At 42.5% G+C, this 72089-nt stretch overlaps 2 protein-coding genes across 4 annotated transcripts; one reads left to right on the top strand and one right to left on the bottom strand.

The window, feature by feature from the left end:
- Positions 1 to 5088: 5088 nt before the first annotated feature.
- On the top strand, positions 5089 to 10660 carry cyp1b1 (cytochrome P450, family 1, subfamily B, polypeptide 1). Of its 2 annotated transcripts, none has more exons than XM_075474982.1 (3): positions 5089 to 5103; positions 7468 to 8472; positions 8869 to 10660. In XM_075474982.1, exons 2-3 carry the CDS (start codon positions 7478 to 7480, stop codon positions 9434 to 9436), a joined length of 1563 nt encoding a protein of 520 aa, XP_075331097.1. In that variant the 5' UTR covers positions 5089 to 5103; positions 7468 to 7477; the 3' UTR covers positions 9437 to 10660. The 2 variants fall into 2 exon arrangements, with proteins under 2 accessions (XP_075331097.1, XP_075331087.1); XM_075474972.1 differs by lacking the exon at positions 5089 to 5103 and adding an exon at positions 6969 to 7359.
- A 7264-nt stretch (positions 10661 to 17924) lies between these two features.
- On the bottom strand, positions 17925 to 55886 carry rmdn2 (regulator of microtubule dynamics 2). 2 transcript variants are annotated; one of them, XM_075474959.1, is made up of 11 exons: positions 55821 to 55886; positions 54577 to 55032; positions 39839 to 40016; positions 39648 to 39750; positions 38093 to 38153; positions 25371 to 25446; positions 24790 to 24867; positions 22691 to 22789; positions 20534 to 20587; positions 20337 to 20417; positions 17925 to 20116 (listed from the first exon to the last, which is right to left on the bottom strand). In XM_075474959.1, the coding sequence occupies exons 2-11, from the start codon at positions 55008 to 55010 to the stop codon at positions 20063 to 20065; spliced, it is 1218 nt and encodes a 405-aa protein (XP_075331074.1). In that variant the 5' UTR covers positions 55011 to 55032; positions 55821 to 55886; the 3' UTR covers positions 17925 to 20062. The 2 variants fall into 2 exon arrangements, with proteins under 2 accessions (XP_075331074.1, XP_075331065.1); XM_075474950.1 differs by lacking the exon at positions 55821 to 55886 and adding an exon at positions 55227 to 55807.
- Positions 55887 to 72089: the final 16203 nt, after the last annotated feature.

Below are 72089 nucleotides of genomic sequence, written 5' to 3'. Positions count from 1 at the left end.
AGATGGAAAGCTGCTTTTCTTTTTCTAGCGTCGGTCTAAAAAAGAGAAACACAGGATTTGTGGATTTCTGGGAAATGCTGGGTTGGGGGTCGGGGAGGCGGAGGGACAGTTTGACATTCGAAGTCACCGGAGTCATTCAGTCGTAATGAGGCGCTCGCGGTTGGACCAAAGAAAAAGGTTTTGCCCCAGCGCTCAACTCTTCTTGACTGGTCGCCAAGCAGTTTGGTTTGGTGGCGGCAGGTTGATTCATCTCCAATGGAAAGTAATTAACAAGACAGGGCTGCACAGACAATCCTGATGTGTGTGTTTCTGGGTGTCTCTTTGTGAATCGGTGTGTGTGTGTGTGTGTGTGTGTGTGTGTGTACTCCTTGTCCATCCTGTATTTTTTCCTGTCTTTGTTAAGCGTTAGAGATGGTTAAGCTGAGTTAGCAGAGACGTAAAGGATTGAATAACGTAAAGGTCCTCATGAAAAATTGTGTTTGTTGGAGGTATAAAACCTTACATATACTTTTTATCATTTTAACTTAAATATGTCTATTTTGTTAAGATTAACAAAGTTTTGCATGATAAAGTGGCATTTTTTTGATTTTATGCAAATCAATATTCTTCTGTCATTAGCTGCTAGAGATGCTAAAGGTAGCAAGGTACGCTAACTCTCCAAGGATCGGTTTAGCACTTTTCTAAAAGAAGCATAGCTGGTGTTATTTTGACCTTGTGAGTCATACCGAAATTTGATATTGAAGACATAGTGGTGGGAACAACGTAAAATAAATCATGAGAACCAAATGCTTTCTTTTCCAAATTGCTAGTAGTTACTGCTCTGGAACTAATTGCCTTTTCAATTTTGTTATCAAATTCTGATATGATAGCATCTTAGCTGTGCAAGATATAGTCGCTAAACTTGACCGATTTGTAGTTTAAAGGTGACTTCTAAGAGTTGTGTGCGTCACTGCTGGTATTATTCTATTCTACTGTTGTATGATACTTTAGTATGATGCTATCTGGGTGACTCTTACTCATATAATTCAGGCATTTATGAGGAACAGAAGAACAATTATTTTTATTGACATTTATAGCATTATAAGTAAGTCCACCTATCTTACATATTCAGTTCCTATCTATCTGGTGAAAGCGCCTATCTATCACAGGGTTCACTCTGGACAGGTCATCAGTCCAACACAGGGCCAACACAAAGGCAAACAACCATTCCAACGGTCAATATAGAATCATCATTTAACCTAACATGCATGCTTTTGGACTGTGGGAGGAAGATGAAGAGAACCTACACATGCACAGTGACAACACACCACAGAGAAAGGCCCCAGATGAGATTCAGATTGGGAGTCTTCTTGCTATGAGGTGACAGCACTACCCATTGCACCATTGTTCACCATTACAACTAATTCCAGGTAAAAATTTGTACTCAAACCTGCTTTGCTCTATTAAGCTGGGCTTGGAAGTAAGCCCATGCACTATTAGATGAAAGGTCCATCAAAACCTTCTTACTGTGAGGAGATAGCTAAAAGCTATACCACCATGAAGCCTGTCTCTTTTCTCTTCAGGGGAAATTTTTAACTCTGTTGCAGCATAATGTTCTATTATCTGCTGTTCTGCACTGCACGGTATGGCTTAATTCACCCCCACTTTACCGACTTTTCTTTACACTGTAGACAATACCTGGTACCTTTTTAAGTCCGACCTTGCTTGAGGTTGCAAGTAAGCTTGCAGCTCACTTACACTCAATCCTACTATCAATTTAGCAACGCCAGTTAACCTAGCATCGTATTTTTGGGCTGTGGGTGGAATCCAGAGTCTCTGTATAGAACACACGCAGGCATGTGGAGAACATGCAACCATGCTAAGATAATCTTTATCTGAGTGAACCAAAACTGTAAAGTAGCGTGCTGTAAAACCAAAATGCTGCCGTGGCTCAGTGGTTAGAGTGGGTCGGACACTCTTGCCACTCAAAGATTGGTGAACTGACAGCCGAAGGGGCCGCAGTCCACCTCCTTGCCGAGGTGACAGAGGTGTCCTTGAGCAAGGCACCGTACCCCCATGCTCCCTGGGTGCTGTGAATGGCTGCCCACCGCTCCAGTGTATGGCATCTGTCTCCATGAGTGTGTGACCCTGTGCATGTGTGTGTTCGACAGATGCGGAGGAGTAATCTTGTGTATTTCCTTGTATCTACATGACAATAAATCTGATCTCAACCTTAAAGAAGACCTTAAGCTTAAGCGACACAGTGTGGAATGCCTTCACATTGTGTTCAACCTTTACTATGAATCATGAAGAGATAATTGAGGGAACACCATCTTTATCAATGACTTTGTGTCAATTATGGAACTATGGAAGCAAAGAGAGAGAGAGAAAAAAGAAAAACAGTTTACTATAATGTTTTACTAGTGAAAAGATGTCACTGCTGTTGGTTAAATAAAGATAATCAACACTTCACTTTAAACTGAATTTGTAAAATGATTCAATATGAGAAGCATTAAAACTTACAAAAAAGATAGACATCCAATAGATAAAAGAAAGATCTGGGAATACTTTAAGGAACTGATGTTGTTTTTTCCAGGAGCCAGGTGCACAAGAATCTTTTAGGCAGTCTTTTAGTTTTTCCAGGAAGTTTTTTTCTCTAAATAATAATAAAAAAAGGTTCCCTGTTAGTATGAAGTCTCTTTTGGAGAGAGGGCCACCTGATCTTACTGTATAAGATGCAGTGATGCGCAGGGTGAGCATCACCTCTAACAAACCAGAGGGTGCAGTGATGGTCTCGAGACCGACTTGAGAATTCGGCTCTTTTTCCAATATAAACAGTGAACAGTGTCGGATCTATACTCAAACTCTGTGGAACACCTTCTGCTTTCCGAGTTTAAAAGAATGTCTGACTGGAAGGTGCAGCTCCTAAACCATATGTATCCATTCGTGTTAATTCTGGTTTTCTTTTATTCTTCGCTAGAGCAGGAAGTGATCTACAATTTCAAATCCTTTGGACAGATCAATGGCACACACCACACGCTGCTGTTATTGTTGTGATCCAAAGCTTTAAGCGATAGCAGATGCAGCGTTGTTCTAAAATCCTTGACTTGTGCTACTTTGGAATAATTTTGCACATGATTTTGAGAAACTGCTTTGACTCTGAAAGATTGAATGTTTGGATGGTCAGATATTTGGAGATAATTTGGTGCAGCTCTTCACATTGCCTTTGTTCGTCTCTTCTGAGGGAATGCAACATGAGCTAAGAGGGGCACTGAGGCCCTGTTTCACAGTTTTAACAAACACAATAACAAAAGCTTCTGTTTCCCCCCCTGCTCCACCTCTCCACCTATAGTTTCGTGAAATTTGGCCAGGCCGGTCTTTGCATAGTTTCTCTGCCAAACGGACAAAAGACAAACAAACGAAAGTGAAAACATGCTAATTTCATGCATTTTAATGAATAGTCTGTCATGACAGTTTAAAACTTTTCATAATTATATTCTCTTGCAGTATTTCTGCTTATAAACATGACCATGTTGCTATTTCAATGCAAGCATGGTTGGAAAGAAACAATCTCTGCAGAACCCTCGTGGGTAAGCAGCAGTTTTCTGTACCAAACTCTGACAGGCACATGGGGGAGACCAGTGTTTAGTGAAGCTGTCAGCTGGTTTCCCTTCACTTGTCCCCACCGTGATGAAGCACATGTGCGTGACTGCTCGGCACCTTCAGAATAGCCCTGGGCAGTCCCCCTCTGTTCCTCTGGTTTCCCCTGAAGTTCACAGCACTGATTTGGAGAACGAGATAAGCCACGCAAGTGCTGTAAAAGGCGTGCTTCTCTTCCGAGGTCTTGGGCATGCCTCCACTACTAACAGGCATAAATCAGCATAATGGTCTGTTTCATTTAGCACTCCTGTTTGCAGATGATGCAACTTCCTGATATACTTTGATTTTCCCTGCACGAAACTATGCCCTGAATGTGAGAAATGTTGGAACTTCACAATGCAACCGTGTGCCTTTAGTGTGAGAGCAAATCATCACCTGCACACACCCTCCTGAGCTCCTCCCTGACCTCCATGCTCACTCACACGCGATGAGCAATTGAGCTGTCAGTCAAGCGGGAGAGGAAACCAGCGGTGAAACTGCAAGGAGCCTCAGGAGGTCTGCAGGGCAGAGGCCGCCATGAGGGCCCCCCGAGCTCCAGATACTTTTGCTCTGCTAGCTGAAGGTCAGCTCACTGCACCTCTGAGGGGGATTTGGGGTAATGTTTAAGAGTCATGCAAAGTTTACAAGAGGGACTGGTGCCATGCAGGAAACAGCAGTGACAACTATAAATGTTAATATGTTCTAACAAAAGAAGATAAACTGCAAATGATTTGGCAGATGTGCACATACGTATGAATGTGGTCGAGACTAAAAAAAAAGAAGAGAAGAAAAAAATTGTTTCATGGAAAAATGCAGCAATTTTGTTTCAAATTAAATATTTTAGACATATCTCGCTAAAATAATTTTTTTTTAATATCTAATGGAAGAAAGAAGGTCTGCATCTTTTATTAGCAAAAGCACCATCTAACATTTAACATTTTAAAACGATAAGAAATCTGAAGGAGAAACATGAATAACAAATACATCCATTCTTTGCTTGTATGGCCACTCAAGAATGAGTTTAGCAGTATAATGAAATAAAATCAAAGCAAAGACCAACAGAAAGGGGGGGGGGGGGTCATTGTTATGACAATTATTATCATTATAATTATTATCTCCACTGTGACCACTAAAAAACAGAGACAAAGTATGTGTGTGTCAGCGTGTGTGTCTGTGTCAGATAAAATCACGAGTGCAGATAAAAATATATGTGGCTGCTAGATGAGTTTACAAAAATGTTCCAATTACATATCATATATCCAATTCCTAATGCTTAATCATAAGGTCACATGGGGGGATTCTTGTGCTTTTACCAAAATGCTAAATGGCGAAAGCTCGGGTTTGGTCTCATATCTGGACCAATAAAGGAGGCCGGCTTGTCTCCACCCTCGTGGGTCAACAACTGAAACAAAGTACAAGATCCCACATTTCCGCTTCATTGTAGGTTTTCATCTTGCAGGAATACAGCAGAAGGGCCTGGATTCGGTAAGTTTCACCTTTTAATTAAATTAATTGATTAATTCATTTTATTTTGTTCACCTCACCTGAATTTCTTTGTTGCAATTTGTTTCATAATTTAAAACCGAGAAAATATCAATTCTATTGTAATTTGCCATTCGGGATCAGACGTGTTTGACTTCAAATGTGTTTAGTTCAAATGTGTTCAATCTGCTCCAACAACACCACACCCACTGCTGCCTTTTGGGCCTCTCGCGGGTTAATTCAACGAAGAACAGGCCTTGTAAATCACTGGCCTTCAAGGGACACAGTTTTTGTTTAAAAGCAGATTATTACAGAATGTTCCAGGTCAAGTTGGATCAGAAGTCCTTTAATATTCTGATGACCTGCAGGTCTTCACAGGCCCCAACCACTGGACGGACGTTTTTTTATTCGCATTTTTAATTGGAATCAAATCCATTTGATTTTTTTCTTTTTAACTGAATTTAGTTTAATAGACATAAAGTCAGTGGAATAAAACGCGTCTGTGTTTTCTGATACAAAGTTCCGGGTCAGAACGGAGAGCGTCCGTCTGAGCCGCTGTCCGCGGTGCTGAAGCGGGTCTCCCGAAACCCATCAGGCCTGAGCGCGAGGGCCCGAGCAAAGGTCTTACAGCCCACTATCACCTGAAGACCAATGAACAAATATGTATCCATATTGATATCAAGAGGAGAATACTCAATCAGATCGTTATAAATCATCATCTTTCTCAAAAAACTCGGATCCGCTGGTTTTTGCTGTTCAGGGTCTCAACGCAGCAGGAGAGGAGTGGACCAGTGGCTTCTCTCATATGTGTACACGTCATTTCCACACCGACTTCAGCTGGGCTGCGTTTCCCTTCCGACACGAGCCTTTATAGGAGAATCAGTCGGTGTGAGAGCTCATCCTGCTGGATGTTCAGAGTGGTTGTTAATTAGGGGGGAATTAATGAGTCACAGCGCGGGGTTCGCCTCCTGCTGGTGGCTTGACGGGAAAACGCAACCTCAGCTGGGATTTTGTTTAATAAAAACATTAAAAAAATAAAAAATCCAACAGAAAGCCGAGCGACCGCGGCGTCGCGCGCAATTTACAAGCCCGTGAACTGTGGGGGAGACGTTAAATCCTTAAGATTCGATTTACTGCAAACTGTCGATCGACCAAAACCGCCTCAGAGAAGCATTATTTTTCTCTTTTCTTTCTTTCTTTTTTGTGTTTTTTTAAAATCACAAATGACCCGTTTGTTGGTCTGATTTTGTATCCGGTGGCGATCAGATGCCCTTAAACTACATGCACGTTTAAAACAGCCGCTTTCATTTATTTATTTTTTAAGAAAATAAAACTCCATTAATAAAACATTCAATTAACTATAAAACATCATAAAACTTTGATCCAAGCATTGCTTAAATCCTCTATTTACACCGTGTCTGTGTTGTTAACGAAGTGTGATTTCTCTATTATTATTATTAGTAATATTATTAGTATTATTAGGCCTATTATTATTCAAATGATCATGGGAAATATTTATTTACAACAAAGTGACAGCATGGATGGTAACACGGCTACCAATCAAAACAGCGACAATTATTAGGACAATAACAACAATAGTGATACATCATAGATCATAGATCATACACGTTCAATTTGAAATAATTTATGGCTGCGATATTTCACAGCATTAACAAAGGACATCCAGTGTCCCACTTCGTTAAGTTGACATACATTTGCACAACTGAGGCAGAGTTCAGAGGCTCCCGTTTCCAAGTCGGACAACTGCGCTGCCGCAAGAGTTAGTACCATGGGAGGGGAATGGAGAGGGCGCGTGCACCAGAGAGAGGGAGAGAGAGAGAGAAAGAGTGTGAGAGAGGTGATGGTGGGAAGGGGGAGGCTGACACCCTCTGCAACAAACCTGCCCACTGTTGCAAAGCAGACGCTGACGGGCCGTGATGCTGAGCTGTTTGGGGATAAATGACTTCACTCTGCGCTGCGGGACTTCAAAGCACGCGCAGGCGGACAGGCAGCAGGGAGCTCTCTCTGTTTCACACACACACAAACACACACACACACACTGCTTTCACTGCCGTCTTTGGATGCTCAACGGGCTGCTGAATCATTTTTATATCAAACTCTTTGGAGAGATGTAGACTATGTGACATTTATCAGGTGCGATTTGACTTTTATTTTTAAAAAAACAACATAAACAGTTTTGCTATTTTTGAGGATTAATCAGAAAGGCTTGTCTTTTTGATGAAGAAAGGGCACAATCAGGTATTTTATCACCCCCTTGAGCCAACAACTTTTTTTTAGTCACATTCAGGCCGAGTCAAACCTTAAATATGTGCGTTCAGTAATGATTTGATCATGTTGCCTCTGCAGGATCTCTAGCATGGATGTGACACCGGAGAAGATAAACGCAGCAACTCCGAGAGCTCTGTTGGCGGTATGTGTGACTCTGCTGTGTCTCCTCCACCTGTGGCTGTGGCTCCGGCAGCGGCCGAACCCCCGCCTGCCCGGTCCGTTAGCCTGGCCGGTCATCGGGAACGCTGCGCAGCTCGGCAACGCGCCGCACTTATACTTTACGCGCCTGGTGAAAAAATACGGCAACGTCTTCCAGATCCAGCTGGGCTCTCGGACCGTGGTGGTGCTGAACGGGGACTCCATCAAACAGGCGCTGGTCAAGCAGGGGCTCGAATTTGCCGGCAGACCGGACTTCACGTCTTTCCGGTATATTTCTAACGGGGACAGCCTTGCGTTTGGCACCGTCACGGACTGGTGGAAGACGCACCGCAAAGTGGCCCACTCCACAGTGCGGATGTTTTCCACCGGGAACCCAGAAACCAAAAAGACTTTTGAGCAACACGTCCTGTGCGAGTTCAAAGAGCTGCTGCAGATATTCGTGACCAAAACCCGGGAGCAGCAATATTTCCAGCCCATGACTTATCTTGTGGTGTCCACGGCCAACGTCATGAGCGCCGTGTGCTTTGGGAAGAGGTACTCGTACAAGGACGCGGAGTTTCAGCAGGTGGTGGGCAGGAACGACCAGTTCACCCAAACCGTGGGAGCAGGGAGCATCGTGGACGTGATGCCCTGGCTCCAGTACTTCCCCAACCCCATCAAAACCATCTTTGAAAACTTCAAGAGTCTCAACAGGGAGTTCAGTGAATTCGTCCTGGATAAAGTCAGTGAACACAGAAAAACTATCCAATCCAGCACCGTCAGAGACATGACGGATGCTTTCATAGTGGCGCTGGAGCAAATCCGAAAGAAAACAGGGGATTCATCTGGGAAAGACTACGTGGGCCCCACCATGGGGGATATATTTGGAGCAAGTCAAGACACCCTGTCAACTGCCCTGCAATGGATCATCCTCATCCTTGTCAAGTAAGTAATATTAGATCGTTTCATGAAGAAGAGAGAAACAGACAATTCTACTGATACTAAACTATTAATCAGAACTAAGTCCAACCTTCTGCCAGTGCTGCACATTTATGAGAAGTTCTTTGGCATTTGTGTAACAGTATAGCTGAGGCACAGGCATATACTGATGGAAGGGAACGAAATGCCAAGTCAGCAGTTTACTTGAAGATTTTTGGCATATTTTCAGTTATTTTCTAAAGTTTCCTTTCTCTTCATTTAATGTTTGGGTAGTTGCAGCATATTTGGCTCTGAAAAAGTTTCCCATACACCCGACTGCCTGAGTGTGTATTTCTCAGTGAGTTAAACTTAAAGATGTCTTTGAGGTAGTGGCCTAAAATCTGGTCTCGCCCGGGAACTTAGGTACCCTGAGATGCAGGCGCGTCTCCAGCACGAGGTGGATGGTGTTGTGGAGCGCAGCCGTCTCCCCTCCACTGAGGACCAGCCGCAGCTGCCCTACGTCATGGCCTTCATCTATGAGGTGATGCGCTTCACGAGCTTCGTCCCCCTCACCATCCCCCACTCCACCATCACGGACACCTCCATCATGGGCTACACCGTGCCAAAGAACACAGTGGTCTTCATCAACCAGTGGTCCATAAACCACGACCCGGCGATGTGGTCCCAGCCAGAGACCTTTGACCCCGAGCGTTTCCTGGACCCACAGGGTGCGCTGAACAAGGACCTGACCAGCAGCGTGCTCATCTTCTCCCTGGGCAAGCGGCGGTGCATCGGCGAGGAGCTGTCCAAGCTGAAGCTGTTCCTCTTCACAGCTCTGATCGCTCACCAATGCGACCTCACAGCAGACCCGGAGAAGACGCCCACGCTGGACTATCACTACGGCCTGACTCTGAAGCCTCACGCCTTCTCCATAGCAGTGTCTCTGCGTGATGACACTCAGGCATTCTCCGAGCCTTCATCAGACCCGTAAATTTTCTTTTTGAAAAAAAAAACATGAGAACACACATTAAATGAAGGCTGAAACACAACTGAGGGACTTTAGCTCGTGTTTGTGTTTGAACATATGTGCGTATTTATAACCTAAACTTTGAGGCTGAACTCTGTATGCAATATTCAAAATGTCGACTGCAAAAAAAGAAACTCAAGGACAAAGTCGTTGTCTTATTGTTGCGGTCAGATTTAAGAGACACAATACTTCCTCTAGAAAACATCTGCTTTTCATGAATCTCTTAAAATTCACTGCTTTTTAAATTAATTTAATTCAGTTTTTTTCCTTTTTATAATAAGTATATCAAAACTCTTTGTCATACAACATCAAATTTATTAAAAGCATTAATTTTTATTTTTTTACAGAATGTGACACAACAAGATGGGGTTACTAGGTTTTTAAGTGACTAAAGGTAATGTGCCATGGTCAGAATCCTGACCGATGAACAGGGGAATAAGCTCTTGTAGTGCATCAGCTCTTAAGCTTCATCTCTTTTAACATAAAATGTTAAATGATAACATGACATTTTAACTATAGTAATGTGCAAGTATACAGGTGTATTACTCAGGAAAAAAAGGATTAAAAAAAAAATCCAAATACTATTCTCACTAGACAGCTTTTGAAAGTTTTCTAATATATTCTGAAACCTTAGATGCTGTTTTAAAGGACTAGGTGTAGGATTAGAACGGGTACCCCAAACAGATCTGCTGCCTGTGATACTGTCTGCCAGCTGTACATGTGAATAGATGTTAGATCAGCGTTATTTAGCTGTTTATTTGCTATACATTTAGAATGAAAACCCTTTTGCGCTGCGCCAACTCTTCGGCCTCAAGATGTACCCAAAGCCAAATCATATCTGCTCCATATTGGGGGGGGGGGGGTCGTCAATTTGATTCTAATTGTAGAGTCATCTGATTGTTCTCAGCATGGGATACAAATGTTTATTGAAGGGTTCCATCGTCAAAGCACTCCAAACGAAATGACAAATTCAGAAAAGCTGCTCAAAACAGGAAGTCAGTGCTTATAATTCATTTCAGTTTATATGCTGCCATTTGTACCATTAGCTTTGTGTGGTTTACCAGCACCAAACGTTGGTGTAACGGCATTCCATGTAACTGCACTTGTCATGTTGTATTTCCTCACTTTGCCTGCCTGAGCGTTGTCTTGGCTCATGCTGTACAGATACATAATAAACTGATAATATTCTTTGGGTTTTCACTGTTGCAGTCTTCTATTTCACACGCAGGTAAAAGGTGGACGCTTTTAGACATGTAATTCACACAAATACAGCTGTTTCTGATGCTTATCAGTCAGCGCTGAGGAAGGAATCATTTCAACATCCTCACTATGAGTGCAAAGAACTCTTGCCATGTTGCCAAGTCAGGTGGGAACAAAGGGGAAGTGTTTCTGAGATTGTTTTCCCTGTGCAACATTTACCTCGCTCTGTCAGAACATCCTGTACTCGATCAGCATGCGGCTTATAGCCAACTTAGCCGGTGCGTGACAAATTCAGATGGTATATGACTCCTGATAGGGAGTTCTCCATTTCCCATTTCTTCCTCATCTTTATAAATACAACATCAAACCTGAAGATGAAAATAGTGCCCGTGAAAATCATGTGTGGCAATGCTCCAACCCCAGTTTTTTATGAATGAGGAGTAAATGCAGAGCTTTTCTCAGTTAAACCGAAACAACAGATTACCAAAATGAACTGAGCTGAAAAAAGGCAGTGAGGCTGACATGACCATGGTGAATATACGCCCACTTCAGTTGGATAATAAGCTGATTGTTAACTGCTAACAGAACAAAAGCTTTTAACCCTGGAGGCTGATAACATATGCCTCCTTGTATTTCAGGAAGCTGCAGAGGGAAGCAAACAACACATATAGAAATAACACACACACACACACCTACACAAAACAACCAAAAAACCCAAACAAAACAGAATGTCATTTTTTTTGGGCTGATGCATCACTAATGTGGAGATGACAGAGGAAATGTAAAGCACTTGCACTGGAAGCGGTTGCACTGTCTGAGTTTGTGGGCACAAATCACAAAAAAAGGCTGTGGTCTGGCATTATGCTGCTGCGGGACATGGAATATTGCATGAACTGGCTGTAACACATGTCCTATGTCATTACAGCCAAGATCTGTCAAAACTGCATTTACTAGCTTAGCATGACTCTCTATTTAAAGTCTCTATCTTGCACTGTCTGAAAATATAACACATGCAGCACATTCACACGAGGTCCTTCTTCTGTTGACTATATGTTGTGCGACTTGGGCATAGCTGAGCTTACATTGTGATGGAAGGGATAAGCAGAGATATGAATATATGTGAGCGAGACTGTGGTATTCAGAAAAATGCAGAGGCTGACTGATAGGAGCTCAGGAATGGTAGGACATCGGGGCGGGCAGGCCAGCAGCGGCCTGAACCTGCTGAGTGGGGTTGAGTCGAGAACCAGAACAGACCGAGTGAGGAGGATCAAAACATCGAATTAGATCTGAACAGATATATTGACAAGTTAGAGAACTTCCAGCAAAGCTTGCAATATCTTGTTCCAGAGCCATCTTTGTGGTATGGGGGACTTTAATGCCCATGTGGGCAATGATGGAGTGAACTGGAGAGGCTTGATTGGGAGGAATGGCCTACCTGATCTGAACCTGAGCTGTGTTTTTCTTTTTATTTCTGTGCTACTCATGGATTGTCCATTACGAACTCCTCACTTGAGCATAAGGTAGTTAATAAGTGCACCTGTTACCAGGCCACTTTCGACCAGATAGAGGGGCAGAGCTGTCAACTGATCACCAACTGGTGGTGAGTTGGATCCATTGGCAGGGAACACTTGCCGGACACACCTGGTAAACCCAAACGGGTAGTGGGGTGAACTGGGAATGTTTGGCTGAGGCCCCTATCTTCGAAATCTTCATCTCACACCTTCAGGAGAATTTTTCTCACATATCGGGAGGTTGGGGACATGAATCTGAATGGACCATGTTCAGGACATCCATTGAGGATTCAGTTTTCTGGAGCTGTGGCCTAAAAGTTGTTGGTGGTCGGCCAAGGTAATTAAAATGCTTTCTGGCAGTTAAGCGACGGGGTTGGACGAGATGTCCTGAGATGCTGAAGGCTCTGGATATTGAGGGGCTGTCACGGCTGACAGGTCACTTCAGTGTCACATAGAGGTCTGGAACAACGCCTGTGGAGTGGCAGACCTGTAGTGATGGTTCCCATTTTTGAGAAACGGGACCAGAGAGTGGTCCCCTAACTTCAGGGGGATGACACTACTCAGCCTCCCCGGGAGATTTTACTCCAGGGTGTAGGAGAGAAGGCTTCGACCAACTGGGGAACCTAGGTTTCAGGAGGAGCAGAGTGAATTTTGCCTAGGTCATGGAACAGTGGACCAAGTGTTTATCCTTGCAGAGTTACTGAGGGGTCATGGGAGTTTGACCATCCAGTCTACATGTGTTTGTGGGCGTGGAGAAGGCAGTGTTCCCCCAGGAATTCTTGTTAACAGTGCGCGTTGGACTCCGTTAGCGCTGCCCCTTGTCACCGATCCTGATTATGATCATTATGGATAGGATCTCGTAGCATAGTTGGGGAGAAGGGGGCTTCTAGTTTGATAACCCCAGAGATGCATCGCTGCTTATTGTGGATGATGTGGCTCTGTTGGCTAGGGCTGGGCTCTATGGCCTAAAATGTAAACCCCGGTAAAATTTGAGCCACTGACGGTATACGGTATATATCGCGGTATGGTACTTTTGTATATAAATTACAACAGAACAGTTTCTCAGTGGTTACCATAGCACCAAATAAACACTTTCAATCAGGATGTTTGCAGCAATATTAAATTAAATGTATTGTGCAAAACAGAAAACACAGGAAATATAAAAAATATATACGTTTTATTTATATTTAAAAAATAAGAAAAGGTCAATTTCCTCGAATAAACTCTGTGAGAGAGAAGCCGCTACCTCTTGGATAACGTAACTTTCATTGGCGCCTTCCACTTATTCAACATGCTCAAATATGCGTCATGTTTCAGACACCCCATTTGTGCATGTTAAGCTAACTGCTTATTAATACGATAAGTTTTTTATTACTTTGCATGTCTTCCAAAAGAGAAAATAATCAGGATTTTGAGGATCTTACCGTTACACACCAGCTGAGACGCAGGGTAGCAAAACATTATGGGCGTGAAAACGAAACTTAGAAAATCGGCTCGGCGCATGCGCAAAACCACAAAGTAGCAAATCTCGACAAGTAGGAGAAGTCGACAGAACACTGGCTTTGACTCGTTTCATATTCCGGAGCATGGTTAGCCCGCAGGTGGTAAAACAAATTACTCCTGTTACATTGTCTTGCGATTACTGTCGCCCGGCATATCCAAGCGGATGTTCAAAACTTTGCATTACTGCCGGACTCATGAGCTATTGCGGTATAAGGTATGCCAAAAAAATCTCTACCGTTGGTGAAAAATACCGCATAAGGTATGATACCGTGCATACTGCCCACCCCTACTGTTGGCTTCTTCAAGTCATGACCTTCAGCGCACACTGGAGCGGTTCATGGCTGAGTGGGAGGCTGGGATGACAGGCCATAGTTCTCAACCAGAAAAAGGTAGAATGCTTTCTCCGGGTACATATCCCTTCTGGCCTGGGAACGCCTTGGAATCCCCCAGGAAGAGCTAAGGAGAGGGCAACAGGGTTTCATTCCTAAACCTGTCGCCATGGACAAGTGGAAGACAATGGATAGATGGATGTGCAAACATTCTTGCAATTTCATTACTAAAAGTCATTTTGCTGTCTTCTACAACAACAGTGAACTTACCACTGTTTTTAAAGACATGCTATGCAACTTTTTCATGGTCATAAAATTGCTTGGCAATCATCAGATTGCTTGGCTGACCCGTTCAGATGAAAACGGTGACATTTCCATCTCCATCTGGTGGCCCTCGCGGCGCTTGCAACTTTGCCTGTGGTGCTGCGTGCTTTGTTTAGCTCTGGAAGTCTCGCGACACACGAGAGCCGAGAACTACTGCTTCACGGCAGGTCGTAAAGGGCTCTGAGCCGAGCCAGGTAGCCTGAGAGACCAGTGTTGCCAATTTAGCGACTTTGTCGCTATATTTAGCAACTTTTGGCCATCTCTGGCGACAAAAAAAATAATCTAGCGACTTAGCGACTTTCGGGCTCAATCTGGCTGAATCTAGCGACAATTTAACTTGTTTTGTGAGTGACAAATCAGTTGCCCCGGGACACCATACAAGCCGAGACAGAAGCACTGCAGGACAGCGGCAACCCGGCATACCGTCATTTCCATCAAAACGGCAGTTTCAAGCTAGCTACAACAAGGGTAGGTTCACTTCCTGTTTTCAAAACAAAAGCACCTTTTTTTTATCGTAATGGCTTTCCCTATGATAAAAGGCAACGGGTATTTTATTTTGTATAAAATAACCGGAAGTGCGTTTCTCACTGCGGGTAGCTTTAGCACCACTCTGAGCTTTAGTAGCGCCGAATTCGTCGGAACAAAATAGTAAATAGCCGGTATTTTGGCAGATTTTTAACACGTTGGGGATCTAAACGACTACTTTCTGGCCTGGAAAATTTCAAATGTTGCTAAAGTTTACAGAGTTTAGAGCTGAAATCAGCTTCAGGCCGGCTGATTTCAGCTCGGGTAGGAGCGAAAATATATAATATGGGCGTGGTTTCGTCACTTATGACATCATGACGCAATCTAGCGACTTCTAGCGACTTTTCAGAGAGCCAATAGCGACTTCTTGTGATTTCTTTTTGGCAACACTGTGAGAGACACACCCCCTCTCCATTAGCTGTCGACGGCTAAATTGAATGCGGTTAGCTTCTAGAGTTGTAATATAGTTTGTAATAGATATCGTGATGGCAGAACCACCGCTACTTGCCCGTCTGACCGCTGAGTCACCCAGAGCCAGCGATTCAGCGGTCAGACGGGCAAGTAGCGGATCCATGCCAACTCAGAGCTTTTTAAGTTTCGATTCTGTCTCGTGACTTGACGAGCGAGCGCCCAGTCGGCAGCTACAGGCTCGGTTAGCGTGGCTTCATGCATCTTGTACAGTCATTGAAAAATAATCATTTAGTGATATAGGGAGGGCAAGATCATTCCATGTTGTTTACTTGTAGGTCTAAACTCAGCATTGCCTCACCTAATGCTACCACATTTGTCGCTGTGTAAATGCACACACTAGCTGTTGTGTCTGGCTTTCAGATAAAATGGCACTGAATTATTACTTGACAAAAATAAATGAATGAACTTGTAGCCGTAGGCTGCTCTTTGATTTATCAAAATGAATTGATAAATGGGACAAAAAAAAAGGCGAGACGCATAGCCACTAAACGGCAGAAAGTTTTTTTTTTTTTTTTTTTAATAAGTGATTCAAGTGGTCCGTATAACTCGAATCCCCTCCTCGAAATGATCCAATCAGCCCGGATTGCCCAAAAGGTTCGAGTTAAGCATCTCTACTTCTCCAACTCTCTGCCAGTGTCTTGAAAAATAAACCGTAAAGTGCCTCTGGTGGGTTTACGACAGTCTGGCTACACTGTCGCCTATTTTCTACGGAGCTCCCCCTACAGCTTTGGGGTGTGTATTGCATGGTAAACAAACCCCATATTATTGAGCCCTGCTTTAATTTCAATATAGATTTATTGTCTGTGTAGTTTTTTGTGGCTCAAAGTCCAGCATCCTCAAAGGTCTCCAAAGTTGCATCACTGCTCAAAATCCTTGCAATCCAGGAAATGGCATAAAAATCTTTAATGTTGGGCAGCAGGTAGAAAAGCTAAACAACTTCTGAACTGTTGTGCAACAGCTGTCAGGCCAGCTTGTACAGACATCAACACCAAGTACAAGTGATTTCTGCAGCTGTCTCAACTGAGGCTTTTGATTAAAGTGCACACGAAGCTCATAAAGCCAGTCACGAATGGTGAGGTTTTCATTACTGTATAAACAAACACCTGTGCTGATGTGGGAAGCACCCATTTAGAGTGGCTCTACTGAGAAGAAGGGGAAAAAAAGATAGAAAAAAAGTATAAAACATGACTAGACCGGTGGCTGTTGAGTCTGATCCAGCCACAAATTCCCCACTGCCCTGGCACAAAATGTCTGGGAGAAACCGAGGGGATGAATTAGAACTCCACTATCAGTCATTCTCCTGAAGGAGCCTACGTGTTCGTCTTTGTTGATTTTGGATGAAGATCAATTTAGTTTCTTGTAAAAATCACAGCATGCTTTAATTATAAGCTGAAACTTACAAAACTTATAGCGAGAGATGATTCCTGATAAACAGCAATAAAACTTAACAAGAACACAAACAAGACAGACAAATGGCAACTTCCATCAGGATTTCATAGGTTTAATTACACACTCCAGTACCATTAATCATTCAGTACACACTGCATGACACTGCACAGTCTAATCTCTGAGATTCAATATAACCTTGAGGAATTTTGAAATCACTTTGGCATTTAAAAATAATTCTAATACATTCATAGAGGCAGTATAAAAATCCAACAAATAAAAACAATTCTTATAATTTCTATACAGCAGGTAGACTTGAAACATACAATTAAATCGTTCATTAATTATTGGTAAAAAAAAAGAAGAAAACATCTGATGTGAGAAGAAGACAATCAGGAATGTGTAAGAACAGTAGTGTGATGAAGGTTCAAACATAAAATCTGTCAGATACAACGATAAAGAACCAAAACCGTGTGCCCTCAGATTCCTTCTTATTTACATTCACAACAAACACACTTATTGCAATTAGGTTATTTATACCCATAAAATGATAAAGCCCGATCACCAGGTTTTTTCCCCCCTATTTTAGCTTTTTACATTAACTGAAATCCGAGTGTACACGTGTTCATGGAAACTTAAGCAGCATAATTAGTTGTTTTATGTACACTATATTTAGTGATGAGAACCTTAAATAAACATTAAAGCCCCTTTAAACTCAGTATTGATGCCACTTTGGGTGAATGTTTAAAAAAAAAGAAAAAGAAAGAAGTACTTTATGCTTTTATGCACAGATTTGAAAACAAATGGAGACCAATAAAAATCTTGAAGATTCTGACAGAAACTGTGGGATAAAAAGTGGATTTTGCTTCTAAACAGCTGTGCATGTGCGTCATACAGAACCCAAAGGCTGAAATATTTTCCCTCTCTTATAGATAGTCATTTTCTTCTCCCAAAAATGGTGAAAAACGAGGGACGGTTCACATCGATCACATTGGTCACAAATGTGAAAGTGAAATATTCACAGTGCTGAGGATCTGAGTGTAACTGAAAAAATCAAGTCATCTACAAGAATACATCAGAGCTGATGATCATCACAAAAGACTCGACCAAAGGACATCTGTGTGTGTTAACTGTGTGACTGCATCCTTTTAGAAAGTCTTTATGAGCGAGAGGTCACGAGAGAGATCACCCTGTGGTAGTACTCCACAACACTTCTTATGATGTAAAGGAAACATGGACTTTGACTTTGAATTTGGTGCCATCAATGCGTTTCAAAGGAATTGGGGCAGATTATCCCCCCCTCTGTGAACAGCACTTTATGCTAAAACTATATATAAATTGCTGAACCATTTGCCCACTCAGTCATCCACAGAGCGGTCAATTCTTCCACATCTTTACTTCTGAAAGACTGCAGTATGCTCTTTTGGTACCCAATTATGTTAATGACCTCCTCCTAATTAACTTCATTAACTTTGAGATGTTTTTTTTTTCAGAATTACACAATTTCCTCAGTCAAACTCAGCATTTCTACAGTCTAAACAACTGATTCTCTCTGAAGTTGTCGTACTTTTTTCATTGTGTGGGTGGTTTCACTGATTTACACGTCATTGCACTCACATTTTTACTCACATTTTAACAGCATCCCAACTTTTTTGAAAACGAGGCGGCACATGTATAAACACACACGCACAGAACATGCACAACTGAAGTTACAGCGATCAACAACGTAATTGAAATGCAAATTTATTCGCATTCCCCGACGACATTGCGTCCGTAACTGTGGCATTCAGTGGTGTTTGAGGCTGCTTAAGCGATGCCGTCTCTCGTCTCATTTACACTTTATCTGAGAAGCTGACTGGCTTTGAACGAATGAGCGCAACATGAACAAAGAAAACTGAGGAAGATATGTTGCTGACTTGCGGCAGCCAATTAAGAAGCACAGTGGTTGGCAGAGCGGAGTGTGAATGAACAAATGCTGACTCATGTTAAAAAGCATCCGGAGCGGATGAGAGGGACTGAGCCCGCGAATGACAGGACAGAAAGGAACTTGAAAGCAGCGCTCCATACCTGTCTGAACTACTGTAAAGCTCCATTTAATCCTGACAAACAGCTTCTGTCATAGATCACTATGGGAAGAATGTGAATGTCAGAATGAAAGTGGGGAGAAAGATTTATTCCAGCCTTTATTTCTTTCATCACACACACAGTGGGTTAGGGTGAGCTCATCTGTCCTGGCACTGACAAACACAGCATGAGAAATGAGTCTTTATGATGGATTTGAAAGGGACGTTACCAACAGGCACACACCAAAACGCCTCGGGACTTAATTGGACAGACCTGCAACCAATCAGACCAACGAAACGTGTTTTATATCCGCTTGAATGAGAAGGCACACGTCAGGCATGAGCTTTTCAGATCCATCTTGCTCAAAGCAGAAGTTGAACGAAACCTTGTTAGTTCTGGGTAGTGTTGCCTGTGAGCCGTTTAACACTCAAAAAGTTTAGATATCTGTCCATAAATTCTCTAAGGTCGCTTGAATTAAAGCCCGTTAATTCGTGCAGAGCCACGCTGGACGTTTCTCTAAGGAGACTTTACTCTGAGTCGGTGTACTGCTAATGATCTTTTCATATTGTGTGTATGACAAAAGTTCTGCTGGTGTGAAAATGCCTCGTGTCACACATGCATTTTCAGTTCGACCTGAGCTTCTTCTGTGGGATCGGGCTTGATGTTGTGTTCCTGGAAGTTATTTGTCACTTTGGAAGCACGCTCAGGTGCAGCCACCCGCGAACCAGTCTTCACTCGATTCGACATTTCCGATCTCCCTTCCACAAGATGCCACGTTTAGTGACAAGTGCCGCATTCCCAGTGTTCTGCTCGCTTAGTGCTGTAAGTATGGATGACCGTCACAGCTTCAGGGATTTGGAAATTGCTCAAATATGAGACATCTGACGGATGTAAAAGGTAATTGTCGCAACTGCTTCTTAAATAATAGTCTGTTGATGTAATTATATAACAATTATATATAATTATTCTACAACGGTAAAGATGAGCATCTCACTCATTTATAATCTGCTTTTCCTTATTAAAAATATTCTTTTAACTTCCAAAACACTGGAACACAATTCCGAATTAAAAGCACAAAGGACGGTTAAATGTGGTGGCCGACTGCTCCTATTGATCATTTCTATCGCGCCACAGCATACCTCCTTACACTCACAGAGTGAATTAACATGGCCGCCTATCAATATATGCTGTAGCCACACACTCCCTCTCTCTCAAACACAGGTAGAGCATCCGGAGCACACGGAAAATTAATTTCCAAGAGACTGTTCCCACTGTTCTCACACTCCGAGCGCGGGGCAGAGTAATTCCAACTCCTTCTGGGCGTCTTCATCCTAAAGAATAAAAACATGACTAAGAAAATGTATAACATAGCTGTGAACTCCACAACGCTGCCTGAGCTTGTCCCCAGGTACGATACTTTCGGTGAACAGTACGCAGCAGGCATAGCAACGTTCCTGCTTTGGGGTCTTTACTGCTTTCTAACTGTGACGAGAAATTTGACAAAGCAGAAGCAACAGAGGTGAATGCAGCGTTGCAGGAGAGGGTATCTACCTCCTTGGAGACGGTATTCATCGAGCGAGCTGCTTCACACATCTTCTTGGCCTTCTCCCTCTGCCCCACATCTTTGTAACACTACCAGAGAAAAGATAAAAAAAAAGTCTCACAACGTTGCTTCGCCCCAGTAGGCTCCTGCACAACAAGTCCACAGTTAACACGAGCATCACAAGCCTGCTGCTTTCACTACTGACCTTAGCTAGAAACACATAGTTGAGTTTGGAATAAGCCGGATGGATCTCTTCAACCTGGATTAAAGAAAAACAAAGTAAGGCAACACAGACAAACACAGGTTCCCTTAGTTAGTTTTCAGCGACAAAATGGCTCGAGATTCGGAGATAAAAGCCTGTCAATTTGTTTCTTTACACTTAAAAATCCGAAAAGGAGAAGTTACTTGATGTCACACAAAGAATGGAGTGAACTCAAGAAACAACCCACTCCTATACCCGTCTCCTGCTGGTGCCCAGAGTCAGGACTAAACAAGGTGAGGCTGCGTTTCAGTTTTATGCTCCTAACAGTCTTCCAGAAGATGTGAGACAGGCCTCAACTCTGACAATGTTTAAATCCAGGCTGAAAACAGTTTTATTTAGCTGTGCATATGACACCTGCAAGTATTTTATCTACACTCTTCACTTTTAAATTAATTAATTAATGATTATTTTTAATGTTTTTTTTTTTTGTATTATTATTATTATTATTTTTTTATTTTTATTAATATTTTTTTATTTTGTTTCTTTTTAATGATTTTATTGCCTTCTTGTGATTTTGTGTAGCTGGGAAGCACTTTGAATTGCCTTGTGTACGAATTGTGCTGTATAAATAAAATTGCCTCGCCTTGCCTATAGAAGAATTGTTCATAAATATTATAAAAGAAAAGACTGCTACTAAGGTTGTTTCACAAATTTATAAATGCTTAAATTTGTTGTTGTCAGAGAGCTCTCTTGATATAAAAGGGAAATGGGAGTTAGAAATTTATGTGATTATCGAAGATACATGCTGGGAAGATGTGTGTGAGGAGGGACATAAAATAACTAATAGCCCAATGTGGAAAGAATTTAATTGGAAGCTGAAAGTGAGATATTTTAGAACCCCCTCCATAACTTCCAAATTTGATAGTAACAAAAAAAATTTGTGCTGGAGGGATTGTCACCAGATAGGAGACCACACACACATATTTTGGGACTGCCCAAAAGTAGAAAAACTATTGGGAAGGGATTCAGAAAGAAATATTCTCTATATTAAACATTGATTTACCTCTGACCCCACAAGTTTATATCACAGGAGCACTCCCTAAGGGAAGATGGGAAAAAATGAAGCTGTATCTATTACATGTCATTAACAGCTAAGAAGATGATAACTGTCTTGTGGTTAAAACCGCTCCCTCCCACAATAAAAGGGAAAAGGGTTTACGTGATGGAGAAGATAACAGCACCTTCATCTCAAGATGGACATTTTCTCAAAAAGATGGGGCCCTGTAAGCAAATACTTAAACCTGCCAATGTGAAACATAAACAATCTATGCTCAGAACCGTCCAAGAGTGATCTAGAAGAATGCCAGAAACAGTCCATTGATTGAGTGTTTGTCAAACTGTTATTTCTTTGATTGTTCAGTTTATACATTTCATGAATAACATTGTTTTCTTTTTCATATGTATGTAACAGAAAGAAAAATCTGTTGTAAACTAAAAAGATATGTGTAAATACATATGAATACCAATAAAACTTGGTTAAAAAAAAAAATCCTAAAAGATTTTCCTGCAGCATTTGGAAAACCACGAACAGAAGGGACGACCCTGGACTTATCTCAGCTCGTGCTTTTCTGCAACACAGCTGCTATTCACGCACGGTGGCCGCTGGTTAGAGGGTGGCCACCTGCACTGCAACACGCCACAGGATGTGCTGTATTTGTTTAAGTTTTGCAGGAGTTTTTTTTCCCAGGTCAGAAGTGGCGTGTTGGAACACGGGCCACTTAAATCAAACTAAGGCGCGAGACACGAGGACCAGGCACGCACAGGAACATTGGCCAGGAGCAAAAGTATTTTTTCGATACTACATAAACATTTGAAATTCAGGAACACAGATTAATCCTCTCTGAGAACACATGGCTCACAACTTTAAAAACGGAGCACAGGAGCAACCTGGAGGCAGATAAACGGGACTGCGCGGCACGTGTTTTTGTAGACAACCTCGTCAGGGCTTCCTCTGAGTGCCGCTCTCATTTGTCTGGCTCTTTCCACCCACCTCTACGACGGAGGGCTTGTCACGCCGCTATAAACGCTTTGCATTAGTCGCAGTTGGTTTGCGAAGCCTTTCAGCGCAGACTGACGTAAAAAAAGAGCAGCGGAAGGTACCTTGAGAAAATTCTTAAGAGCATCTTCCACTGTGGCACTCGGAGGTTCCCCAAATAGAGTCGCAGCAACTTTCCTCTCGATCCACGACAACTGAGCAACCTGCAAAACAATGAAACATGTAATCAGAGAAGGGAAACAAAAAAAACTACAATGCTCTTATGGGATTTGGAACATATATATTGGTGTCTGAAATCAAAGTAGTCAAAGTACCAAGACTTTCATTTAACTCTTTTTTCCCAATGGAAATTGGAAAGTTCAATTTCCCACGTGTCACTGAATGCACCAACAAATATCAGTAAAGCCCACACGAGCGACAGATCTACATGTTAGCCATTTAGCACCTTGAGAAAACACACAGAAAGGGGGATCATGACCAACTGTGTTACTGCGTGTTAGCTCTCGGGACTTTTACTGTGTTCCCTCCTATGACACTATCATGCTTAGTAAGTTTTTTAAGTGTAACTTGTGTCAAAATGTGCAATTATGTGTTAGCTGGAAGCTGTGGAACAGATCTCAAATCAAGCAAACTCTGCACAAGAGACTGGCCGACTGGAATCACTCTACACACGTATGCTTTTTTAAAATTTCTTTAAACCTGAAAGGACACACACACATCACAGTCACATGACCTTTTCACACACATACTATAATATACTGTTTGTTTTTCAACAGTGTTGATAAACATTAGGGCGTAGTCAGTCATTTTGAATAAAAGGAGAAGGTTTAGCCTCTCAGATGTTTTTTTTTGTCTTCCTGTTTCTAGTTATGTAAGTTTCAGTGGACAGCTTTAAGGTTTCCATAAAACCTTCAGGTCTGGCCTCACGTCTGTCACACCCATGGACTCACGTTTTTAGTTTCATGTTTTAGGTTATGTTTGTGTCACTCCATGTTTAGTTTTTGCCATTTTAGTTTCCCTGCACTCTGTTTATCAGTTTCACTCACTTCACCTGTGTTTTTTCCCTCAGCTGCACTCACTCCCCAATCACTCTCACTCCCTATTTAGTTTCCTGCCTCCCCTTTCAGTTTTGCCGGATCTTTGTTTAAAGTCAAGTTGGTAAACCCATGCCATGCTACCATGTTCCACGTCGGTTTTTCAAGCTAAGTATTTATCCGTGCCGTGTTAAGTTCTTTGTTTTGTTTTTGTCCACAGCTACGTTTTTTCCGGCTCAGCCACGTTTTATGTTGGTACTTTGTTTTTGTTTAATAAATTTACCTTCTTTTGAAAAGTCCGCATCCGTGTCCTCCCTCCACACCCTCAACCTGACAACGTCTTGTTGGTTTAAGTATTTACATACAATTCATAAAGAGTAGAACTGAAACGAAGATCATTTGATTTGTAAAAACCGATTGCCACAACATTCATTTGCAGGATTGGTTACATTGCCTATAACTCTCAACTTTTGGCCTCCTCTCCAAGTGCGTTCATCGCCACGGTAACAGGCTCTCGCTTTGGAGAAAAGCATCTGTTAATGACTAAATATGAAATGTAAAGTGATGGAGACCGATCATTTCCACCGGGCACTTTTTGCAGGAGGTAATTGAATTGGTGAACGCGCCATAAACACCTTGACGTGTTTCAGCTCAGCTGCATCTCTTATCTCTGGTGTGTGTGTGTTCATTTACTGCCTGCATTCCTTCCAGTCAGGCAGGCAGTGTGACAACTGGCACCAAGTTACGCGATAAATAGTTGATAAACAAGGCTCAACGGCAAAATGTCCAAATAAACCCTCATATCGAAACGATAATTGTTCATCACTGTATATTATTTTATGATCATAGAAACGATCGTAATTAAAAAAAAAGCAGAACTGAGAGAAAATGAGCCGAACAGAAACAGGATGAAACTATCCCTATGTGGCGATCTGATTTAAAACTAACAATGGCTGGTGTCAACCTCCCAGAGTGCATTCTGAGCACATCGCAAAGGGGAAAAACAAACCTTAGGGGAGCCTAAACAGCAGGAATGAATGAGGGGAAACCGTGGGTGGGGTAGAAAAGGGAGGTGGGACGCCATGCAGACGTGTCAGCCACCATAATTCAGATTGTCATGGCGAGGAAAGACGGGAGAGAAAGATGTGCGGTGCGGTGGGGTCACCTACAGCGTAGCACCAGCGGCCCAGCAGGTAGTAGGACATGGGGTCCTGTGGCTTCAACTCAATGGCTTTATCCAGATGATCCTGGGAGAGGAGAGAGAGACAAACACGGAGAAGAATTTTTACTGTTGGTTCGTGATGCAGCCGCTGCTCCACTGCCTTCTGTTCCGACCTGATCTGCCCTGCTTTACCAACCCACAAGTATTTCACAAACACTTCACACACGCGATCTCACCGAGCTACCGCACGCTGCCGGCTGTCTCGCACCCTCCCTCCCTCTTTCATTTCCATTCTCCTTCTCTTTGATTTTTTTTCTCTTCATATCTTCCCTCTGCGGCTCCCTATCTCCCTCCCTCTTTCACCTGTCAAAAGTTCGGAAGGTACACACAGCATTTGAGGAAGCTGCTGACAGAAAAAAGAACGCTACGTGTTGTTGGTCCATGCACCATCTTATGTAAGTGGATAGCTGTAGGAGGGGCTTCCTGGCTTAAGTGATAGGAGAAGCGATCCCCCCCTTTTGTTCAAGTATATGGGACAAGCAGTGTACAGTACATATATACAATTACAATACATTTTGTGTAACTTACCTTAAAGATGTACCCGTTCTTTATCTTGTTGTGTATCGTGTCGTATTCTGCCATAATTCCACACATGATGGCATACCTGTGAGATAAAAGAAAAAAAAACTGACATCAGATGTTGTTGTTTAAGTAAGAGTTTCTCCTCAAGAGTGAATGAATTCTCACGATGTAACCCCTGGCACGCATGAGCTCAGCTTTAAATAAAGGAGGGCTTCACCAAAGGAGTCGGATTAAAAGTGGCAGTTTACTTCATCTGAAGCGATTGTTTGACGGATGAACGCTGTAGTTTTCCAATAACAGAAAAAGAACACCTGAAACATCCTATCCCCTTTGTGCAACAAGCAGCCGCCTCCGAAGCAGTGAGAACAGAAGTGAAGCAGGGGAGTTTGAACTGTGGTCTTGTCGTGCTTACAAACAGGGAGAACACTGTGGCTGACAGTCGAATAATGCATTTCAGTTGTACCCAAATATGAGTGAGTGTGGCTGTGAACAACCTTAGTGTGTGTGGTTGGACAGGACATTACATAAACAGGTTTGTTTGGAGTATTTCTTAGCCTTTAGACAGCATCAAGCATCTTACATAAGTGCACCTCAGCACCACTTACGATTCAAACGGACTCAGATGGTTGATACCATCTGCAAACAACAGAAAAAGCCTGAGAAACACATGAAGAACGATCACAGTAATATTCAGGTGCAGGGGCACTTGTCAACGGGACTACCTTTGAATGATTCTGATGATTAACTGTGGACATCTTTGTTATCATCATATTGTAAAAGAAATGCTGTTTTTTCTCTTCTTTTTTTCCCAAGTGGGGCTGTGTGTTGCACTTATGAGCGATCAGAGATCCAGACAAATTTTTTTTATTTTTTTTGTTAATCCAACTGTAAAAAAATGTACAAAACTGTACAGAATCAAAGCTGTAAAACTGGACCATGATCCCCAGGTAATGAGACATGACATCATGTACACTGAACACCCAAAGGGGTCAAGGCACTGCAAACACGCTCCTCTTCTGTCTTTTTATTCCCAATAAAGCTGCTCTCATTCACATATTTTTCAGATTCTTTTGCCAGACAGCTAAACTGTCGCTCTGCTATAACAGCATCGCCGTTCAAGTTACCTAAAGACAACATCTGTGCAGCGAATTCAGCTGCACTCAGATGTACGATCATCTTTATTTTTCCCACACGTGTCCACAGTGTTGCTGCGACAGACATACTTCGGTCAATAACTGGATTCCGCACCGGTGAATGTATTGCTGAAACAAGGATGGTGGTGTCATTAAATGACAAAGTTAAACTCTTAGTTAAACTGTAGCTCACCTGGGCTGTACATGGAACTACACTGAGTGTCATAGCTGCAGTCGACAACAGTCAGAGTGCTCTCTGTGTTCGAAACCGCATACTGCATACTACATACTACATACTGCATACTCATCGATCAGACAGTATGCAGAGAGTTTACCCACAATGCATTTCACTCCTGCCCAAGCCGAAATCAGCCGGCCTGAAGCTGATTTCGCTTAAGTTCTAAACTCTCTAAACTTTAGCAACATTTGAAACACTTTCAGGCGATAAAGTAGTCGTTTAGATCCCCAACGTGTTGAAAATCTGACAAAATACCGGCTATTTACAATTTTGTTCCGACGAATTCGGCGCTACTAAAGCTAGCCGTAGTGAGCAACACACTTCCGGTTATTTTCACAAAATAAAATACCCGTTGCCTTTTATCATAGGGAAAGCCATTATGATACAATTGGTGCTTTTGTTTTGAAAACAGGAAGTGAACCTACCCTCGTTGTAGCTAGCTTGAAACTGCCGTTTTGACAGGAAATGACGATCGGCGACGTCACGTTATGTTGCATCTTGGGTAGTTTGAGTATGAGTAGTAACCTCATGATGCATGCTCAACATTTCGGCGAATCTAGTATGCATCTGGGAACGTCTCGCTTACTCAAACTCGCTTACTAACTCAAAAAGTTAGTATGAGTAGTAGGAGTAGTAGGAGAAGTATGCGGTTTCAAACACAGCCTCACAGTCTTGACGGGTGGGCTAATGCTAATAGCTAACCCGAACAGGCCATGGAAGAGAACATTTTAGCCATTTAAAGGTGTAACACTGTATGAATATCCACAAAAAAGCGCTTGCTGGACCTTCTATGAATTTTTGAGCTTACAGTTGTTTGAGAGGGTAAAAAAAATTGCTCTTCTGATGGAATGTTAGCTTCAGCGCACTCAGGAATCCTTCTGCTTCTCCAAACTGAGAGCACTTTGACCGCCGTCTACTGCAGGTTAGACTTCTCATAAGTACTTCCCACAGCCCCACTTTGAAAAAGTTCTGTTAAGTTGATGAATGAACAAAAAAAAGAAGTGATATTGACATGCATCAGTATTTGGCCTCCCTGTTCTCTATATTACCAGCATCAGCGTCGCAAATATATCTGCCAAGTACAAATTTTTAACCTGGACTTCACCTAGACAGACATGTAGGGAGGTGTTCGGCAGCAGCTCTCAGTCACACCACCTTTTCTCTGGGTCATTAACGATGAGCCACATCATCCAGGGATCTCCAGTAAGACTCCTCATTACACAGCTTCAGCAGAGATAAGCTGCTTCACCTTTTTCCCTCAGTCGCTAATTAATACGCAAACTTGGATCAATGGACAGGTGGATGGGAAACAAAGGGCCGATTTCAGCTTTGGGATCTGTAAGTCTGCGTGACGCCGAGGGTTAGAGGTGGAGAGGAGTGAGCTGATCAAAGTCTTTTCACAGCGAGGCTGCTGCTAATCCTGCTGGTGCTCTGTCAAACACCACCGAGTGACATAAACACCTCTTTTACGCGAGGGATCAGCGGATACAAAGGTCATCTGACAGTGACGTCTGACGCAGTGATGCAGACTGTAGATGGAATCTAAAAATGAACATGTGCATTGAGGTGCCTGGTTGGGGTGAGAGGATTTTGGAACATGATGAATTAGCCACTCGTTCCTTCTGTGTCTGTCTTTGGACAGATCAGGCGCAGCACAGCACAGCACCGAACAGCAGCCCCAAAACGAAAGGAAAAAGAAAAACGGTGAGATAAAGTGAGATGTGGGCAAATTGTAAAGCACGGCCAGCTGGTAACCACAGAATGAAGACAATGTCGATGCAATAATCTCACAAGTAAGAAAAAAACTAGACAGTTAGACTCAGTTAAGAGTTTTCCAACTTCAAAATGTCAAAAAAAGCCCAACAAAAACACCTCAGATGGGCTGGAAGAAACATTGTGCAAACATTCGACTTCACGCTTCTTCATCCCACTCACTGAAAATGTAACCGAGATAAGGCGAGAATGACTGACATCAAAACACTGTGAAAAGCTATCAAAGGCAGATGATTTGAGTGCAACTATAACACACAAGTGTTTATTTTCTTAAGGTAGCTCAGGGTATGCCCACACAGCCACAGGCTGGCACTCCAAGGGTGGAGAGCTCCGCATCAGATGCTATCTGTCTGCAGTTGTGCTACCCGGCCTCCAATAAAAACAGACTGCTGGATGTAAAAGCTTTGAGTAAATCTATCACTACGTGCTAAATATGTGCTGAAGAGAGATGGAGCGAGGACACGGATGTTTTGTGCCAAGCCACTATATCTTCATTCTAATTTCAGCTCCTGTCATACATGTCGGTAACGGCTCCATACAGCATCTGCAGCCATTGAACTGAATAAGTATCTAATAAAGTTACATTCAGGAACATCTGGCGGCATGGCTAAGCGGCCCAAACGAAAAAATGTCATCAACTTTAACCCTACCTTATGCTTAAATTAACTAATTATAACTGGGATATTGAGTATTGTTGACCAGAACAAAGAAGTGCGAATCCATCACCCCAGTCTTGTGCACCCTTCACTGGCTCCATGTCGGCTTTTGGGTGAAATAAGGTTTTATTGATTGTTTTTAAGTGTTTAAACTCCATAGGCCCGTCTTACTTAAAGTGATACTCCGGAGTAGATTCAACCTGGGGTCATTTGAACCGTGATATCCAGCTAAGTAGCCCACCCGCAGTTTTTTCGATATTGACTGAACATCAGCTGAGTTACAGAGTTATCCCGAATAGCATCGTACAAGGGTTAATGGATCCTGGTCCGTATCTCCAAAATTACCACACTAAAATCACATGCCATGACACCAAACTTCTACAGGAGTACAAATATGGTCTGTACTCAACAAACGATGCATTTGGAAGTTTGAAAATAGTCCAGGAGTTTATTATTATCAACACAAGCCTGATAGCTTTTCTGCTGCTAAGGCTGCGTCGACGTCACTTCAGAGAGCTGGGAGCTTCAAAATAAGATGAGGGTTGGTCTACTACTGTAGACAACTAAGTATATGCTATATTCTACATGCTTTTTTTTATGAATTTTTATGTTGTAGAGTTGTGAAGTTATTTTATCAATGGAGAAATTGAGCAGCCTTGCTTTGTTGTCTACAGTAGTAGATCAACCCTCATCTTATTTTGAAGCTCCCAGCTCTCTGAAGTGACGTCGACGCAGCTTTAGCTGCAGAGAAGCTATCAGGCTTTTGTTGATAATAATTAACTCCTGGACTATTTTCAAACTCCCAAATGCATCGTTTGGTGAGTACAGACCATATTTGTACTACTGTAGAAGTTTGGTGTCATGGCATGTGATTTTAGTGTGGTAATTTTGGAGATACGGACCAGGATCCATTAACCCTTGTACGAAGCTATTCGGGATAACTCAGTAACTCAGCTGATATTCAGCCAATATCGAAAAAACTGCGGGTGGGCTACTTGGCTGGATATCACGGTTCAAATGACCCCAGGTTGAATCTACTCCGGAGTATCACTTTAAAGGCAGGGTTGGGGTTCTTTTTCTGGAACATTTTTTTACATATTGCTTGAAATTCTCTTCACACCCCCATTGCAACCAATTAATTAAAAGTTTTGACATTAATATGAAAAGTTTTAGTGGCCTCTAGAACGTACAATCTAGGAAAAACAGTATCCAATCATTGTGAACGGTCCGTTCACAATGATTGGACACTGATGTCGTCTATCAAACTGCAATCTGCTCCTCCCTCCCCCTCCTCCCCCTCCTCCCCCTCCTCCCCCCTGTGTGCGTACCCTGCTCCGTGAACGAATTACTCGCGCCCAGAAGCTTGGCAGGAAGCTAAACTAGAGCCAGCTTGGCTAGCACCTAGCATTATTAAACGTGTAGTTAGCATAAACTAAATACTAAATACTAAATACTAAATACGGCAGCGATCGATGCTTGCTGTCAGAACAGCGCTCGTGCACCTTCGTGCTCGTGCCCGTTCATGTACTCTAGAGGCGTGCCTTCGGGGGAAAGTGAAGAAAAGGGTTGGGACTTTTGACCTGTGTATTTTCAAAATGCAGCTTCGCTGGACTCAAAATCCAGGATCTCCTACCCTATCTTTAAGTGAGCTGCTGCAGCCCTACACTCCACTCAGAGCATTGAGGTCAGCTGACCAGCTCCTGTTGGCTGTTCCCAAAGCCAGGCTAAAGACGAGAGGTGATGGAGCTTTCTCTGTGGCAGCACCCAGACTGTGGAACAGCCTCCCATTGTCTGTCAGGTCCTCTCAGTCTTTAGGCCAGTTCAAATCCAGACTGAAAACATCTCTTTTCCCTGGCCTTCTACTAGCTGAAATGGAGTTTACCTTGGCTTGCTACTTTTATTGTTACTGTTATTGTTATTTTATTGCTAATTTTATCTCAAATTTTATTTTTATCTGTGATGAAGTCATTCTTATTGCCATTTTATTGATGACTCTCTTAATATGTGATGCAGTTGCTATTGTAAACACTTTGGTCAGCTGAGGTTGTTTTAATGTGCTATATGAATAAATTTTTAATTGAATTGAGTATTGTCCATGGTTCTGAATAATGAAAAGTAATTAGAAAAATCTTAACATAATTAGGATGAAGACTGAAGGCTCACAACATATATGGGACAGCAGGAAGGTATCTAATAAAGTGTGGCCACCTCTGCATCACCTGCAGAGCTGGTCATTCCCACCGGCGCATTTTTTTTTAATCGCAGGGGTCCCAGTTATACCTTCACTGAGGTGTCTGTCACAACTCCTGCAAACACACTTTTACATGTTGTTGCATTTTGTTGCACTTTGGGGGCAGTCTCAGAAATAACTGCACGGGCCGCTCTTGGTTGTGTCGGTGCTGTTGGTGGTACTTTCGCTTAAATCAAAGGTTTGTTTTTCCCCACCGTCACCAAGTGTTTGCTCAAAGGGAATTATTGGGTTTGTCTGTCATGAATGTGCCCTGAGATTAGTATAGCTGCGAATTTCCACTGTATAAGTGAAACTGGATTGGACAGATGGACTGAATTTGGATTGGGGAATCTAAAAGGTCCGAATGTGATCTAATCTAACCTCCAAATTTTCCTTGAGGTTTTACGCAAACTATTTCTAAGATTCAACATTCTTTGCTGTCATGTACCATGTAACACTGTGCACTGTACTGGCAATGAAATTTGTTGTGATTGGTGTCTCATAATAATAAAAACACAATAGAATTGAATAAAGATAAAACTAAATAAAATAAAGTCAATATGACTCTGGTTGTGTGCAAAAAAAAAGAGGAGGAATTTGCCTCTCTCTAGAACATGTTGTAATATGTTGATGTGATTAAATGCAATAAATCTAAGCAGCAGTGTGATCAGGAGACCAACTCCAGCAAAATACCAGAGACAAATAGCAATCACGAGATCAAGCATTGCCCAGGGGAGAGCTATAGAAGAAATTGCGCAACAGAGAAGCGAATGCAAGGCATATTTTTGTAGCATGTAGCAATTCTGGCCTTGTTTGGTGAGTAATATGTGAGCCAAAGAGCAGCAGGGTTCGAGAAGATCGAGGCTGGACCAATATATAGTGGTGTTATCTCAAAACCTGGACTGAGGGGAAGTAAGCAGCTGCGATTATGCCAAGGTTTGTCGTCACTGTGTCTGAAAGTTCTTTTCCAAACGTAAATGTCTAAATCTAAAAGTAGCCATGAAGGAGAAGGAGTATGTGCCGCTTTTGGTTTTATCTTTTGTCAGTGGGTGAAACTTCCCCTCTTACTGTGGAGGCAAAGGAAGTACAGTGAAGTATGATGAGGTAGGTATGAGACGGGATGTGAAGGTGCAGAGAGGTGTGTCTGGCCTCAGGGGCCTACCTGCTTTTGTTTATTCATTCCTTTTAACTTCGAGTTGAAATACTATCTCTCCTTGAGATGGCAAGAAAGGGGAAATATCGAGGGGGAGGGAAAGGTGGGCAGCAGCAGAAGATGACGGGGGACGATGAGGAGAGGACAGAGTCCTTCATTGCGAAAAGTTAGAAACTCTTATCTCAGCTCAATAAAATCCCCTTCTATACGGGGCAAAAACAAACAGTAATCAAACTGTGTGACAGTGTGTGTGTGTGTGTGGGGGGGGGGGGGGGGGGGGGGGGGGGGGGTGAAACCAGCTGACACACTTAGCACATGACAAAATGAGAATAAAAAATAGAAATAGAAAAATACTTTATTCATCCCCCAATGGGGGAAATTCAAAGCTGATATAGAGTTGTTTTTTTGTAAAAAGGGATGGGATTTGTGGCTCAGTGTTAACTGTTCCCACAGAGATGAGACAAGAGTACAACGAGGTCTGAATGTTATGCCCACATGCAGGCTTTCCATGGCTACTGAGAGCAGAGCACAGCGCTGTCACAATGAGGCAACTGTTTAAAATTAAAGTGCCTGTATACCCACCGCTCCTCCGACTGGCACTGCCACAGTCTCCCTACTTAATCCATAGCTTTTGTACCATCAGTGGGGCCCTATAGTCAGGGATTTACACGGGCTGAATTCGCACTGCGGAATCATTGAAAAAAAAAACAAAGCCTGTAATACAAGAATGTAATCGCATCTCCCAGGCGTCAGCCTGCTGAGATTATGCAAACAAGCTTCACGCTCGGTGCCATAAAATCCTCCCATGAAAACCAGACTATGCATACGCTCACACACATCTATACAAAAACAAAAACACATCTTCTACTACACCCCAGTGTGGTCCACACATCAGCTCATATTGTCATCCATTAATTCCTGATGTTGGACATCGAGTCAGGGAGTAGCGTCAGAGATAAGCTATACAGTACAGGAGAGCTTTGAAGCTTGAAACCTGATAAGGGATATATGGAGGTCTCTACTCTGACACACAAGGAAACCCTAAAAATGGACTGCAATTCCAGTGTCCATGTAGGTGGTGCTCTTCGAACTAGACATATTGCCTCTTACTTGTATGCTCCACCCAATCGAATTTCAGTTTCCATTCAATGTCTGTATGGATGTATTACTGTAGAGAGGACTGAGGGAATTTAATTACAGGCATTAATGCATTCATATTCAATACATACATATGACTCTGATAGAACAATGACAATGACAGTCAGAAACTTAAATGTGGATATTGCTGCAAAGACACTAAAACTTGTTTCAACTTGGCATCAGAATAGATCTGTTCTATTAACACAGTTTCACGGTGATCTTTCAAAATTCGGTATCTAAGCAAATGTGAGGAAATTCCCTCAAAGCGTTTCTGAGCTTTCGCATCCAAGAGCTTGGAATGGGCTGATAATAGGACAGGCGGAGTACCTCAGAGACCATTTCTGATGAGGCTTCTGTAAACGGTAGATGGCTAAGCCGAAGGTTCAGATGCATCTCTCAGGTCCTGTGTTGGGTCTGTGATGGGTTTCTTCTGGTTTCTTAAGGTCATTACTGTCAGATACTAATTGTCTGCTGCAGATCTGCTCATCTGTTTGTCCAGTTTCCTCAGTCATATTTTAAGGATTCACTGGAAACCGTGCTGAGATGTGCCAAGTTGTCAGCTGATGGCTCTTTGGGAAATCACTTTCTGACTGAAGGGGTTATTTTTGGCACTTTTTTTGTAGATGCAACTAAAAAAAATGGGAATAAATCACCCGTCTCTGCGACCGGCCAGTAACAAAGTCCCTAAAAATACTATTTAAAACACTTTCTTTGCTAAGATGTCTTTTATGTGCGAATACAACAGTGGCTCATTCCTTATTCATTCTTGAATGATTCACAGATCAATGTGAGGTGGCTTTTTAGTAAACAATGTCTAATTCATTCGAACCAGCGCTGATGATTGATTCACCCAGGTGACAACCAGCATCTTAGTACAGCTTATCAGGATCCCCATGCTCAGGGTCAGTAAATCGAGATCGGCTATAATAAAGGCTGAATACGTGCTTCATCTCAAAGGAGTCCCATCTCTTGGCGTGTGCATTCGCAAAGAAGAATTTTTAACAGGTGATTCATAATCCAACTGAATTGTGAGGCAAGCCAAGATTATGAGCTATCAGCCTAAGGCCGTGAGCATCATGGTGGTTTAATGAAAACAAACAGACAGAGCTCGATAATCTTTCAGCTTCTAGTAAAGGAATAACACTGTGTTGTTAAATTAGCTAATGGCATTCCTCAATCATCGGCTAATGCCCCCCTTTTTTTTTTTTTTTTTTTACCACCTTAAAAAACACACACACACACGGAAAACAAGTCATTTAAAAGTGATGACTTGCAATGTGTTAACAGTGTGTTACGGGGGCCAAACTGTAGCTTTAAATGGAGCCGAACTGCTGCTGAACAACACCTGGATGGGTTGTGTGTCTTTCCTGCCGGTGCCATGAAACCTCAGAGAAAAAGAGCACAGGCAGTGCGTGCTGGAGACACGTCTGTGTATCTGTAACAGTTACACAGACGTGTCTCACAGAAGCCCTGTTTAATTATTTTTTGGGGGCTTTTTATGCCTTTATTTGAGAGGAAGCAGAGGGCAGAGAGAGGGGGAACAACACGCAGCAAAGGGCAGTCCGATGCAGGACTCGAACTGGGGCCTGCTGCAGCGAGGGCTATAGCCTCTTGTACATGGGGCACCTGCTCAACCCACTACGCCACGGACCGCTCCCCGTTTAATCTGAAGGTTACAGTCTACGAGTGCAGGTCGCGTGCATTCCTCTGTGGACTGAGTATTTCTGTTACTTTCACTGTATTTTGCACCCAGATCTGCTTAATAAAGAAAAAAGGCATGGATTTCTCATTATGTAAAACACGGAACCTTTAAAGGATCCGGATACGGGCATTTTTTTACATATATGCTGTACAAATGCAATATAATGCACTTTTTGATGGGAGGACTTCAGTGTTATTAGTCAAGCCGGGTTCACAATAGTTAGTTGTGACCTAGTAGATAGCATGGATACTCGGAACACTTCTCACTGTAAATGCATGTGCCAAACAACTTTCTCTAAGAGCCCCTAGATGTCTGTGGTGCCAGCCATCTGGGGCTAAACCTCTTCATTCATTTCTAACAAAGGCACTCCTTTCCAAAGGCATACTGACAAGGGATGGGCAATGATTTTCTATTTTCCAAATAGCCATTGAAATACAAGACATCAAATTATGTCTTATATATCGCTATGGGGCTGATCTGATTTAACCGACAGCTGGTAGTAATGCATTACTACCAAAATGGCTGAATAATTCCCCTGTGATTCGAAATAGAAAGAAAAGATTACCATCGTGTTTTTCCACAAGAGTATGTTGGACTGAAGTTATATTGTTGCAGTATAAATTAAATAGCCATCACTCATCATGAACTGTCATTGTGTTGGATTACTACTGTCGGCAGGAATGGCTTCCTGTACCATTCTTTGTTGCAGTGGAGCTGAAGAAGCCTTTGACTGAAGGGACACCATTGTTTTATTACTATGTGGGGTAGAAGCACTGCTGCCGTTTGGCAGCTCGTACATTCTTCTGAGCACAGTCATCTTAAGAGGCTTCAGAGACACCTTTCTTTATCTCTTTGCTCGGTTTCTTAGAGACACACGGCTCTGATGCTGGCGCCCCCAACAGATGGCTGTAAAACAAACGGCACACTCCTCCACGGACATAAGACAAAATATGCAGCAACTTCAAAGAGGCTCCGTCAGCACATTGAGATACATTTATTCCGGATTGTTTCCCTCCTGCAGAAGGACACAGCCAGAGAAGTGTCACCTTTCACAGGTACACATTGTATTCACAAGCATACTCCCCCTAGAATACAACAATGCAGGTTTGTTCAGATTATCCTCGCCCAAACTATCAAGCTGTCACTCACAGACATCTCTGTGACACGTAAATGTCTAAATCTAAAAGTAGCCATGAAGGAGAAGGAGTATGTGCCGCTTTTGGTTTTATCTTTTGTCAGTGGGTGAAACTTCCCCTCTTACTGTGGAGGCAAAGGAAATACAGTGAAGTATGATGAGGTAGGTATGAGACGGGATGTGAAGGTGCAGAGAGGTGTGTCTGGCCTCAGTGTCCTACCTGCTTTTGTTTATTTCATTTGAAGGACGCACGGCAGTGGAAATGTAGAAAAAAATTCACTCAATCAATGAGTAGTTTCAGTGGCAGAGCAGGAAGTGACACGGAGCGCATCTAAACAACATTTTCCAAACTGTGACGAGCGGGACAGCGGTCGTAAAAATACAAGTGACAAGTTTTCTCACGGCATCTGTTCTCTAAGTAAACAGTTACCTCAGACATAAACTTCCTTGCAATGGTGCCTGGCACCGTCCCCAATCCTTTGCCTCCTCCCCTCTCAAAAAGTGGCTTTACCTACTTCGACCTGTCCATCCAACTTAGCATTTTGTACTCGGTTTAAGAATCTTACAAATTCCATTAGTGAATACAGGATTAGGCACTAAGCTTTTTTTTTTTCTTCTCAAAGCTGCTGCGCTTAATTAACTAAACAAACACAACCTTCTGTTTCACTTGATGTCTCGAGTGCTGAGCGAATGCTAATCATTCGCTAATGGATAATTAGCCTGTTTTTCCCTGAGGAAGCCTCACTTGCATGTAGACATGGAATATGAAACTACAGTAAAGAATGGGAAAACTATTCATTTTGTACAAACAAACACAGAGTATTCATCATTTCATGAGTTCCAAATCCACTGCTGCAGTTGAGCTAAACCAAGGAGAATTAAGGGTGATTTGTGTCATCTCATTGGTGGTGATTTGCATTCTTTAATTCTATATTCCAGCTGAGGATCCTGCGCATGATCAGCAGTCAGGTTTTGACATGAGCAGTGTTTCAGATGAGGTATGCACTGGGACCGGCACAAATACAGATTGGATTTCTTGCCACAAGGCCCACTCTGTACCGCTTATTTTGGCCTTGGTCCACTAGGGTGGTACACAAGAAGAAACGGTCCTTTTGATTTTCTTTCATTAATTTTGCCAGGGAAGGACATGTGTCTGCAAAGTCCTCTTAAATCACTGTGACAGTCAACGAGAGTTATTTACAACCTTTAAATGTCAACTTGCAACACACGGTTGCAAGGAAATGTTAAAAAGTGTCGAATCATTCCAAGAAACACAAAGGAACAGCTTCTCTATCACTTGACATCACTCAAAGGTTCAGCCCCTCCCAGCCTCGATCATCCGGGGGAAAGCACCTGCTTTAGTGTTTTTTATTCTGTCCCATCACGTTTACCCAAAAAGCCAGCGACCGTGCGTCTCGTGCCATCAAACCCGCGTTCAAGAGATTCGCCATCGATTGACATTTTTGCAGGTGCCAAAAAAAACAAAACGTGGCTTTTAAAGTTTGACACGCAAAAGGTAGGAAGAGAGGGCGAAGTGAAAGGCAGGAAAGGAAAGGCAAAAAACCCACCACTGATGACTTTCAGCACAAGCAGGATTCAAGCTCACAGCCTCCTCGCCAACGTATTTACCTAAGAGAAAAGATAAAGAAAACAAAAACATAGTGGATAAGGATCCTTTACTGAAATACAAACCCAACACACACACACACACACTGCACCCTGGCCATTCATGTTCACATGACAGAGACAGAATACGGGTTGGTCACATCAAGGGCTGCGTTAACTGATTTAAACACAACAGGACACACACATCAATAAAAATCATAATGTAGTTCATCAGTGGAATGTTTTTTCATTCCACTGACTCTATTAATATCTAAATGAATGCTACATATGATGCCCCGTTCTTTAAATATCCACATCTGTGACACTGTCAAAATGCTTCTGACAAAAGCGTCTTTGTAGGAAGCACCTGGGCAGCTTTGATTAGAGGCTCACTGATGAGGAAGGATTACGGCACAGAGAAACAGGTCGATCCAGTCTGAACATCACAAGAATCACACAACAGCCTCTGTTCATGGAAATAAAAACAAAAAAAGCATTGTGGTCAATGACAAACCTCTCAGTGGTTGACAAAGAAGGTCACAGGGAAAACTGTTTTGGTGTCACGAATTTGAAAACAAACACGATATTGATGGACCATTAATGGGGCCTCTGTACATGGGGCGGCTGCTTAACCCACTACGCCACCGACCGCCCCGACAAAGTTGGTTTTTTATCAATTCAATGATGCGACTTGTTGGATTGCTCCGAGAGCCAAAAACACGCACCAAATTAGCACCTAGCACTGCAGTTAACATCTAGGTATCGATTGACATTTTCAATTAACAAAAAACGGCACAGCTTGAGGCGGTTTGCGTTCTTTTACAAAAACACATGATGCGCATGATGAAAAAATACTTTTTCCCATGACGCGTCTGACCTTGCAGGAATTAATATGACGTTGCTCGGCAGCTTCTTCTGGTCCGAGTGGATAAACAATTAAGGTTGGGTGACTAACAGGAGTTATCTTATCTGAGATGCAGTTGCTCAGATATGACCAAAGACTAATGTTATCCCTGAAAATGAGCTGAAAAGAAGCTCTCTTCTCTGTGGATGTCCACCGCAGTGGTTTTATCTCTTTTAAAAAAAATAAAAAATGTTTTCATCTTTTAATGTGGAGTTCCCCAGTGTTCCATTCTGGGGTCTCCTTTATTTAATATTCACATGCTTCCACGAGCTCAGATCAAACAAAGCAACAAAACACGCCCCCGCAGTTATGCAGACAGCACAAATCCGCATCTCCTGAAGATTATTATGATCCCCTGCAAGAAACAAATAAACAAGTGGATCATCCACAGTTTCCTACAATTAAACCAAGACAAAACAGAGAGTCCTTGTCTTGTCTGAACTCTGTTCAACTTCAGTGTGTATAGTTAGAAACCGCAAACCAAACCAGAAATACAGGTGTTATGGACTCACCTGAACTCCAATTTGGAATGTGGCCAGCGTGCCAGTTTTGTTTTCACAACAACGGCGAGATGCTTGGCAAATGAAGAAACTAAAGGAGGTTATGTAAATTACCCGTTTCTGCGTGGGTTTTCTTCTCCTCCAGAGTGGCGCTGATGTCATGAACGTCACAGTAACATCGGGTTAGCCGCCACAGAAATGCCGAATGATGGCCAAACTGGGGAAAGCACACCAAAGTGTTACGACCCGCCACCGAGCATTCAGCTGCAGAGAAACAAGCACCCATGTCCTGAGCGCTTACACACCTCTTCTCTTTTCTCCAAAAGGATGCTGAGACTTTCCCTTTTGTCAGACTCGCACCCATGATGCAAACGGTCGATCCTCTCGAGTAGGACCGATAGCTCGTCTGCAGGTTGCTCGTCATTGCTCTGATCGGCATCGCTGAGCTCTTCTTCGTCCGAGTCTGTCAGCGCAGTGATGTACCTGTAAGCATACACAGATGGTAGAAGAAAATATTCAGGCCGAGTTTGCTGTCAGCACGTGTCAAACACTGCAGATGTGGATCAGAAGGCTGTGCGTGCTGTTAACAACCCGTATCAGAAAGATGTGCAACCACAATCGGCCTAAATGCAGGACGTTTTTGCTGAATAACGGAGGCCGGGCCGCGCTTTCTACGGTAAAACCTCGTTTTTGCAAAGTGGGATAAACACACCTCAGCTGAGCGGGTTTTCAGAGCCATCAGAATCAAAAGCAATCTTGTCATCACAAGCATTTTTACGAGCCGATCCCTGCCTGGTGCCAATTATGAGGGATCAATCTTCACAGCCTGCTCACACACAAATGCCAGCTGGTATGTTTACACAAGTGGGCCACTTAATTGTTTATACATTTCACTTCCTGACGTCAAGACACCTGAAGGGTTTTCAGGAACACAGGGGGACTTGTTAAGCAAGGTGAGGCACGCAGCTCTCGCATTAGCGGTTTTACAGCGCCATTTCAACCACTGCAAGCATGTTCTGACGCCCAGAGCTAACACTTCAGAGGCAGGGGCAGAAAAATAGCTGCAATGAAGTTATAGGTAAAAATCAAAGGCACAGACGTGATGTAAAAATATTAAAAGCCTCTATTAAGTGTTGGCAGCAGCTGCGTGTGCGTCATTGGCGGTGAGGAGAATATTTTGAGCCATAAGCCATGGTTTGGAGGGGATGTGTCAGAGCGGGCTACAGACAGGATGCAAACACTGTGGGCCCAAACAGGTGCCTTGTGCCGAGGGCTGCCTGCTAATTCCACCCCCGACACACACGTTCAACCCCGAGCGCCGTGATTACGGGAATTATTTGAGCTGCGGAGAAACTAAATGCTGCTCCGTGATCAAGGATTTCTCATCTGCTTCTTGGGACACTATGTTCTGTTGTCTTTTAACATCAAATCCACTCAAAATGAAATCTGCTATTAAAGCCGCTTTATTCCATTTTTTATACAAATAGTCATGGATGTGAGGGATGACTAACCAACAAAGGATTTCTCTTCAGGGCTCGGATTCTTTATCTTTCTTTCCATCGTCGAGTGAATTTCCGGCTCGACTCGTGTTCTATTTCGCCCACCACCTCACCATCGTGTCCCCCTCAACGCGAGCGGGTTCAGCGGCGTTTCATCACTGCCGAACGTGACAAGCCGCAGTCGCACAGAGACACTATAGAGCGGTCAACGCTTCGGATGAATCTGCAACCAGCCCTGAGAAAATAAGTTTCAAAGCATACCTCCAGATAAAAGCGAAAAAACAGCCACTCTTAATTCCTAAAGCGTGCTTTTGGATTCATAATTCACTCAAATTAGATGGTATATCCATAGAAATTTATCACGTTCCAATGTGAGTCTAAAAGGTGCACACGGATCGTCTCACTTCCCTCTTCAGAGAAGTCGGTTGCAGAGACGTTGTTGTTGCACACGCAGTTCTGCAGTCCGCTGCAGTGTTTCCGCATGAACTACATCCATCCGTCCATTTTCTTTACCCACTTCATCCAGCTCAGGATGTCTGCAGAGAGGCTGAAGCTCAGCCCAGTTGCCAGAAAGGCTTGGCAGGTCGTGAGGGCGACATTACGCTGTCATTTGAGAAAGACAGTACATCTTTTTTTAAGTTTAAGGTTTTAGATCCCGTGCCATCCTACAACCTCGGATGAACAACAACACATATTTTAAAGGGATACTATGTAATTTCTTCCCCCATCTAGTGGTGCAATTTTATTTTGCAAAGTTGAACGAATTTGCTCTCTAGCGCCTCAAATGTGTGTTGAACTACGGCAGGAGGTATGTGTCAAGATTCAAGAAGCTCACGTTGCCACGTCGCTTTTTTGGCGACAAGGATCCCTTCTCCTGTGGCGTGGCATAACTATGGTCTTCCATTGCGAACAAAAGTGCAGGCCGTTCAGTCTGGTTTATACCAGAGAATGTCTAATGGCATAGACTGGCTCTGTTTATACCTGCGTGCAAACGTGACGTCAAAATGGGGAAAACGGGATTCGAAGTGCTTTATGTCCCTCTCTGCACTTCGTCGTTTTTCATAGACCGGAAGGACATGGTAGCCTGCATAGAGCTTCTTCACTCAGGAGGATAATTGAGATTGTTGACAGATATAATTTTACACCAATGAGGACTAATTTATGAATGAATATGTTGATTTGAGCTAATAAATGACTTAATATATTACATAGTGTCCCTTTAAGGTGTCATTATTTATTTTACAAAAACTAAGCAAGATGCAAGAAGTGGCAAAATCACCTTGAGCAGAAATAACTTGAGGTACTTGAGGGTCTTAAGGCGGTAGCATGGTTGCCGCGTCTGTCACGGCGGTGTCGCACCGTGACGTCAAAATGACGTATCAGGCATGGCGCTTCCCTTGAAAAGACGGCGCAGCGCGTTGTCGTGCACCAGTCGATTTTTGTTACTTGGCGGCGCCGAGCACAACGAACCGGATGGACTGTTGTGAGACCAGGCTCAGTGAGGAGGTGCGTTTGTACAGGCAGCTGTACGAAACTGCAGTGAAACAGCACAGGGAGCACGTAAACTCCCAAAACTGGTTCACAGAGATGGGCAGAACTTTGGGGAAAGAGGGAGAGTTCTGTAAGAATGTGTGGAAGAAGCTACGGGACAGATACGTGAAGGCAAAGAAGAGGGCAGAGACTCTGTTGATGCCGGGGGTTTCAAACCTTCACCTCTTTTAACTGAATTAAAAAATTAAAATGATCCGAAAACTGCAGCAGTATCATTATTACAGTATTCCTGCTCTTGACAGCGGCATTGTTTTCTTCTCCACTTTCGTGGTTGTAGAGTAGTGGTAACCTGAACGTAGCAGCGCCACCTCTGTGACGGAGAAAATTTCAACTACTGGCGCGCAACGACTTGCACCACTATATAGGGTCCAATGGCGGGCACGAACTCCTGACGTCATCAACACCGCTCGCGCGAGCGGACGCGGCAACCATGCTAGAGCCTTTACTTTCTGATTCTGGTCCACCTATGTCATCTCAGCCAAGCTTTAGCTGTCAGACACACGGCCTCAAATTTAACTACAGTACTTTGGCATACAGAGGAGGTCATGGGCGACTCGACGACTGCAAGGTGTCCAGCTCCTGAGGCTGCAGAACAAGCCCTAATCATCAGCACGAGTGGGGATGCGTGTGAGGGACGAGTGGTACGGCAGCAATTTGATTCACAGCTGTAAAATGGGCCTTTATTTCTAGTTATAAATACCAATAAATGTTTTCAGATGAAAAAAATAAATAGCAACAATGTGTCGAGTCAAGTCCGGCCGTGTGAGATCATCTCATGGAAAAAAGCACCGACAGATGGACCAAAACACTGAAAGCTGAGTCCCACTCTCAATTCAAAAGAAATTTAAAAAAAAGCCTGTTTAAGACATTTTCCGGGTAAATAATAATAATAATAATAACTTGGACTTATATAGCGCCTTTCAAGGTACCCAAGGTCGCTTAACAAAAGAAAAGCAGGGTAGAGCCGGATGGGTGACATAGAGAAGAGATGTGTTTTTAGATTATTTTTTAACTGTAGTAGAGATGGGGCAGAACGGATGTGAAGTGGCAGATTGTTCCATAGGGTAGGGGCAGTTGAACAGAAGGCCCTATCTCCATATGTTTTAAGTCTGGTACGAGGACCACTGGGAGCTTAAGAGAAGACAGAATTAGCACTTTCCTTACTTTAATCTCTGTCTGTTTACACCATAGACTGCCAAAGCCTTCGCTCAAGCAACCCCTGAGTGAACCCTAAAACCTGAAAGCAAGGTTCAAGCAATCTATTGGCCAATATACCCCCCCTTGCAGCAAATGCAGAAAGTCTTATATTTCAACATGACAACAGTGTCACATTACTGGACTTGTGTCATTCATTCAGCCCCAGATTCATTCATCCTTTAACTCATTCAACAGCCCGCTTCCCCTCCCTCCCTTTAGTTATTTACTATGTGCTGTCGGGGACAGGCAGCGCAGCACTGAGTGATCAGCACATTCCTGTCACGCCATTCCACGGCTCATGAATCACTTGAGTTGACAGAAAAAAGAAGCAAATGACCTATTTGTATCACTAAGTGCGATCATGTAACGTATATATGTGCTGGTGCAGAAACCCTTCTTATCGTCGCAATTGTTCGTGAACAGCTCGGGAAAGAACATGCCTGAAAACTGCCGTTAGAGTTTCAACACTGACTGGGCACAAAATATAGCAGCAGGGCCCGCTGCGGCTCAGCCGTGACCAGAAAATTTAAATATGAGGACAAAGAAGCTGCGAACGCACACGCAGAATTCAATGGTTTGGAAGTTAAAACCTCTGAATATATCTTTAATTCCAAAATATGTTTAGCTTAGACTTCTCGAAAGAAATAACAAAAAAGAGATCTTACTCTACCATCAGTGTTTAATTTAGCTTTTTTTTCCAAAATTTTCTTTCATATAATAACTATTCTGGAGTATTTAAATAAATGCGGTTAAATCTCTGTAACATGAAACAGTGCCGCACATCCACACGGCTGAAAGAGCCTTTTTGCAGCACTTCATACTGTGTCAAGTTAAGGACTGGAAAGCTTACAGCTTTGTACTCACTAGGGGGGAGATCAGCCATTTAGCGAAGAGATCCCAAGGGGCAAAAAAAAAAAAAAAAAAGGATCTCTCAAAAGAGCTTAGCAATGGCCGTCTCCGCGGTTACCCCCTTCAAAACAAAAGTGAGTCACCAGTCCAACCTCTCTGGGCCCTGGAACATGCAGTCAGGCTTATCTAGTGTCTGGAGACAAGATCAATGAAAGCCTGCCTTTCAACAATGCCCAGCTGACTGAGGAGAGTCCACGTGTTTATCCTGTATCCGTCCTCAGGCTCAACAGGGGACAGCGTTTACGCCCACTTTCCATACTGCTGAACCACCGAGCTGACAGCATCAATGGCTTTCTCACTACGTCTGGAAAAATTGGCTGAAAAAAGAACCTTTCTTTCTTTTCCCACAGACTTAAGATGACAGTACAAGTTAGTGATGATGACAGTTAATTCATCACGTGTGTTGATGCCGGCATGCCAGTCTCATCTCTACTATACAACTATAAATAGAACTTCTGTGGCAAGTGTCTGTTCTTAAAATAGCAAGCATGGAAACTGGGGAGTACACGCAATTGTGTACAACTTACTTTCACTTGTGGTTTTTGCCAAAAAGGTAACAGGTTTGTTTAAACAGATGTGTTCACTTCCAGAGGATGAGATTCAAAAGCGCCTGAGTATACAGCATTTTTTTTTTTTTAACAGTATTTTGAGGACTTTTAACGTTTAGAGAAACGCACAAAAGATTTTTAGTTCAAACTTTTTGGGTTAGGAGACAACCTAAAAAAAACAAAAACCGACAGGAGACAAAAGATCTCTCAGCTCGTCCTGGCATTCATGTGAAGAAAACTTTGAAAAGTACGTCCCCCCCCCCTCGACATTGCTGTAGATCCTCTCTCCCTCGCCGTGGCAACAGGCGAAACCCTGAAAGCGGGGCTCACACCCCAATCCCCCCCAAAAAACACCCCAGTGTCAGACACAACAGAGGTTCTGTGTTCATGTCCTGATGGGTAGGGGCGGCTTTGGGAGTAAGTGAGGGTACCTTCACAATATTAAGCAGGGGGCTTTTAAAGGGGCATATTATAAAGCAAATCACTTTTTTTGTGCTTGAGAGTTAATCAGTATGTCTGAGGTAATTAACAACTCAAAAACTCAGAACTCAGAACGTGCAGCTATGTCTAAAAGTATCAGTCAAAACTCTTACACTCAAGCAAATTTTTGTCAGTAGATATATAGCTGCTTTAGAATGTTTTAGATTCTGAGGAGGACTCCTGATTGGAGGGTGGACATTCTATTGAAACAATTATTATCCAATGCGTCATCAGTAAGCAACTTCCATCAGTAAGCAAGCTGCCATTTCCAAAATAAATGCGTAAACATATCCGACACGTCATCCGTGTAAGCAACAGCGCTTGATGTTGGACAAACTTAAAGAAAGCACAGAAGAAAGGACCGACAGTGAAGGCCAGGGTTTATCCAACCTTTACACGGCAGAGGAAATAACAATGGGATTTGAGCAAATCCGACATGAACGTGCAATTCTTCAAATGTAATCGAATGTCAGAGAGGCGGTTCACTCGATCCTTCTAAAACCGGTTGGTATAAACGGAGCTGTAAACTCGTGCTGGACAAGGGAGCTGTGGTACTCTCCTTCTGTGATATTTTGACCAAAATGAGCCATCGGCATTCCTTTTAAACAACAGGAAATTGTGAAAAAATGGCACGTGTCTCCATTGACATTGTGACAGAAGTAATCTGTCACAAAGGCAAATGGACTACCATGGACACTCTTATGTTATAACCTCACCTGCTGCAACAACCCAGAGAGGAACTGGATTTTTCAGAAATTTAACTAGTAACATTTATATTCCCTTCAAAATCCTAGAAATAAAGAATAGGGAACACTTTCTTTTTTTCATCAAAGCCATCAAAAAGCAAAAAGGAATGGCAGGTGTGGGTGGTCAAGCTCCACAGACACAGTTCAGACGGCGGGCCAGGGAGACTGAGGACACATCAAACTGCCGAACGTGTCAGATCTCAATTCACAGCATACGCAGTACTGCTAAAACACAATTAATAAATGTGTTTGTTTGGCTAAGAGCCCTCCATTGAAGAATAAATCTGCGGATATAGCAGAAAATGTCTTGAGGACCGACAGGTGTGGAGCAAAACCTACATGACGTCACATGGAAGTACGACTAAAGCTTTTAATCACAAAGCAGACAATGAGCTCCTTTTTCCGTCTCTAAACATTTCTGTGTGTGGATCAGGTTTGCCTCTCACCAAACAAAACTCTGCTTAAATCTGCTTAAATCAACAACAATCCAATGTCACAAATGCTTTTCCTGGAAAAGGAAAAAAAAACAACAAAAAGAAGTGGTCATGTCCTTGAGCTACAGCGACGTGATCTAAATAAACTCAGTGGAAACTGTTCAAGGAATTACAAGTTCCTACAAGACACCTTTAAATGAGGCCTCTGACAGCTTGGCACACAGACAGTGTGATTGATGGGTCTCCTTACCCGCAGAAAGGTAGCTTTGAGGAAGTCTCTGTGACACATGAGGAATGAATGTGAGTTAACAGCTGAGACTTTCAACCCTGAACCGCTTTTTTATCAACGCTGCCCTGCTCAATCATGCCATTATGTCACGCTAACTGTTCTGTTGGTTGCTACACTGTACTAGACTGCCTTGCCAACACTGGTCACACTTGAAATATAGAAATAGAAATAGAAAAATACTTTATTCATCCCCCAATGGGGGAAGTTCAAATTAGTCAAGTAGCTAAAAAAAAATTCAATATTTACAATGACTGTTCAACAACAATAATAAATAATAAATAATAAATAATAAATAAATTTGATAAGAACATGTCCGCAGTCACTGTTAAAAAGCCTTATGACCTCCTGAACCTCTCAGCCCCGCAGCGCTGAAGGACCCGAGCCGTCTCAGGAAGAAGAGTCGGTTCTGGCCCCTCCTGTACACGGCTTCTATGTTAGCAGACCACTCCATTTTATTATCCAGCATGGGGCTGAACGATATATCGTTATCGTATCTATATCGAGATATGAACATTCAAGAAAGTAATTTCGAAAAAGCAACGATATAAACGATATATTTCCCCCGCGCTCGCCCTGCTTAATATACAGCTCCGGCAGTCACCATAAACATTACTTTTAAGATTGCGCTTGAACGCACCCCACCGCCAGCCAACCACAAAGCTTATTTCACGCTTGCTGTGGATCGACAGCTGAAGCCAACCAATGACAAACATAGGAGGGTGGGAGTGAGGGAGAAGTAGACTGAGACGCACACAGCCACACACATTCACGGGGAATTCACGGCGAAATAAAAACGAAAGAAACGAAAGAAAAGTGACATGAGTGCGGAAGATAATTCGGCCGGTGGCAGTGCAGAATCTAATTTTGTGCCAAAACATAAATCATCCTCCATTATTTGGAGGTATTTTGGATTTAGAAAGGATGATGTCGACCAGAGCGAGGTGTTGTGCAGGTCGTGCTTGGCGAAAATTAATCAATAAAACTGCACTCTTTTGTTTTATGATGTTTTTATTTTTCTGAAAAATGCTTGGTTTTCACCGAACCCGTAGTCATATCGTATCGTATCGATATTGAGATATCTGGCATTTTTGTCCATATCGTTCAGCCCTAATCCAGCACCACCCCAGGTATTTGCAGGTCTGAACAGTCTCTACCTCCTCTCCATCAATGCAGACTGTGTACAGGGTGAAAAAAAAAGGAGCCAAAACAGTACCCTGCGGAGCCCCAGTACTGCATTCCAATGTTCCAGAAACACATCTCCCCATCCTGACACACTGTGGTCTGGCAAACAAATAGTCTATAATCCACAATGTCAGGGAGGGGGCCACACCCATACCTAGAAGCTTGTCTTTCAGTATGGGAGGTCGTATGGTGTTGAAGACACTGGAGAAGTCAAAGAACATGACTCTCACATATGAACCAGGCACATCCAGATAAGCATATGCCCGATGCAACATGTACAGAATCGCGACTTCCACTCCTATGTGTTTCTGGTAGGCAAACTGGAGGGGGTCAAGAGCCTCAGCAACCTGCAATCTCATGCAACAAAGAAGGAGTCCCTCCAAGGTCTTCATGATATGAGATGTCAAAGCCACCGGTCTGTGGTCATTCAGCTCCACCGGTTGCCCTAATTTGATATGAGACAAGAAGTTTTTCACAGCACCGGGACTTTTTCCATCTGAAAGCTCATATTGAAAAGCCTCTGAAGAGGAACTGCTAGTTGACCAGCACAGTGACTTAAGTCTCCTGAGCTCAGCTCCAACCTCCTCTATAGTTAGACACAGATGTTGTAGCGGAGGGATGGCAACAGGAGTCATGTTGCTATCAATCATAGAGATGGGGGTGGGGGTGCAGCTGTAAAATACCTTTGTAAACACACAGGACAAAGTTCAATGATTAAAAATAATAATGTCAATCGTTTTGTTAACCTAGTAATTGTAATTTTGCAGCAACAAAAACATTCAAACGCAAATTTTGGAAATCATTAAATGTGCACGAGTAATCCCTTCCAGAGGTGGAGGGTATAAAATCATGCGTCTGTCTGTCCATGAAGCCCTCCCATCATGCTCTGCAGCAGGCCCAGTTCACACCTGCCCGACGCCCCCTGCTGGATATCTGTTACCGCTCTCCTCCGATCTCAGTTGCTGCATTTGCTTCGAACTGAAAGTACGCAACCTTCAACACATTGACGAGCTGTGTTTGCAAGCCTACCGAGCAACAAACATGCTGATCTTGCTAATCTTACGGCTTTGGATTTCAACAACCTCTGAACCTGACTTTAACCCAACGCTTAATATCTAGACCCCTGTGGTGATATTGTGTAGAGATTTTGCGTTTAAAACACTTCCAAACCAGCTGAGCAGACACAAAGAGCCCTTTAAGAGTATGCGAGGATTAGGGACGTTAACTGGCTTCTCTGAGAGGAACACTACACCCTCCCCCGGGCACTTAAATTTCTTCACTGTACCATTTCTACTAACCCCCACACCCCACACCCACACACACACCCACTGCTCTTACAAATAACAGACCGGCAGCAAAGGCTCTTTAATTATGGGAGGTGTGTCCGTGATATGATTTCTTTTAAGGGATAATAACCCCAACTGTAATTAAGAGTATTTGATGCGGCCGACGAGTGTCACTCAAAACCTGCGAACCATACCTCCTAGAGGGCAGTGTTACATTACTCCTCCATCTGCTCCTCCTGCCAGTGAGGTGGGTAATGGTAACACGAGTAAAGGCGGACTGACCTTAAATGCTTATTCATCATGAGTAAGGGCCCGTGCGACACGATGCCGTTAACCGTCTATGAACCTTTTCACTTCCTCTGCTAAGAAGCGTACATGACGAAGAAACTATTGGACACTTCATGCTTATGTGCAACTCCTGACATGAAACAGGTCAAGTGACAGTTACTGCTGGCAAGCCATTTAAACTGTGCTGAAATCAGTTGGGAATTCATGGTTTCCAAACAACAAAGAGGGGTTTATTTTTCCATGCATGTGAATTATCCCATGCGCTAGGCAAAGCTCATTTCTTACATCTTGCTTCAAAGGAGCCACCAGTCTTGTTATCTTTTAAAGCAATCTTTAGCAACGATTTCAAAGTTCATATAGATATTCGCTGTTTTTTTTACTAATTTTCTGTTTAGTTCTTATAGCTGACCCATGTCAGAGGAATGTGGGTTTTTTTTGTTTGTTTCTTAAAGCATAAAAAGAGAGATAACTCAAGATTAACCAGTGTTGTGTCGACACATAACAGACCACTTAGCAAAGATTGCAACTTTAAATTGTATATTTAGGTACTTTGTTATTAGCAGCCTGTCCCAATGGCAAATAATTTGATCCTTCTTTAGATTTTATGACATTTTTTGCACAAATGAGGTGATTCCCAAAGAGCTATCAAATTAAAACCTGACATGGTGTGCAGGGTGTCCTTAGAATATTTAGATAACTGGACTAAATGAGGACGAAAGAAGTCATAAAAAAAATATCTACAGCACATGCTGTAGGATAGTGTTTGACTGGGCCACTGGTCTGAATGGAGTAAACGATGGATGGCGCTAAACACAAGTCAATTCTTGTTAGAAAAGCTCTGAAAGTAGTGCTTTTGGGGGGGGCATGCACCATTTATTTATTTATTTTTTCATTTCATCAATTTGAATACTTTTTTTTTTAACATTAAGTTTCCCTTAAAATAAATCCATTCACGTTACAAGTTGTAACACAGTGGGAAAAAAAGAAGAAGAAGGAGGAGGAAAAATGCCAAGGGGGGTGAATACTTTTGCAAGCAACTGTATCTTAGAAGTTGTGAAAAAAAAACACTGCTCCCAGGCAGCTGGTTAATCCTCTCCATTAGCGGGGCTGGGAAGAAGTAATTTCATTCTCTCCTTAAGCCCAGTGCACACTTAAACTACACGGTTAGGATGGCACTGCAGTTGCACCCAGTCTCACGATGCCTTCTTGGCACTTTTCATACAAATGAGGCAGAGGTCAGTCTAGCGTAAGACGTTGAAAGACAGACAAAATGTCTATCTAGATCCTGGCAGAGATCTGTGTGTGGCTGAAACATCCACTAACAAAATCCAGCCTATTACTTGTTGTCTGGGTCTGTTTACAACCTTGAGTTTGGCTGTTAAGCACATATCCAGTCATGTCCAAGAAAAACATTAAAGCCTTGGACTAATCATCGCCATTTAACTCTTGATATTTTGTTTTTCTAAGACCAGCCTTTACATGGAAGCCCATTCAAAAGAAACCCATCTGTTGTTTATGTTTTCTCAGGCTCGTGTGAGTTCATGGCGGTTCAGGGTGCTTGACAGTACTTGGATGAGGCTGCATGCTCTCTGCAGCACCTCGGGCAAATGTGCACACTGTCAAACTGTAATTTAGTCTGTAAAAACCAGCCAGCAAGTTTAACAGGTAAAGCAGGAGGGACAAAACCATTTTAATTACAGGGTAAGATCACCTGGTAAGGTTGTAAATGTGGAAATAAATCTAACTGGAATCAATTCATCCTTCACCACCTGCTCAGACGTTAACCTGTTGTTTATTTTTCTTGTCTTTTGCAAATCTGAATTATTTTCATTAAAAGATTAGCGGAATTTGTTGAAATGAAGTGCCTGAAGCCCTCGTCATTAGACTAGATTAGCTGAATAATTATTATTATGAACTTATTGGCATTGCTCACGTAAATGCAGAAAAGGTTTTAAATCGGACTGTAGTAAAGACGAGTGCCAAAGGATGTCCTATTCGCAGCTATTCTAAAGGCCCTTTAAACCTAATAGGCTGAGCTGTCGCACTCGTAAACAGCTGCAAAGTGTTGCAGACAGTGGAATCTGCTGGACAAAGTGTGTAACAATGACTCTGAGTCCAAATTGCTACAAGCACTGCCTTCACAGTGACCAGAAAATTTGTATCTATTCAACAAATGTAATCCAAATAAGTCAGAGGTCGAGGTTCACAGTAAACCAAAAAAATGGTAAAAGGACTGTACTTCTATTGAGCTTTTCTAGCCTAGTAGACCACTCAAAGCGATTTTACACCACAAGCCACGTTCCCCCATTCACACACACATTCATTCAGCACCTCTTAGTCCACAAAGTTCTACATCACACACATTCACACACGCATCGGAGGCAACGTGGGGTTCACTGTCTTCCCAACGACGCTTCAACATTTGGTCCGGGAAGGCCGGGAATCAAATTACAGACCATCCAATTGGTAGACAACTGCCCTCCCTCCCGAGCTACGGCAGCTTATTTTCACCATTCACACATGGTGTGAAATAATCAATAGTTAGAAATAGTTCCAACTTTTTCACCTTATTGTCATTCAAAATAATGGAACAGACAAATGACGTGGAACTCGGGCTCCGAGCTCGGCAAGAAGCTGAAGGAGACGATGGACTCTGGCAAGCTGGTCAGTGATGAGATGGTCGTGGAGCTCATAGAGAAGAACTTGGACACGCCGTCCTGCAAGAACAGATTCCTGTTGGATGGATTCCCCTGAACAGTCAAACAAGCACGAGAAAGAGCTATCAATCTGTCAATCCTTTCCGTGTCCGGGTTAGGGTTATTGTGGTCATTAACTCGTGTTTCCCTGTTCCAACAGATATCCTTTGAATGGTGTTACAGTGCCGCCGCCGCTGCGGCCCTCCCCCCCTTTCTGTCTTCTCAAACCCCAGCTGGTCGAGGCGGATGGCCACCCTTCCTGAGTCTGGTTCTGCCAGAGGTTTCTTCCTGTTAAAAGGGAGTCGTTTCTCTCCACAGTCGCCTCAGGCACGCTCAGGCCGGGAGATTGGACCGAAAAACAAAAAGTTTTCAGTGCAATCTGTTGGTTTTCTTAGCTAGGAAATTGTTTTTGAATTGGCTCTATATGAACGAATTGGATTATTTTATGAATTATGATTATTATTAATTAATTGAATTCCAATTGGCTTGAATTGGACTTACTATCTAAGTGCCTTGAGATGACATTTGTTGTATTTGGCGCTATATAAATAAAAATGAATTGAATTGAACAAAAAAACTATTGATAATGTGCTAATAATACACGTATAACGTTGTAAATAATTTGGTGTCAGTCAATATTGTGATTATATAGAAGGTGCGAGGCCTTATGGACCATTTCTTGATGAGTTCGTCATGTTGCTTTTTCACCGCCTGTGAAGTGCAATCGCCGTGGGAACGGCTGTCCAGAGAGCGCAGGAGGTAGCGAACGATGCGGAATTTATGCCGTGGAAATGGCTGTGTTTTCTTTACATGACGGAGTAGCAGACAAGGCGCCGTATTGTGTTGATATGAGTATCTGTGTCCTTGTCCACGAAAGTGGAGAGCGAGCAGAAAGCGACTCGCAGAAAGCAGTAAGGATAAAAACTCTCTCCAACAGAAAATGTGGGTGGGGGCAAGGTAACCATGCAGTGAAAATCTGCTGTCATGACGATACCCTTTTTAAGTGTTTCCACATCACAGTGTGTGATCGGTGGAAAATAAGCATTTAGTTCAACAGTTCGTGAGTGTTTGCTGACTTCGACATCTCTCCTCTGATAGACATTGTACAAGAAGCTCCAGTTGGCCTTATCGTATCATGTGCTGCCTGAAACCACGGTAACCAAGGTCATGTATGAGGACTGTATTAAACCTTGTGGCCAACTTAATACATTGAGCTTCCAGTCTCACATCCGCCGTCTCCTTTGAAAAGTGGGCCTTAATGTCCACGACATGTACAACGTGTGATGAAGACTGACGCTCTTTTAGCGCGTTGTCATCTGAAAAATCAATGATTGCCATATGAGTCTATTAGGGATCTAATTAGGGATGCACCGATACCGATCCTGTATCGGGTATCCCTACATCTAATCTTTACAGGCCACTCTCCAGTCCCAGTTTCAAACTTGTTTTGCCATCTGATAAAAAAAAAAAAACAAATAGAGAAATGTGAAAGGCAACAAGATGGAAAGAGCTGACCAGTGGCAGAGTGCAAATTCAGTGTGTTGGCGTCACAGCCACCGCACTGACACACAACTGCCCTTTTCTGCCCTTAATTTACTGAGAGATTTTCTCAGCACAAATGACAGTTGTTCTTTCCAACATGCTGAAGCTAAACTTTGGAATTTCAAGCGTCAGTCGATGAACTTGGTCTCTTTTCAACAGAGCCCTTCCAAATAACAATTTCCACTGTAAAGCTTTCCAAAACCCCACATGTTCAGCTCCGGGCACCCTGAGGTCATGGGTCAATCCAAAACTTGTGGAGTGTCCTGTACATTTTTGAAAAATATCTTATCTTTGATTAAACAGAATATTGAGTCTCCTCACTTCTAAATATTCTTAATATTTTCTTCTTTAAGATAAATTAATTATTATGATTGTTATTACTATTTTAGTACTCACCCTCCCTCACTCTCAGCTTCCTCTGAGCTCCGGCCCTCAGCTCCGGCGATGGGGACGGTGCCTGCAGGCCTTTTCCTTCTTGTTGGTGTGGTCCTGTGTAGAGGGCTGCTTCGATGTCCCTTCAGTTCCTCCCTTACCTGGTCCTGCAGTGTTGGCAGAGCATTCTTTAACGCCTTCATCTCATCCTTTAGCTCTGACACACACTGGAGCAGGGCCTCAAGGCGCTCCAGCACCTCGGCCTGACCCCTGGGCACACCGGGACCATCCAACAACATGATGCCAGACCCCTGTTCATAGCTGCGGTTAAGGTAGAGTCCAGGGCACGAGCTTCTTCGCTTGGACTTAAAACCCTGGTAACACGCCACAGCCAAGCCAATACCAGCCACTCCAGCTAACGCTCCCAGAATCAGCACCTTGCTGTCTGCCTGGGCCATCCTGCAGGCCTGTTGATAATTCCTGAAAAACACAAGTTTTGTTATTGACTTTCTAAACATTTTAAAAGCAATTGCAGGGAAAAGTAACAGCAAGGAAACTGAACAGAGAGATATGACAGAAAGAAAAGGGGATTATCTTATGTTCAACCAACTGGTAAACCCGACTAGACATGAACTGATAATAAGTTACAGATAAATTATGACTTAATCACTTACAAAGACGATATAAAGATGGTGTGCTGAACATAACACCTCTTTGTCCTTTTTTCATAATTACTGAGTAATAGTAATATACTACATTGTGATATTGATACTGCAGACTTTATGGTAGGCATAACATCTCCAATCCGTTGCTGCTTGAGAAAACACGAAATCAAACACTGCCCAGAGAGAGCCTCTCCTTTTAAGTGCCTGTCATTATACGAAGTCTGCTGTGTACACGGTACTATGCTTATATGGCTGGCCAGCTAGCTTAGATAATTGGATAATCACTTAATCACCAAGAGGTGCGCGTAAGCCAACATCCAAACAGGAGCTCTTACAAGCCCGAACACATAGAAAAATGAAAAAGTCTGCCACCGTGTAAGTGATGCCTTATGTTACGCTCAAACTGCGGTATATCACTGTGTCATAAACAGGCTAACTGTGTTAATAAGCAGGCAATGACAAAGTCAAACGTTTTGCTAGCACAAAGTGTCGCCAAGGCAACTCGCTGAAAAGAGATTCAACTGTCTCCCTTAATACACAATACACAACAAACATTGACTTTCACTTGCAAGAACGGAGAGTTCACGTTATACGGAGCCTTACTGTACAGGTAAGCAGTCAGACAGGTCTTCTGTTGTCTTGACAGCCCTCTGGTACAACTTTCAAAACATTCCGTGCGGACTCAGGCGTTACGCGGAAACGTTCCGCTCACCACCGGCGTCAACATTACGATAAAGTTATTCACACTCAAACTCAAATGAAGTCTTAAAGCTAAAATATAGTTAAACGCGTAAGCTAGTTCGATCCAATTATGGTTTTAAACTCATGCCCTAATTTCTTCAACGCGGATTCTGCGTTGAATCTACATGTTTTTACTGGGTGCCCTCCCCCTCACGTCCCCCTTTCCCTTCGTCCAAACTGATGGAAGTCAGCCACAAGGAAAATACATTTCAGTCAGGTGGAGTCGCCTTAACTGCTCTTTGTCATTCATGAGAACATGTCTCTCAGCTTCTTTTGGTCAAGACACGTACATTCTTATCAAATGCTTTATAAAGGTCAACCACTAAGACACAATAATACAATATTGACCTCAGCTATATTCTTGTAGGCCCAGACTTAATAGCAACTAAATTACAATCTGTTTTAGCTATAAAAGTAATAGCTAATAATACACTTTACAGTCCATCAAATCCCTTGCATTTCTTTTGGCTCAGTCTGACACATATTTAGATATCTTTTAGATTTTTAAAGTTTACTTTTAAGTGTATGAGATAGGCTATAGCTCAAACTTTGAAGCCATTTTTATTTTTTACCTGTTAACACTAAATATAGTGAGCTGTATTCAAATGTTTTACTGACATTGGTAATTACTTTTTACCTTGATTTTTTTTTAGAAATCTGAATAATATTATCTTTTAGCTTTTAAACTACCCCCCTTTAATTGTTTTCCAGCAATACATGGTTCTCTTCCACTGCACTCTGTGTGAGTATCACAAAGTGATCAAAGTTCACCACAACAGCAGCTATAAACTGTGGGTGCAGAGCTAACGATAACTCAACTCAACTCAACTCAACTCAACTTTATTTATAAAGCCCTTTAAAACAGCCGTGGCTGAAACAAAGTGCTGTACATGAGTAACAACACGAAATATGAGGCATAAAACATAAGAACAATGTAAAAACAATAATAAACTGCAGCAACTGCAGCAAACTTCAGTGATAATATTCCCAGAAGCTGAAACAGCAACTCACCCGTCCGATATGCTTCTCTCGTGAGCGTGTCCCTGCAGTGAACTTGGTGAGAATGTGCAACAGGATCTAAATAGTTACAAAACACTTGCTTTATCACATCAACCTTGGACCTGTATTCAATGAGCACGGAGCTGTCCTGACTAAGGTTGATTCCAGTGGTGTTTGACATTAGGGAGAGCAACACACATCTTACCCCACAAACAAGGCACAATTGGTAGAGATTTGGGGTTTTTATGTTTTTTTTTGTTCTTTCTCTTTAAATATAAATAGATGAAAAATGTGCATACATGCATAAACATTCAATTATGATTCTAACACTGCACAAACGTTGTCTGCAGAGTTTTGCTAAAACAGAGTACGTCCAATATAGTTCTCTTAAAAACTCATACTGTGACTGGAAGTCTCCCATCTCCCCTGTCTTCTGCGCTTAATTAACTTAATTCCTGATAATTATACTTACTGCTGCCAAATGCGGAAATTACATCACTATCTAAAATATCACCCAGTGGGACTTTCTTTGAAAAACAAACTTAAATTCACTATCTTTGACTACTTTTGCTTCTTTTTTCATTCCATTCATCTTTTTATTTTGCTCATTTTTAATCGCGTTTAATTACTTTGTCGCTCATTATGTTGACTTTCGCATTTTGTCAAACACGCTTTCTTATTTTCACCTACTCCATCTGCACTTAAAGAGAAGTGGTTAGGAAACCTTCCACCAGAGGAGAAAAAGGAAAACAAACAACAACAATGGCCTTGATGAGCTGAGGAGTTCATTTTTCACCTAAATGGCCTCTTTCTGGGAAGGCTCTGTTTATTTGATTTGGCAGGTGCACGTGTATTCTCTAAATAGATGTTGAATTCAGCCTAGAAAGAGGTATGGAGGCTGGGAAACAGAGGTGACAGGGAGTTCCCTTGCATAATGATGTGGGGATCGCTACGTGCAGTTTCTCCCCTGCTCTCTGAACGCGGTATTGTTCCTCAGCCCACAGCCTGCATTCTGCTTGAAAAGAGAACAAAAAGCCCACCTGAAACCCAGAGGCATGGCGGCGTTAAGAAAAAAAGAAAATAAAAAAAAAAGGCCCGAGCCGCGGCTCTGGGCTGGCCCTGTAGACGCTGATGTCCCGATAAGGGAGGCGCAACCAGCCATGGCCTTGTTCCCATCGGGTCAAAGCCAGCAGATGAGTTGATATTGTCAACAATCTTGTTTTATCCGCCCACCACACTTGTGCCTGAGCTCTCATGCTATAGAGGGAGATATAAAAGCAGCCACAGATTTGCTTTTGTACACAGACACAAGCCCATTACAGCTGTCAAACAATGCATGGGAAAGAAATCCTGTTGAAATACGGCATCGCTATCAGAACTTCCCCGGTAAACCACAAACTGTGAAGCCTCATTGTTTCCTGTTAGTCTTCTCCCTGTCAGAGTGCTTTCTGCTCACGTGCATGGCAGGCCCACCTCAGTGGGTAAAAAAACTAACTTCTGTATCAGTTGCGTGGGGCATGTAGGGAAAGTTGAAGGATTCATTCAGCCATAAAGATTCCGTGTTTTGTAACAGAAGACACAGTATCTGTCAGCTACAGCGTTCACAAAGGAAAAGTCCAACTTATAGGTGCCGATTTCCACCGCTTATTTCTTTCTTAGCTGCGAGCGCTCTGTGTACTTATTCTCACCAAGACAATGTATCAGGTTGTGTCACCAAGTAAACCAAAACTGCAACAAAAAATCTACATTGAATTCTGATAATGACTCGAAGCCAAGAGCTTTTACTCAAAAGACTTTACTGTCAAGATTTGCCTTTGAGTAACTTCCAATTAAACTGAAATTCAGTCTGTAGCTCACGTTAAGGTGGCCTCTGATTCCCTGAGACAAACGAGTTGTATGGCAGGTTAACTTGTTCTCCGCTACTGGGTACAAAGGCTAGTTTTTCAGGCTTTGATTATGGATGCATAGCCGGGATTAAGCCTTTGGCCTTAAGCTTTTTTCACCCACTCTGGGGTACTTTTGTCTACAATGGTGGTTTTCACACATCAGTATCAGGTTAGCTTAAGGGAGTAATCTCAAAGAACATAGAATAACTACATAAGGCAAAGAAGAAGTACAGAGTGCAGTTCGTGGTATTAGAGGTGTTATTAGAGGAGGTTTGTTTGAAGAAATAGGTCTTCAAAAGATTATTGAAGGTAGAGCGGGACACCAAAGTTCTGAAGGGGCTTTTTTCCACCATTATGGAACCACAAATGAGAACAGTGTGGACTGAGACTGCCTTGTGTGCAGTATAAGACAAAATTCCTGAGAGGAAGAATGATCATACTATAAGGCTGTATGATTTAGTGTCACTTTGGAGGCTGGTATTAGGCTTGAATAACTGTATTTGATTTGTAGGCCCTTGGGTAGCCGGTGTAGGTCAAATAACTGATGGAGTGACAAGTTCCAAATTTATTTGATCGAAATGCTAGACCGGTCATTATGTTCTGGATCAGATTTAATCTTCTTTTTTAAATTGGACAGCATGCTGACCCGGCATAGCTGGTAAAACCACATGTGCGTCTCATTTCAGTCATTTATCTGATGGAATGCAGCAACAAATGCTCCTGTTGGATAAACACAAATAGTATGATGGAAGTGAACCCTGCTCCCAGCATAGATCTCTGTTCAGTATGTGTTGGCATGTCATTGAGCAGACATCTGCTATTCATAATCTGTGCTTAATGTCTCAAATTTTTAAAGTCCCACTCCAGAATTGATTAATCCGCAAAAAAAACTCATTTGTGCTCCCCAGAATAGTACTTTTAGAAGTTTTTGCCAAGAAAAGAAAATTCAAATGGCCTTAACGACGGCTTAAGGGTCTGATTAGATCTTTTTTTTCTCATTCAGTGAATGAGGATCCATGAATGTGTTGATGGGACCCACCCATATTTCTGTCCCCAGTGGTGGGCAGACACTGTTTACACTATGCTCTGTTTAGCATTTCAAGTATTGGGGTAATTCAGCTGTAAATTCGCGGAACAAGAAAGAGAAAGCTAAATTACACAAAGTTGCGTGCAAGTGGAAGTATCAGAATGATAATGCATTCACTTTCTATTGCTCCCTGCATTTTTAGAAATGTGCCCTCGCGGCCCTCCTGTTGCACCTCTGCCAGACTTCCCAGCATAAAAAAGTACAAGCCAAATATATGACCATGTGTGACAAAGTAAATATAGAAACGTCTCAAAACAGCCAAAAGCACAAGTAAATTTCTATTTTCTGGTGTTTAAACTAGCTAACAATGTGCCGGATCATGCTAACCCTGAGGTCTAAGGACATCTATGTAAGCTTAACTGGTGACTCTAAGCTGGCAGTACGTGTAAACGTGAGCGAATGCGGTTATCTACGTATGTTTTACCCCTTTGATAAACTGTCAACTTGTGCAGGGAGTATCCCACCTCTCCCCCACTGTCAACCGAGACATCCCCAGTGACCTTCTGCAGAATAAGGTGCCTACGCCAACTGTTGGAGTCCAACAGAACATATACACACAGGAGAAATTCTACTTCCTATTGCGTTATCTGGGTATCTTTGTCCAACTTTGAGAAATTCAGCTGTACCAAGGTGTTTACATCTTAAAAATCTGGTTTTAGTCACACAAGAGCTGTTATTAATTTTCTTTTCGAAAGTTATGTAAATTGTCCTTAATAGGTTGAGGTAGTCGTTATACTCCGTACCTTTACATGCATAGCTGAGTCGAGCTGTGGTTAGAGTTTGACCAGGGAATCTGACTGGACCGCAGTCCTTGTCCCAGTGTGCGTGCACAAATCGAGTTATTTATGGAAATACGTCCGGCACCTTGATGCTTGTTGGTAATATGGCCTTTTTTTTTTACCTTGTTAGTATTCAACTTCTTCTGCCACAGACATAAATAACTAAAAAAAACAATTCAGGTGGTGACAAATCAGTTGTAAATCGAACAGTTTTACAGGTCTGTACATTTTGTAGGGGCAGCACGCTTTACAGTTTTACAGAATCGTGTGTGTTATCCCTTGTGATTACTCTCTGCCGTAACCAGCTTCTTTTTCTTTAGCGTACCAGCCTGTTCTTTTTTTTCCAGGTCAAAGCCCGTCCGAAGAACTTTGGATCAAGCAAAGACTTCAACTCCAAACCACATTATTTAGCTATAAGTCCGGCTTTGAGAGGGATTTTCTCTTGGACTATCGTGTCCTACAACTCTAACTTCTTAAAAATGACAGTAAACCGTTATGTTGTGACTGTGAATAATAGAACACACTAAGTTTAAAAAAAATAAAAAATGACGGTTGTTTCCCTGAGCTTGATTTGTCCGAGCAGTTTTTGCATAAATAAATAAAAAGGAGACATATCATTCATACAATTTGAAGAATTAAAAGACCTGAATGTCAGGCCTTCCTAAAGGACTTGTATGTTGGTTTCAGAAGGATTTGTCATTAGTTTGTAGACTACCATCCAAAGGGAACATCAACTAAAAGAGATGGAGATGTAATTAGCATGACCTGCTGGATGAGTAAACTTCAACAAGCTGCTGCTTGATGATTGGTTTGTTACTCACTGAGAAACGATGAGTGCTGGGAATGTCTGAGGCAGGCAGATTACATCAGAGACCTCTCTGTGTCTTTTGACTATGTGTCTTAATGTTTTCTTCCTTCCTCTCTGTCCTCCACTGCAGTCACGCCATCAGACACTGTGCATTCCCCGTGAAGCAGATACAGTCCCCGACATGGCTTCTCCTCAGATTCTCTTTTTTAGAAAACTTTGCGCATTACAAATTTGACCAAAGCATCAAAAAACATGCAACAGTTGTATGTATGAACATATTGGTCTTTATCAAAACATTCAAAAGTGACACCACCTCATTCCTGGCCTTAAACTTTGATCTTCCCTCCCTGTGCTTTACTGATTGCTAAGTAAATAGACAAGCCTCTAACTCTTATCTGTTCTGAGAGATGAATGAACTTTACCAACAAAACGTTGCTTAAAGAATCAACTTTGAGTAGTTTTAGTTATGTCAAGGTCAGCCTGTGTCCTCAAGTGACCTCATATGACCTTAATGATCTCACTTTTGAAAACATTTAGCATCAATGAGGTACTCAGTAAGCTGCTGACCAAAAAAAATGGGCAAATAAATGTTTTAGTTACAAGCAGCGCTTGGCCAGCAGGTGGCGCCTCTAGAATGAATGTTGAGATCAACCTGAAGATACAAGCTGCAGAGGAGGAGCACAGGGAGGTCTGGATGCGTGTCCCCATACAAGTAGAGATGTTTCTCATCCTCCTCCGAATCGGTATTTTGATGGACCAAAGAAGTTTCATCACTGGTCTTAAGCAGCTCCTGGTGGTTCAGGGTGGACTAAGCCAAAGATCAAGATAATCCGCTCCTAAACGCAGGCGGCACGATATGCTGAGAACCCCAGACACATTTCCAAGCCTGCATCTGTGTATCTGAAAATGAGGACATGAGCCTGACTCATGTCTACCTGGATACTTCTGTTACGTCTGCTCTCCTCAGCCAGACCAAAACACGACAATTAGATATGATCACACCCCAAACAAGACCTCAATTAGTGTGCATTTAAAACATCAAACCCTCTGTAATGTGTTTTGTAAAATTTGCTTATTTCTTGCCATATGCTCCGTGGTGCTTACTTGCTCACACTGAAAATGCTGATGTAATGCTATTTGGATATTTTTGGCCATATTCATCATCTTTGTTCAGTTTGTCAGAATGCCTCAATTACTATTACTAAAGCAATCATGGCCTCTCCCTGGAGCAGCAGATGCAAATATTCCACCATATTTACTACTTCGGTAGGAATTAAAAGAATAAGTAGTAGCCAGGTGCTGCTCTGCCAGGTGCATCATCATCAAATGTGAGCACCTTTATAAAAGTAGAGGTTTTGGCAGTTTGTTAGTCTGGAGCATTCAGATGTGTGCTAATATAATGCCAAGGAGGAACGACATCAGCAATTATTTCAAAGAAGCGATCATTGCATCAAACTGGGGAGGGTTGTGAGGTTATTTCCTAATGTTTTGGAGTCATCATTCTACAGAGAGAAAGATTATTCACAAGTAGAAAATATTCATGACAGCTGACCACCTTCCCAAGATCAGACTGATGATTTAGCATTAAACATCATGCACTTATTGTGCTTTTCTCAGACTCCAGTGGCTCAACCGTCTAACTAAAACTGATGCAGCAGCACCTGCCATTGTGTGGCTGTTGGTTTTTCTTCTGTCCATTCACACAAGAAAATTTTGAAATTCGTGTCTGAGGACATAAAAACTGCAGACTGACTACTTCATGTTTTGCCCTGAGACTGGGATGGAGAACTCTTTTTGTTTTGCTTCATATATACCTTATGATGCTTAATAATTCATCACCTGCGAGCCATTGATGTGTAAATTCATCTTCTTAAATCATATCAGATAGTTGCTGAGAATTGTCAGTCTTGAGATTGTCCAACAAACCCCAGCCTTGGAGCTCGTTTGGCAGAGTAAAGTTTTTGTCAGTGTTGTTTCCAAAGCTGTTGCACCATTTATCCAAGATACATCAAGTTAAAAAAAAACAACCAACAACTTAAAATTCAGTGTCTGTGGCATTCCCAGGAGACACTGTTGTAGAAAATCCACCAGCTTCAAAGGGTAACTGAATTTATTGGTCATTCTTTCATTTTCCTTTGATCAATATTTCATGATTTCAAATAAAAGACAGAAGGAAAGACGGAAAGAAAAGAAAGACGATTGTGAAGCAAAATAGAATAAAAAAAGATTCAGTGGAAAGGGGGGGGGGAAACACCTGCAAGGGTTAGATAGACATCCGTCCCTCTTTATAGCCGAAGGATATCCCAGAATTCACAGATTTGTCGATTGCATCTTTTTCATGGTGATGCAGAAAACAGATGCAATTCTGAAAGTCGATCACAGTCAAATCAGCTAAAGAAGACGGACGTGATGTCACTGTTATGAGGCAAACAGCGGAGTGGTTGTGTCACCAAATTCCAGAGGGTTTAGACGGAAGTTATACCAGGATGTGTTATTGTTTTTCACATTATGAAATCTCCGGAATCCAGCACAGGCTTGTGTTCGTCTGAGGTCAGCTAAGGCTTTACTGAGGAAATGAAGAAATGTTCCTTCTAAAACATTGGGTGTTAACAGTTGCTGTGTAGGACAACATATTACATGCAATTAAAAGTTGTCATTTTACAGAAAAAAAAACCATTAAAAACTCATTGAATAAATCCATCCTTTCTTCCACAGATTAGCTCACTCACTGGTCCCCATGACTGTACAAGACACCGGTAAAATTGAAAAAAAAAACAGCAGCAAGGACCCCGACAATTTGGATTATAATAATGTGATACAAAAGGAGCAAAGAGTAACAAAGGATACAAAAGGCAAGAGGGTGAAGGTACGCTATAGCCAAGACCGTCAAGGAGAACCAATGAAGGAGGAACACTGGAAAGGGAAATCTGTGACAGGCTGCAGTCAGAGCAAGGACTCACATAAAAAGTCTCCAAGCGCCAAAGAAGCTGAACACAGAATTGGTATTTAATCTATTTTTTTTTTAAGAAGTAAAAATTTGAATCTAAAATCTCATAAGGAAGTTTTGATCAAGGCAGCAGCAGCACATTCAGTAAGTTCAAGCATTCTGACGGAAATGAAACAAATACCAAAGTGTTTCCTCAAAATACAGAAACAATTCATCAAATCACTAAGTGTTTTCTTCAAAGGTGCGTGAAGTTGCTTTCAACTCATTCAATGAGATCAGCTTTTTTAAATCCAGTTTCAATTTGCTTTCAAATGCCCATTTTTCCAAGTTCAGTACAGATTCCAGGAACAGAAAGCGGGAATAAATCACAGCTTTCCCAGCTTTATGTATAAGCTGGACACCTTTTATTCTGCCACCATGTTGCTCATGATTGAATTGTAATCCGCTCAGTTTCTCTGTTGTTCTGCCTGTTACTTCGACTACAAGTTCTTCTAAACTGACCGTTGTCTATTTTTTGCTATGCGGACATATAATATAGACATATTTGCAGCTAAATGTATTGACTTAATATTTCAGGTACTCATACACTCAATTTTTAACTCAACTCAGCCAAAGTTTAGGCCCACGGCATGACAACTTAAGAGACTACTCCCTCCATCCATCCCTCCATCCATCCATCCATCCAGTGGCTTCTTTATCATGTAGCTGACATCTCACCATAGATGGGGAACCTCAGGGCTAACAAGGAGAGAAAAATACACATGCACACACTCGTACACATGTGGCCAGTTCAGAATTACTAATAAACTGAATTTGGATTTTGTGTCGTCGCCTCACAGTTACAGGGTTACAGGTTCAACTCCCGGCTAGGGCCTTTCTGTGGGGAGTTTCCATGTTCTCCCCGTGTATGCGTGGATTCTCTCCGGGCACTCCGGTTTCCTCCTACCGTCCAAAAACATGCATGTTAGGTTAATTGGTGTCTCTAAAAATAATTGTCCATAGGAGTGAATGTGAGCATGTGTCTCGTTTGTCTCTATGTGGCCCTGTGATGGACTGGCGGCCTGTCCAGGGTGTACCCCGCCTCTCGCCCATTGACCGCTGGGATAGGCTCCAGCCCCCCAGCGACCCGACCGACGGATTCAGCGGGTATAGAAGATGGATGGATGGATGGATGGATGGATGGATGCATGAATGGATGGATGGATTTTGGAGAACTGACACAGAAGAAAGGCACCAGCCAACATTTGGAACCCAAAACTGACTTGCTGTGGCCGCTGCACCATGGTGACACCTTCAACAACACATAATAGAGAATTCTTTATATTTCTCTCACTCTGGTGTGGTAGATTATCTAATATGGCAGCCTAGATAGGGATGGAGGGAGTGACAGCTTTGAATTAATTCATGTTAATTACTTATTTCGGTGTAGGAGACTCTCTGGATAACTCCTTCAAAAGAAGACCTGAGCTCCCTGACTTTTCTGTGGGTGGAGGACTGACCACACATCAGGCAAGAATTCCAGTTATGTTGTCAAAGTGTGAAAGGTGGAGGACTTTCATTACGTAATGCAGCTTCAACTTGGGCAGTGCTTCCTCAAAGGATTGTTCTGGATCTGTTTTCCTTAGGCTCGGTCATTATTCCTTTAAGTTTTAATAACAGTGTGCTCACCAAGGAGATTACCGACATCTGGGAATGTGCAACAAAGAGAAAAGAAAAAACACGAGAAAGATGAAACGCGATCTTAAAGGTTTAAAACATTATCTGGTCATGAAGAATCGAAAAGAAGAACCAAAACTGTGAGATTAGCAGAGTGCTGGCGAGGCCACGGTCAGCATTCTGTAAATGCAGCCAGATGTCTCTGTTTTGGCGATGCAGCAGTCCTGTAAATCAGCTCTCAAACCATGTGATGGCAAGTGATAATAAAAACAAACAAAAACAGGACAAACAGCACACAAAGCATCTCCTCCCCTCCTCGCCCGAACCTCCAGTTTCTCATGCTTCTCTCACTCGGGCTTTATTTGTGTGGTTGCTGAGTGAAAGCCACCACAGTGGCAGAGAGGCCCAGAATAGCCGAGGGTGGAGAAGGCCAGCGGACTTGCATGTGGGCTGCTGAGCAGTGCTCTCTGTAGTGTCTCTAAACCATCTGCCGGTCTGTGGAATGGAGGCTGCTTCCTCATGCATGCCAGTGGTCAGAGCCGGGCCTACACACCCTCAACTATTTCTGTTCTCCTCTCGGACTCTTTTTTTAGTCGCTCTTTCTTCTCCTGGTTTTCACAAGCTGCTGCCTTTAACATCTGAAATATCTGGAAATGCACTGAAAGCACAGAGGAAGATAACAGGGAGACTATTAAGTGTGACATGGATTCATTTAGTCTATTTTCCACCCAACTGAACCCCTCCCAAAGAAACAGAAAATGAAATCTATATTTTCCACTGACTGGTCCCATTATCTCTTGTCTGTGATTTATTATGAGGAAAATAGCTTCTTGGCAAACATATTTGACTTATTTATTTTACATTCTGTCTGTTCTGAACTATGTTGTAATGTAACACTGTGGACACAGGCATGTTATTTATGTTTTTTCCCTTCTCATAAAGTGCTCAGGGTCAGTGAAATGTTTAAATGGACATTCAAGAAATAATATATGCAGTCAGTTAAATACAGGATACTATTTCTGGGTATAAAATTGTAAGCAGTACTGGGAAGAAGGATAAACACACCCCATGGTGCTGTTAATCACAGCATCAGTCATCAGCGTTAACGATAACACCAACATTCCTGGGATGTAACTGCCGTTAATCACCCAATTATGTGGAGCTGATTGAGTAAAAATCAGTGACTAATGAATGTTTGGCTACCTCACGGCAGGGGAAAAGAAAGGCCGAACATTCCTCTTTGTTTGGTATCCGAACGTGTTGGAGAACTGCACCGCTGGGAAATATAAGTTCTAAACAATGTGATGGCAAACTCTTGGGGAATTCTTCAGCCATACACAGAGTGCTATTGTTATAGGGAGGCGTTCAGTTAACATTTGTCATACTGCAGCTTTCTCTGCTGACTTAAATGTGCAGTGCTGAGCAACACAAAAGACCATATGAGTGAAATATTGCCTGTTTGTGCAGATGCATTCCAGGCACCTGGTGAAGCAAAAGCACGCACACACTCGCCGTACAAGAATGTGGCCGCTGAAAAGTGTATAAAGCTTAAACCCCCTGCTCTGTCTCAAACACCGTCAACCCCCTTTTTTTTTTTAATCCTAAACGCGTACTTACTTTACTTTAATGGCCTGGAAGCATGCCGACGAGGTCTACAGTATTTATATACTGTGCAAGAATGACAGACTGAGGCCCACTTTTGCAGGTTAAGTGACCTGAGATGCCTGTCCTGTCAAAACCAACACATTTCAAAGAAGAAATGTTATAAGATTCCTACTGTCCGTCCACCACACCGCACCAAGTCTTGTCTAAGCTCGGACACTTTTGTATGACTGACAGCCATTCCTGGCTCCACAAAGTAAGAGATAAGCAGGCCCAGATGGGACAGGTCGGATGTGTCTGTCCACATAATTTAGCCCACTGGCTGGGACAGTGGAGGGGACAAGAGGCTAGCTTGTGCACCCACCCCCATCCCATGTCAAACACATACCACATGGGAGAGGTGTAGATCACTTTGATGATCTTTTTTGATCTGCCCTGTGGGTGAATCAGGATTTCCAGATGTGGCTGACGTGTTTCTTATGTTCTTCAGCCTCTGTTGGACCCAAGTACCACAGGCGGAGGCTTAGTTAACCGTGCGGTGATTGAAATAAATGGCCATTCATTATTGAACAAACTTGGACTTCAGTGTCATCATGTTACAGTAGCTACTCTTTCTATGACCCTGCTGTAAGACAGGTTGGGATGCTGTATTATATTGCACTGCAGTAAAAACGTAGCAGGTTAAAAAATGGGAGCAAATCATGACAGAGAAGATGAGCGATGGTTAAGTAATAGCAAAAGTAAGCGGGCATGTCTGACCTGGCTAAATGAAAGGTTAGGGACATTATCATTCATCATTTTGTAGTAAACTACATAGACGCGCATGGATTAAGATGTCAGTGTTAGAGCTGATCTGGTAACGTAAGACAAGACTGCTGTAGCTTGATCAGCTCTCTGTAAATTCTGTATATGATACAATGTCATTCAAATATATCTTCAGCACACATTAAAACTGTGCACCGTAAAATCCTGTATATGAAAGGGAGCTTTATCAAGTCTTATCATTTGAGCCAAAAACCATCGATCGTTTCGGTTTAATCTTAGCACTCTGTCTGTAATATTCCAAAGACATTTACTCCCCCAATACCTTTTAACTTAACTGATGTTTAAAACATTCAAGCCAAAAAACTGTGTGCTACCATTAACATGTACCGTGATTTAGCGCTATGTTAGCCTCCCATATGACCACAGGTGGGAAGAGTGCCCAAAAAGCTTCTTCAAGTAGCTGTTCAGCCTCTCCCCACATATGAAACTGGGCTGAAGGGACGTTGCTTGGTGTCAAAATTTAAAGGCGGTGTTGATAAGTGCTTCAACAAGACTGATGACGTTTTCAGACATAAAAGCCTACATCAAAGTTCATGTTTTTCAATTGTATCTTGACGTCGATTAACTTGACATTGATTGGTTTGGTGACAGGTGAGTGGGAGTCTGATACAAAAGACGAAATAAAGCCTGGTCTCTTCTTCTCTTCATATGCTGTCCCAGCCCCACTTTTTGTTTTCCGATTTTCCTTTATCCTTAACCAAACCGGAGTTCAGTTCAATCTGGACCAAGGCCACTTCTTTATGTAGGACCAGGAATAGGTTGGGGGGAGCTTTCACACCAGTAATTCTAGTCTTACCAAAAAGCCAGAAGTTCTTGACTTAACACAATAAAACAGCCATGCTTGTACGTCTGCAGTTTTATCAAGATTATCTCAAGAGCTCACCTTGATATTTTAGCATGGTAGTATTTGCTAATCATTTCTAACACAGAAAGGAGATAAAGGTGACACTAATAAGCTTCGTGAATGTCTACTTTAAACAAACGTATTCCCTCCTATGCAGGCAGGGTCCAGTGACCAGTTCCAAAGACAAAATGGGAACCCGAGTACAATGTTCCCTGGCGCTATACTCACTTTTAGTTGGGGCTTATCAAAGTAGTTTTTAGATTGTCAGTCACTGCCATGCAGTGGAAAAGTAAAAGGCTTACACATAAGGAACCGCTCCTTTAGTCTAAAAAGCAATGGCTAGTTTCATGGAGTTAGGCTGTGACTATTTAGCTGTTCTCAACCCCCCGTTTCATAAAAAAGTACATCATTCTTGTTAACATCACGCTATTTATGAAATATTGTAAATGAAAGATGTCAAATTTGAACCAGGCACAACAGGAAATGGTTACTGTGTGATAGGAAAATGTGGTATTTTAAAACCTGGCCCCTTTTCCCTTCTTTAGGGGTCTAAATGATTACCAGAGGTTGGAATCGGGTTCGGTATTGAGTGAGGATGCAGTAACTGGCAATCGAGAAACAGCTGCGATGGAATCCAAGGGTCAATTGTCTGTGTCAAAATGAAAGAATTATTTTTTTCCAGTTATAGACTCAGACTACTATGTGTCTAATAGTATTAAAGCGCCTTGCATGTGTGTACTGTAACACAAGTCTTGTCATAGAGGAAGTCTCGCTCTGATATCTCCTGGGAAGTGAGCTGAAGGAAAACAGCAATGTAAACTAGATTGCGAGTATAGAAAGCCAGCCAGAGAAGAGTAAAGTTTCAGAATTGGAGCACAGGAAGCATAACTTCTGTCATCTGAAAGATTTGTGGGGGGAAAAAAAACAATGATTGGTTTTAGAATATGTTGAGAAGAATGCTGTCTCAAGAGCAGAAGTGACCTATCAGATGTGCTTTCACATCTAACTTATCTGGCCCAGACTCTTGGATCCAATTTAATCTGGACCAAAGTAATGTGAGCGAAACATCCCTTGGACCAAGGTTTGGACTAAGCAAACAAAATTTGATTCAACAAAAAGAGGTGCTCTCGGTCCAGACCAAACTGAGCAACGGTTCTGTTTGTTTCTAGTGTAAAAACATCACAGGAATGATTTGGACGTTAGAACCAATCACAGGCAATAATATCAGAGTAATGCTAAGACCTCAAAGAGGAAATTTGAGCTACAGATCCGTTGGGCAGAGGAAACAAGGTTTACTTAAAATTAATCTTCTGTTATAGACTCCCACTAACCTGAGACATCTCTCCTGAGTCAGAGTTGCCAGGTTCTACTTGAGGACTACTTGCGGTTTTTTGGGCGTTCATTTAGCAAACCGAGGCTTTCTCCAAGTACTGTAATTTTTTTAGCTTAACTCAATTTCTTGACGTGGCATCACAAACATAAATGATTGGTAAGACAACAGCAGAAGTATGGATGAATATGGATGTACTCCTGCTAATTGCAGGCCAAAACAGAGATGTTTGTCATATCTGGAAATCTGACCTCATGCTGAGGTACTTCATGTTGGTTCTCCTGGCTCCGACGACATTTCAGGTCTTTCATTAACTAAACCTTTAATCCAGACAATTGGATGTTGACAGACAACATTAGATCATAACCTACCGTAAGTTGAATGATTTTGTAACTACCAGTTTGCAAAGTACAAAGCTGGAGTTGTCAGTTAATTATCAGCACAGCTTCCAATCAACATCCTATTTAAGGGTGTTTATATTATTGCCACACACGATTTGTCTCCAATCCTTCAAAATGCCCTTCTTTTCACATAATCAGCTCTTTTGTGGCCTCTTTGTGCAACGGTCACGGTCGCTGACACAGGCTCAGTTTCAGTGCACACGCTCTGTGTTTAAGAACCTCTGTACACGCTCACTGGCTCTGAATACAATGAAGCCTGAGGTATCCCTGGCATTTATCTTTGCCCCCGCAGCAACACTTTGTGCCTCTCACACATTCTAGAGGTGCAAGCCACTATTACAGACCTCCGTACAATCCTTTCTGAGTTAATCCCTGTGTTTGAGTTCAAAGTGGGATGCTGTGTGTGGCATGCATTGTCACATAAAGTGTAGGGTCAGTTTATGAAGTTGAACAAAAGAAGAGAGGAATGCCTCGGGGTCATGGGACTTCATTTAGTCGGAGTGACTGAAGAGATGTCATGTTAACGTGCCTGCGGTGTTTTTTCAGCAGTGTTCTTTCCACAGTGTTCTACCAACAGGTTTGGACAAGCTGCCATCATTTTACCACTGTCAGCTCTTAAAGTACTGGGTCAGCTTCACTTAAGTTATGACAGGTTAGGGAGGGGAGTGTGAAAAATGTTCAGAAATTTTGAAAACTTTAGAAATACAGTATGCAGTTTGAGCTTTTTTAAGTTCAGAAGATCAATGCAAAAATTTGACCTTTTTTTAAATTTGTTTTCTATAACAAACTCTAGCAACATTTGTGCCAAAATTCAGCTCAAAGCGAGAAACAATGAAACTACAACGGTGTAAATGACATAACTAGCTCTCACTGGTTTTTCAAGCAGAAAGGGAGGAGGATTAACAAGTGCTTAACGTATGCAGATCGTGTTCAGGTCGACCATTAAGTCGGAGAAATCGAAATCCAA

Source organism: Odontesthes bonariensis, chromosome 2, assembly GCF_027942865.1.
Source record: "Odontesthes bonariensis isolate fOdoBon6 chromosome 2, fOdoBon6.hap1, whole genome shotgun sequence".
NCBI lineage: Eukaryota > Metazoa > Chordata > Actinopteri > Atheriniformes > Atherinopsidae > Odontesthes > Odontesthes bonariensis.
The sequence above is the reverse complement of the archived record's forward strand: the minus strand, read 5'-3'. Positions and strand labels throughout refer to the sequence as shown.

Bases quoted from the DNA above. Each gene is read 5' to 3' on its own strand.
- rmdn2 (XM_075474950.1), bottom strand. From the start codon at position 55,345: ATGCCTACCATAAAGTCTGCAGTATCAATATCACAATGTAGTATATTA. The intron at 39,751-39,838 runs GTGTGTAAGCGC...TGCTTTCCCCAG, and splicing joins TTTTGGAGAAAAGAGAAGAG to TTTGGCCATCATTCGGCATT. The intron at 20,418-20,533 runs GTCAGTAGTGAA...TTTCTCTGGTAG, and splicing joins ACTATGTGTTTCTAGCTAAG to TGTTACAAAGATGTGGGGCA.
- cyp1b1 (XM_075474982.1), top strand. From the start codon at position 7,478: ATGGATGTGACACCGGAGAAGATAAACGCAGCAACTCCGAGAGCTCTG. The intron at 8,473-8,868 runs GTAAGTAATATT...CCGGGAACTTAG, and splicing joins ATCATCCTCATCCTTGTCAA to GTACCCTGAGATGCAGGCGC.